A 72,089-nucleotide genomic window follows, 5' to 3' on the forward strand; every position below is an offset into this window, starting at 1 on the left:
TATCATATTCTAGGTGATACACATACCAAGTTAGATCAGACTATAGAGAGGGGGTACTTTTTTGGGTAGAGTGAAACCTCAAAGGCATATAGGATTTTTATCCCTAGGACCAAAATAATTAATGTGAGACATGATGTTAAGTTCATGGAAGAGAAGGAATTTAGAAGGTTTAGAGATTTTCCAATAGATTATTAGAGTAAGCATTTAGGAGAAGCTCCAAGGCCTAGTCAAGGGCAACAAAGAACAAGTACAATTACTAGTATAAGTGTAGGCCTAAGTGGTGAATTTTCATAGAGCATCAAGTAATAGGTGCAACAAGAAATACATCTAGAAGACTCAGAGGTTGATATTTCATCCTCTACAGTTGGCAGTAGAAACCATGAGGTTTAAGAGACATAAAAGGATACTTAGGATTTTGTGGGAGCTCTTAAGAAGAGTACTAGACAAGAGAGACAACCAACCAAGCTCAATGACTATGTGACATTAGTTAGTCAGTTGTAGATAGTGAGCCTTCTATCTATCAAGAGGCTATAGAGAATTAGGTATGGTGAGATGCTATGGTTGAGGAGTATTCCTCAATAATGCAAAATGATGTGTGGGAGGTAGTGCCTAGACAAAAAATAGGGCAATTATTGGATCATGTTGGATCTATAAGATAAAGTATGGTGCAGGTGGTAGCATCGAGAAATACAAGGCAAGTTTTGTGGCCTAGGGGTTCTCTTAGAAAGAGGGAATAGACTAAGAGGGGACATTTGTTCTAGTGGCTAGGTAAACTTCTATAAGAGTTGTGATCTCATTTGCAACACAACTGGGATGACAAATCCATCAAATGGATTTCAAGATAGCACTCCTTAATAGTGAGTTAAAGGAGGAGCTATACACAAAGCAACTAGAAGACTTTGTAGCACACAACCAAGAGACCCACATGTGCAGATTGAAGAGAGCATTGTATGGACTCATGGAGGCTCCCAAAGCATGGTATGAGCACATTGACACATACTTGCAAGAAATGGACCTTTTGAAGAGTGAAGTGGATGCTAACCTCTATTACTTGGTAGTTGGTAGTAAGATTCTCATTCTTGTTCTTTATGTGGATTAATTGTTTCTTACAAGTTCACTAGGGGTCATAGAGGACTGCAAGAGGGACTTTGCAGAAGAGTTTGAAATGAAGGACTTAGGAATTATGCATTACTTTCTAGGCATGAAGGTGTGGCAGATAGATGGAGAGATTTTCCTTGGTCAAGTGGAAATATTGCATTGAAATCTTGAAGAGATTTGGGATGGAGAATTGCAAAGCCATGTCCACACCCATGATCACAAATTGAAGGAAGGTAGCTACATCTAAGGAGAAAGATGTAGATCCCACTTTATATAGATAGTTGATTGGTTCTCTTATGTATTTGGTCAACACTAGGCTAGATATAATATTTGCAATAAAATTTCTTAGTCAATTCATGGTTGAACCAAAGAGAATGCATTGGACAACAACCAAACATGTATTTCATTACTTGCATAGTACAACTAAGTATGGGATCAGATGTGTTCAAGGTAAAGATATCAGGTTGATCAACTATAGTGATGTAGATTGGGCAAGAACTACAACAAAAAAAATGAGCAATTCAAGGTGTTACTTTAGTTTGGGATTAGGAGTCTTATATATTGTCCTTAATGTACTAAAACATCTGTAATATGGAGGTGAGGTGGAAGCAAAAATCTGAGGCTCTGAGTTCAGCAGAAGCAGAATACATAGCAACTAGCATGGTGATGTGTGAAGCTATATGGCTTGGGAAGTTGTTAGTAGCCTTGTTTGGTCAGAAGGTTGAGACTACTATGATATATTATGATAATTAGAGTTGCATTAAGTTATATGAGAATCTAGTGTTTCATGGTAGTTCTAAATATATAGACATCAAAGATTGTGTACAATAGGGGGTTGTTCAACTACAATACATACCTACAAAGGAGTAGGTAGCAAACATTCTGATAGAGGCATTAAGGAAGGAAAAATTCATCTTCTTCATAGATAAGTTAGGTGTCATGTAGAATAACTTCCTTGCTAAGAGGGAGTGTTAGTTTTAGGTAGCTTGGACAGTTGTTCATCCATATGTGATTAATTAGCAAATAATTATTTGTTAATTAATTGACTCCTTTTAGAAGCCACTAGTAACCTATTGGTTAGATTGTTTTAACTGAGAAGCAACTAGAAACTTCTTAGTTAGGTTGTCTTAATCAAGAGCAACTAGAAACTTCTTGGTTAAGTAATATAAAAGGGGGTCAAGGGACACATTTGGAGAACAAAACATAATAGAGGAACACAAGTTGTAGAAGCATTTGTAGTGTTAGCAAATGAGTTTGTAGTGATAGCAAAAAGTCTTGTAGTGTTAGCAAGGGCGTAGTGATAGCGGTAGGGAATATCAACAGGAGAAATTAAGAGGTTTTCAAAATTCTACTAGTGAGAGGCAAGCAATTTTGTACCTCTTGATTTGCTGAAGTTAATATATTTTTCATATGCAGAATTGGTTTTCCCTTAGGGTTTTTTCTAGGGATAATTTGTCTAAAATTATTGTGTTCTTTGTGTTGTGAATTTCTTTCTATATTTTATTGGTGAAGTTGGAGTTGTGTTATTTTTTGATATTAGTTGTGAATTTTTTTTAGTAGTTTAATAATCATTTATGATAGGAGAGATTAATAATTAGTGACTACAACAATGTTGATTTTCACAAAGAAATTATGATTTGTTGTGGTATCCTTAAATAATGTAAAATTTTCTTCCTGAATTATGAGGCATGTGAGGTACTTTTATCTTAATTTTTCAAATTTTATTTTAAAATTTAACTTATACACGATAAGCTCTTTTAGATTTGTTTGGGGTTACGCTTAGTTCCCTTATGTAAATCCTATTGTGACTTTCTCCTCTACATTTTTAGGAAAAAATACTAAGTATTTACATAATTAGTGATTGCATGACTCCAACTAATATATATGGTTGATATCTTGATTCAATCCTCATTATGTTTTGTAGGATTCATGCATTATAACATGGTAAGTAGCCCATTGAATTTTGGAGAGCATGATGTTTCTAACTAGCTATAGGTCAATCTTCTAGTTCCATTTTTGTGTCCATTATGTCTATAACTATTTTGACACCATCTCAAGATTTTTCAAATTTTATTTTAAAAGTTAACTTATACACGATGAGATCTTTTATATTTGTTTGGGATTACCCATAGTTCCCTTATGTAAATCCTATTGTGACATTCTCCTCTATATATTCAGGAAAAAAACACTAAGTATTTACATAATTAGTGATTGCATGACTCCACCTAATATATATGGTTGATATATTGATTAAATCCTAATTATGTTTTGTAGGATTCATGCATTATAACATGGTAAGTAGCCCATTAAATTTTGGAGAGCATGGTGTTTCTAACTAGGTATAGGTCAATCTTCTAGTTCCATTTTTGTGTCCATTATGTCCGTAGCTATTTTGACACCATCTCAGGATTTTCCAATGTGTACCCTATCTTTTTTGACATCTCTTTCTCTTCTCTATATTTTCTTGGTCTCCCTTTTATAATAAGGAATGTTTCCCACCAAATAAAGTTACCATTCTAGTCCTTATGTGGATTCATTTGATCATCTCTATAATTCTAGTTATTGTTTTAGCTCTTGTAAAATGATTAACCAATTTCTCCTCTTTTGGACCTTGATTAATGAAAAAAATATCTTAATCTTTTGTTTTTTATACTACATCTTGTGTATTTTCCCTTGGTGTGACTTTTTCTAGGGAATATGTATTTATTTTTTGATTCTCCCCTAGAAGTAAGGGCCCATTTGGTTGCTAGAATTAGAGATGAATTGGCATTTGCAATTTCAAAAAAATTATAATCTGTTGTTCGACTTCACAAAATCAGAATTGGAATTGGAGAAGATTAGAATTTTATATCCCCATTTACCCTCAAATCTAGGATTTGGTATTACTTCTAAATAGCTAGAATTTCTATAGTTCCCATTTTAATTCTGAATTGCCAAAAACTTTAGATTATGTATGAATTGAAATGAAAAACTTTTGAGATCAACTTTTCTTCAATCTAAACATTTTTGGTGAATGTTGTCACTGAACAAAATATTCTCCATTGCAACATGAATCAAATTTGCGTATCACTATCTGAAATTCTTCTAGTTTTTGCACATTTTGAATTAATCATAGCCTCGATAGTACTCACTACAACACTACACAATTGATATATCTATCTTTATTCTCATCAAAAACTTTGAATGCCTCCAAAAAATTGTCTAAATCATTTTTTTCTTTGCATTGATCATAGTTAAAGATGAATTTATATAGATCAAACAACTCTTCAAACTGAAGACCATCATTGCAATCGCTTGCACCATTGTTACTTGTCATTAATCTCCAAGTCTTCTTCAAATGTTAATATTCCAAGCTTGTTTGTGAATTGATAGATCTCACTGATTGTAATGGCTCCATCATAATTATTCTAGAGTAGTTGATAGACTCTTTAAATTTTAGTCATCTCAACCATTTCAAGAAAATAGAAAGGAAAAATGAGTATAATCTTTGAATATATACAAAGAAAAAATATGAGTTGATAGGATAGTGTAAAGATAGATGAATATATAGAAACCATGAATATGAGATATATGATCCAGTTGACAGATTATGTCATAAATATAAGAGGTCAAAATAAAGGTTTAGAGGGAGGACTAAAATCTTTGCCTGGGAGAGTTGTTTAACAACTTTAATTGGTTGGGAGGACTGCAATCATTAAATTTTTATAGTTATAAGAGCTTGTTAATATCAATTTTTTTGAGTTTGAACCAAACGGTCCCAAGCCAAATTCTCAAAAAAATAATCTTGATTTCAAGTTTCAAAATTCCAAATCTAAGATTCCAAATGCCACTTTTCAAATTATATTCCTACAACCAAACATGCCCTAAGTGAATAGTCTTTCTATTTTTAAATGTTCAATAAACCAATCGAGTTATTTTCAAATTCATTCAAGAACTAGGTTTGGTGGAAAAAATATATATATAACCTAATTGGGCTTGGAAAGCCTATTATGTTTTATAAAACTTGATTGAGTTTTATAAAACTTGACCAAGTTTTATATAACCCATTTGGGTTTTCTAGAAGTTATATATATATTTTTAGTACCCATAAATTTGGCCCATTTCTAATGCCCAAATCATCAAAGCAACAATTAGGACATGTAAAAAAGAGCCATAACCAATAGGGTTTTGCCCAAATAGTTAATTTCAACATTTCCATTCATGGTGCCCAGTAAACAAGGCTAGTTTTTAATTTTTTTAATCATTTTTGTTTGCATTTCCTATAAAAGTAGGGATTGTGATTGATTTTTTTTGTCTTTTAAATTTTATATCAAATTCTTCAACGAATTGTAGAAAATGAAATAGAGATGAAAGACTATCTCCTCCACAAATTACTCAATCAAACCACAAAGATACTTTCCATGATGGAGCATAAAATCCTCAAGTCATTGTGGGAAAACCACAAAACCCTCAAGTCGGTGGTGCACAATTGCTAAATCCTAAACAACCACAACAACCACTACCACTTGTAAACTCTTAACCAGCATGACCACTTGTAATCCCTTCGCAAATCCCATTGGATAATCTAAATTCTGCACAAGAGGACCTCATATCAAGTGCCTTACACAAAATAACTCACACATTTCACAATTGCTCAATAGGTTGCAGTCCTCTAGTCTTGATCACAACTGAACCCTCAATGGTACATTAGAGCAAATGGAAATGAGATATTTTGGGGGGGTTAAAAAATGAGGTTATTGGAGGCATAGGTTTCATCCATATTATGTAGATGGGTTATCATATAACCAAATGAAAGCTAAGGACATATGTAAAGGTGATATATGTGCTCTTTTCACCACTCTTTCTACTAGAAACTCCCTTGAAGAAAATACAAAAACCTTTCCTATTCATTAATGTATTTACAATATGATGAAATCATCTTTTTGGGATAGGTGGTATTTGATATTTGACCTACCAACATGTAATAATTATGAGTCTCCTTTATATTGTTTGAGAAATTTATAATGTGAGCTCATCCTTAGCAAGAATCCAACTAACCTTAACATTTGGCAATACCAAGGTAGATGAAGAGACTCTTTGTAGGATGGACTTTGAGCCTGCAGGGTGGTATAACTACAATATAGGAGGTGTGAAAAAAAACCATGGATCATGTAGTGGTTCTAGAAGTCATAAATGAGTCTATGGATTTACAAACTTTTCGTGTAGTTTTACTATTCACTAATGTCATCATTGAACACAACACAATTAATTGAAAGACTAGATAGATCATCAACTATAACATCTCCACCACCATCAAATGCACCATAAGGGTAACACAACCTACACCATCATCACATGCACCATCAAGGTCATCCCCGCTATGACACTTGCATTGTCATTGTATGCATCATTAGGCTCATCCCATCTTATTGAGCATATGTGTCCTAGCTAGGTAATATGGTATAGGTTATAGGGTGGATATTGAGGAAAATGAGGATAGAAGGATATCCCATCCATGTATACATTGTAGGAGAAAATACTCTGTATCCAGTGTGGGTATTCTTAAAATTTACAAGAAATTTAGAGTACTATGAGTTCAAATTTTGCAAAGCACCCCTATTGGAGCTTTTAGTGCACTTGTGCCCAACTTTTTTTTTCATATATTTCCAAGTGTTTCATGTGTTTATCTCCTTTTTATTATTATGTACATGCATCTCAGATCCTTTATTTGCAATTCTGAATCATTTCAAGACACATCATGACTACATTTTTTCACAAGCACAAAATAGTGTGAAGAGAAATACTTTGAATCTAAATATCTTGCATCATGTCATGCTTCATGTCTTTCCACTTTGGGGATATTTAATAAGTTGGAAGTCTTATTGGGAAGTGAGATACTAAGTGGTTGGGGGGGGGGAGGGGGAGAGTTGAATTGGGATCAACAAAAACTTTTAACTTCCTAAAAAAACTTCTACATTTGTACCATATTGCAATGGTAGGTTTGTTGTGATTATAGCTTCGCAACCTATCATTGTCCAAATTGTGATGGTGATAGGTTATGATGCCATAACTATGATGGAATTGCCATCACAATTTCATTGCACATATAGTAGTACATTCACTATTTTTCCATTTCATATCTTAGATCATATACCTTACAACCATAAACTATAAAATAGATCTAACTATGCATCACATCCATTAACATGAAAATAAATGCAAACACATATCACAAAGATTTGGTTACCCATAAACCCTCCAAGGTGAAGGTAAAATTGGGTTAGTGATGATACCTCACAAATTTCACTACTATTGAAATAAAGTGTGCTAGGTAAGGCTATAATGTTTGATCACTTCTAATGATCAACCCTGTAAGGGGTCTACTCTATTAAGATCTTACAAGACTTATTCAGTCTACCTTGATTAAAGGATTTAAACTTATAACTGTAAGAATTTTTCTAAGGGAAAAATTCACCCAAGAACTAAGAACTCAAACACAAGCACAACTGTAGACCAAAAATGGAGAGAGTATGATCAGAATAACAATGTATTCAATAACATGATGCTAAGAGTACACTAGGAGTGCCTGATTATAAAGGCTACAGAAGAGCTTCTAGAATGCATAGAAGTTAGCATCATTATGTGTCATACAACCAAGCACATGTCCACCAGATATGGATTATCCTCCATTAAGCACTGAAGTAAGTGCGATGATGAGAGGATAAACCTAGAAGGATGGGACATGCAAATTAGTGTTGTAGACACCATGTGCTCAAATAGAGGTGTGCACTCCTGTGTTGTCAACATAACAATTCACAAGGTTGCAAAAATTCCTAAGTGTCTCATAATAAAAATAATTAAATAATGCAATATAATTAAATAATGCATTAACCTAAGTAAACTTAAGTAAGTGTAAATAGTAAAGTACTTATTTACACCAACACCCCCCCTTAAGTGCAAGTTAGGGGAATGTTCTTAAGCTTACAAACTAGGATGAAGATGCAGAATGGGTCCCGGCTACTAGGCCATGTAAGGTACCCATGTACATAATGAAATGCAATCTCCCATAAAGCAAATAAAGAGGGAAAACCTCATGGGAAAAACCCTCCCCCAAAAACAGAGATAGAGAAGGATGCATCGATGGATGGAGTAATCAAGACCCCCCCATTACGACATACATCTAGTATATACACAAGAGAAAGAGAGAAGGAAGAGAGACAGAATAGGCTCCCCCCCCCCCCCCCCCCCCCCCCGCCCCCCCCAAAAGAAGAATGCCGACAAGTGAAAGATGCTCCAATGAAGAAGCTGGTCCAAGAATGTTGAATGGTGTTCCTCCCCTTAGGAAGAAACAATGCCCAAGGTATAGTCTTTAAGATGTGTGCTAGCCCTGAAACCTACTCAAGTATCCCTATGCTGATGCTGAAGTTCACCCCTTCCAACTGTGCTAAAAAGAATGAATGCAAAGCTGGCAAGGATGTCTACTGAACCTAATCCACTGAACCATCTGTCTCCTCTACTGACAAAGAGACCTCCACTAATTGCTATTCATAAGGATCCATAATCACACCAACCTATAAAGATTGATCATGTAGAGAATGGACATGAGGGTCAGAGTGAGCCCTCACAAAAACTATAGAAGAATCATCATCAATGAGAAGATGTAAGTCCTCAAGTCTGTCTCCCAAGTCAAGCAAAGCTGGAGCTAGAAGACGAGATGTACCATGCTATGTTGGACCTTTCACTGTGGCAATATAAGCACGTGGACTGGACTGATGTGACCTCTCACTACAACTATCAATAGAACCCCACATATCTGAACCTGTTGAAGCACTATTGTTGGTGTCACTATCAGTTTCCACTATGTATGAAGTGCAGAGAGGAGTAGAGGATAAGCTAGGTGAACTTTCCTCAAAATGAACATCCTTCTCCACAAAAATCTCAAGTGTCTCAGGATCCATAAGTCTGTAAGCCTTCACACTATCGTCATAACCAATGAAGGTACAAGGCCTAGGTGTCGACGCCTTGCAACTCCTGGAAGATAGGTTTGCCCATGCTGGACAATCAAAGACTCTAAGGTGACTCACAACTAGTTTTTTGCCACACCATGCCTCAAAAGGAGTCTTGCCATCTAAGGCTGGATGAGGAGATCTGTTAAGTATGTGAGTAGAACTGCTAATGGCTTCAACTTCTAATGTAGGATCAAGAGACTTGGCCTTTATCATGCAACTTGCCATGGTCTTGAGAGTCCTAATCCTCATAGCTGCAACATCTAGCTTGTGTGGATTAAATGCTGGTGATTTCTAAAGATCAATCTTGTCAATTTTGCAAAAGTTCTGAAGTCTCCTGTCAACATATCTGTTCTCATTGTCCACTCTTAATACTTTGATGGCTTTCCTTGACTTGTGTTCAACATGAGTCTTGAATTCTTGAAGCTTATGAACTACTTCATTCTTGTGATGAAGGAAGAAGACCCAAGTGAATCTTGAAAAGTCATCAACAAATGCAAGTATATAATGGCCTTGGCTGACTAAAGTCACTGCTAATACCATGTGAACTAGCTAAAGAACAACTAGAGCTTGAGAAGACTTCCCTTTATCATACTTCTCCTTGAGATGCATATCCACTGAACAAGATGCACACTCCCCCTTAGAAAAGCTGATGTTGGGTAGACCTTTGACCATGTGTTTTGAGCAAAGTTGCTGAAGAGAGCGAAAGTCAAGGTGACCAAACTGCTCATGCCATAGGTTGTTGTTTGATTTAGAGTGAGTTAACAAGGCTTGAGAAGAATCCTTAGGCACAAAAAAGGAGAAGAAGTATAACCTCCTCTCATCATTGACTTTCCCAACTGCTACCAATGAATCATCTTTGAGACTTCACACCATCACTAAATCAGGAAGGAACTCAACCTTATGACCATCTCCAAGGTGAGTGATTTGGTAAACAAATAGTAGATTGGAGCTTAGTTTTGGAACATAGAGAACATCTTTGAATTCCCCATCTTCCATTTCAACATGTCCTTTCCCTTCAACTTCCATTTTGGCATCATCTCCCATGAAGATGTGTGGTACTTGTTACTGATTCAATGAAGAAAAATCTTCCTTTGAAGAACCCATGTGGTAAGAGGCATCTGAGTCAAGTATCCATTTCGAAGAAGAATTTGAGTTTGCCATAAGTGCTTGACCTTTACCTTTTGAAGAGGTTGGAGTAGAATCCTTGGAAGTACCTGACACTTGAATCTTGTTCTTCTTGAGTAGATTTTCTAACTCATCAATTCTTTTTGTTTTACAATGACGCTTGTCATGATTTGGCTTTTTACAATATGCACAAAAGAGTTTTTCCTTCTTTTCATTACTTCCCTTCTTGTTTGGAGAAGAACCCCTTGTTGAGAGGAGTCATGTTGTGTCTCAAATTGTGTTTTCTGGTTCCACTGCTTCTTCTTGTTGTTTCTTTTTCCCCCTTGACTAGATTTCTGACCATCACTAGCCACTAAGGCTTTGGTCTTAGATGACTTGAGAAGACCAAAATCCACCAAATGAGATTGTTCAACAATCAATGTGTCTGCAAATCCATCAAAGGAAGGTTTTTGGTAAGCAGATCCCATGGTCAACTTGTGAGTATTAAAGCTCGAAACAAAGTTGGTGTACTCAAAAGGTAGCTTCTTCAGGATGTGATGTATCAACCTATCATCCTTCATGGGATTTTCACAATCGTTTAGAAGTGCCCTAGACTCATTGACTTTGATGATATAATCTTGAATTGTGTCATAATTCTTAGGATCCAAGAGAAGTAGATCATCCTCAATCTGAAATCCCTTTTCTTCATCCACTTTACCATATAACTGTTCAAGTTTATCCCAAGCTTCCTTAGATTCGGAACAATTTTTAATGTGAAAGGGAAGATCCCCATGGACACAACTCCTAATTACACCTAAAGCTTGTCAGTCATGAAATTGTCCAATCAATGAGTTCTTTAGCATTAGTAGGTTTGGTAATTGTACCATCAACATACAAACTATATCCTTTTTCCATTAGTCTACTCCATGCAATATCTTTCCATGTAGAATAGTTACATGAAGTTAGAGGAGGACATTTAAAATCTATGATGCAGAAAGAAAAAGAGCACAAAATAGAGACACAAAAAACACAATGCACCCCCCGTCCGTCCCCCCTCCCCCCCCCCCCCCCCCTTTTCACTCAATCAAAAGTCCCCCCAAAAGAGATGTTGGGCACTTTATAAGTAGTGCGTTTACAATGAGCCACTTGTCAAAATAAAAAAAGTAGACTTTCTGATTTGGCTTTTACAACTGCCTTATGAGGCTGAAATCTGTCACTTAAGCAGTGTAGCTTAGTTTTACAACAACTCTGAAAAAGAATCAAAGCTTTATAATGCCAAAGAAGGCCTAATTCTGAAAGTGAGAAATTTTTCCACACAACCTTAGAATCTGACTTCAGATCTAAAAAGTAGACAAAAAAATATGCGATTTCAAAAAAAATAAAACTTGAAAAGGTGACCAGATGTGCCCGTACGGAGCTTTTAAAGATGCAAAACCCAGGATTATGCATGTACAGTCACCAAAAAATGCAAATTTTTCAAAATTTGTGCACCAAAACCAAAAAAAAACACTACCAATGGAAAACTAAAAAACTTCTACCTGATTTCAAAAAATATTGCACCTAAATCGGAGTTCGAATGTCCAAGTTATGAGCTCGCAAAGTCAGGCTGCCAAACTGAAAAACAATCTGGAGAGGGGCCTAGAGGAGAAACTATGAGTCTAAATTTGATGGTCAACTGACTATCAAAGCAGTTATAGAACACCTAGGATTGACGTTCAAATGGGTGTCAAATTTAACACCGAGTTCTGCTAACGTCAACAAAAACCTGCTCCTAAGGCTAACGTGGCAGATGACATGTCTTTCCATACTGTACAAAAAGTACACGTGTTTCCATATGCTAATGTGGCGGAGAAACCCAGTTTCCACAAGTGACATGGTAGTACTGGGTCGATGACTGTGCAGCTATCATTTGGTGGCTTAGTTAGCAGTCCTACGTGGAGTTACGAGCAAATTAAAATGCGCTGCATGGCAGGGGTGGGTGAGAGGATTAAAATCCTTGCCAGAAAGCATGAAAGGTGAGCAGCGCTAGAAAAGGTAAGATGCAGACACTGCGAATAGTGAGCAAGGTTGTTGAGAACCACTAGTCCTGTCAGAATACCTTTAAACCTATCAAAAAAATTTGTAGAGTTTGCCGACGTGGCATCGGTCGAAGTAGGCGGAGGTGCCTTGCAATCGCTGGGGTTCATGATTATGGTTCTATCATGTCGCCGGGAGTCATCATGTGGCAGCCGGACTATGTAAACCCTACTGGAGACTACTTTTCCATTGCTTGGAATCCTTGCTTTAGTCCCACATTGGTGGGATTTTTGTTTCCAATGTGATTTAAAATGAAAACAATGATGGGATTCAAACAAACATGTATGCACCAGATGTTGGCCGGTCGGATGTGAACCACTAGTCGCTGGGGACTATGCTACCAAGGTATGGTGTTTGCCAATTGGGATAAGTTGCCAGATTTGTGATATTCGATCGCCGATGGTGATGCACCAAAGCTGCAATATAAATAATAAAATTTGCAAAAATATAATAAACTATTTGCTATGCAGGCCGAGAGCTCAAAGCTCGGTACTGCACAAAAATTTTCTCTACTACTAGCCCGAAGGGCTTTAAAATTTTTTTTGAAAAAATATATTCAAAATAATGATGGAAAAAATATTTCAAAAATTAACAGAGAAATTCATATTCAAAAATAAATTCATAAATCTACAAAAATGACCATACCCATATCGCAAATCAGGGCCTTTGGGCTCTGATTTGCAAAAAAAATTTGCTTCACGATTGACTATGGGCCAAGGTAGGCATGCTTATAGTAAATTTTCACTAGTTCAGCATTCAGGACACAATGCAGAGGTCAGATTTGGTGCTGGATGCTCCCAATTTTTGTAGCACTCCGAATTCAGGCTGAGGTGATGAAGCAACAAGAGGTCTCAAATGGCTTATGAAGAGAAAGTCTCCAAGCTCTAATACCATGTAAGAATTTTCCTAAGGGAAAAATTCACCCAAGAACTAAGAACTCAAACACGAGCACAACTGTAGACCAAAAATGGAGAGATATGATCAGAATAACAATGTATTCAATAACATGATGCTAAGAGTACACTTGGAGTGACTAATTATAAAGGTTACAAGAGAGCTTCTAGAATGCATAGAAGTTAGCATCATGATGTGTCATACAACCAAGCACATGTCCACTAGATATGGATTATCCTCCATTAAGCACAAAAGTAAGTGCGATGATGAGAGGATAAGCCTAGAAGGGTGGGACACGCAAATTAGTGTTGTAGACACCATGTGCTCAAATAGAGGTGCTTACTCATGTGTTGCCAACATGACAATTCACAAGGTTGCACAAACTCCTAAGTGTCTCATAATAAAAATAATAAAATAATGTAATATAATTAAATAATCCATTAACCTAAGTAAACTTAAGTAAGTGTAAATAGTAAAGTACTTATTTACACCAATAATAACTAAGTAAGCACTCTATTAGGAGATTTCACTAGGTTTGTTAAAACTACTCTATTAATAGATTTACCTTGATTCACTTGTTAGAATGAATTAGTACCTAGTCCTTTGGTTTGTTTCTAGATTATTGATCTTCTCTTTCCTTGATTGATTTGATCTCCCAATATGATATCCTTGTTGCCCTCACTTTTGACTTCTATTTTATTGGCAAAATTGAGTTCTATGTGTTTAGATGAAGTATGTCTTGTTCTTGTGAATGTTTGAGTCTAGGTCTAGATTTATAAATACTAGGGATTCTTTATTGCATTTCTCAAAATGCATTATCTATCTACAAAGCTGGGTGGGTTTTTATTTTTGTCTTGTAATTTGTCAGGTAAGAATAGTAGCCAATCTAATAGAGATCAATTTTCACTCATTACAGATGAAGCATACTAACTTTTTCATTCCCATGCCCTTGAAAGTTCTCTAAAATTCACATGTATTTACAACACTAGCTCATGACATATCAATGGTTGATAAAATAAGCATTGCCAAAAAATCCCACGTTACCTTCTCCATAGTGGGTTTCCAACCCATGAACATAATTTTCTGCAAAATGGATAAAAATAAAATACAAGAAGCCAAGTGACATCCAAGAGGATCTGAGTGCCTTAACTAAAAAATTTTAAAAGTAAAAAATGTAGTTATCAAAGATTCAACCAATAAGGAAGCATTGATAGAAAAATGAAAATTGCCTCCTCCTCTACAGGTTTCTAACCCATGAAGGAAACTTTCTGTCTATGTAGAGAAATTAGGTCAACTGATAAATTTTTTCTCCTATACTGAATCTAGCACATGTTAGAATGATAATGGATTGAAATAAACTATTGTAGAGAGAAGATATAGCCAAAATATTAATTGGCTGATTTCCATCGACAAAATACTCTAGAGGTAACTTTGTAAAGCTAAAAGGAAAATGAAAAATTAAATAACGGGTTTATGGAAAGTTACTATTACATCCAAAAGAATAATGAAAATAATTTTAAATGTTCGTTGAATATTTTCATTTACTCTTTAACAAGTATTTCCTTAAATTTTAGTTGTGTGGCACAAATTCTGAAGTTAAATGAATGAATCGAGGTCCTTGTATAAAAACACACAGGTAGTTGAATAAGTCACCTTGTTTCCTTGACTTCTTAATTTAATTAATACACATAAATTTTGAAGGCTAATGATTGTAGAAGTTGGTTTTCTTATTCATTTTTTGATTCAAAATATCATTCATAATTTATGGCCACTAAGTTTGTGGATTTTGATGGTTTGAATGGGATCAAGTCTCAACTGCGAAACTTCACAAACACATCCCTCTATTTCTATGATATGGGAGGATTCCAATAGAGGGTAAAATCCAACTGCAGATCCATCCTATCATTGAAAAGCTCCAAGGATGTGGTTTGGTCAAAGCCAATGGTTCCCTTATTGCAATTCAAGCCCCAAAATTCATTTATGAATGTATCCACCAAAATAATCTGGAAGCCAAGCATATAGTTCTACATGATGATACCATATTGATTACAATCAGTAGACAAATGGTGGTGAGATGTGTTCGTGTGCCAGAATGGGAAAAGTTTTCTAAGCTAACTATTGGTGGGGCTATTTTTGAATTCTCAGCAAAGAAGATGATCTAAAAGAAGGAGATCATGTGAACATGGTTCTAGAATGTACTAAGTGACAATAGAAAAGTCCCCACAACTTTTTTTGGAACCAACCTCAAGCTAGAGATAATTGATATTTTTTGATGGGGACACGACCCAAGCATAGAATGGACACAACAGGAAAAGGGAAATTGTATTAACTATGAAAATAAGCTAGTACATTCAGTACAGAGAAAATAGACTTCATAACATGCCCTATGGGCTTACAATAACATAAATTTGGAGATAATTTCTCCTTTCAGTACCTCCTCTCAGAATCCACTCCAAACTACCTTTTAAAATGCCAGAAATGTCCTTAAATAGACCTGGGAGGGTTAAGGACTAGGAATACATTCTAGAAAGTGCTAGTAGGAATCCACTGACCAAGTAGAAGGCTCTGTAAGGCGCGTTAGAAGTTGGTGCAAATCTAGAAGGATCCAAAAATGGTAACCGAACTTCTGGGAGGATTAACTTTTGAACCGTAGCTCTGATTAACGAACCGTTTATATTTTCGAAAATCTCTCGAAGTGCTCTATAGTCCTATGGACCAGATTTTCTCATCCCCCATTTTTTGGCCCTTTTTGAGGTCATTTAATGCTCATAACCCAACTTTTAAGCATTCTTAGGAGGTCTCCAAAACCCAAAAAAACTGCGATAACTTTCAAACCGTGGGGCCTTTTGACGTAATTCTTTTTCTGGAATGCACTAAATTACAATTACATTCATCTAGCCAATTTACACCTCCTAGTTCACCAAGATGATGGCTCAATTACATACTCCTATTTTTTTGGCATTTACACGTATCCTAAGGTGTTCAAATACTCTATCCTAGAACACTGATAGTGGAACTGTGAGAGTTGGAACCTTTATTTGACCCAAATGGGTATCCAAAAATGAAAACACATGAAATAGAAACTAAGTCTAAGTACATTTTTTTTTTTGGGTGACATAGGATTGCCCTTATACCTCTGGATGCTCTTGCATCAGACACCCAGGGTAGATTGAAAAGTGACCTTGTCACTTTATTAATGGTAGAGGAAATCCCAAATGGGAAACCTCAGGTGCTAAAATCTAGGTTGAGTCCTCTATTGGTCATCCTTTACACTTGACAAAATACTCTTCATACTGCCTGTTTCTGGTACTTTGACCCACACGATGATTTAGAATGTCTTCTATCTCCTCCTTCTTAGAAGTAGATATTGGACATTGCTCTAACACCAGCTCCACATCTACACCATCATCATCATACTCTGTTAAGTCTGCAATGTTGAAAATAGGAGAAATGTGAACACCATCTAGCAGCTCCACCTCATATGTATTTCTTGAGTCATGTTTCTTCAAAATTTTGCAGGGGCCAAATTTCTTCACTTTTAGCTTTTTGTAAGTACCGGCTGAAAAATTTTCTTTTCGTAAGTGCACCATGACTAGATCCCCTACTTGGAATTCCTTATGTCTTCTCCTTTGATCAGCCCTAGCTTTATACTCTTGATTCATCTTGGTAATGTGTGCCTGAACCTCCTCATGTAGACGGTTGATATGTTCAGCAAATTCTTCAGCTTCAACACTTGTCCTCTCCCCTTGTTCTATTTTCCTCAATTCTGGTGCAGTCCTTGGGCTACTTACATATAAAATTTGGAATGGTGATTTTCCATTACTCCTATTTATAGAGTTATTGTAAGCAAACTCTTCTTGTGGTAGAATCAAATCCCACCCCTTTGGCTTATCCCCAACTAAACATCTTAGCAAATTGCCCAGACTTTTGTTTACCACTTCTGTTTGGCTGTCAGTCTGTGGGTGATGCGTGGAACTGAATTTCAAGTTTGTTCTCAACTTCTTCCACAATGTCCTCTAGAAATACCCCACAAATTTAGTATCTCTGTCAGAAATGATACTCCTTGGAAGACCATGTAGTCTTACCACCTCTCTGAAAAACAAGTTTGCAATATGGATAGCATCATGAGTCTTGTGGCATGGAATGAAATGTGCCATTTTGGAGAACCTATCAACCACCACAAATACTGAGTCATTACCACGTTGTGTCCTTGGAAATCCAAGAAAAAATTCCATACTTATGTACTCCCATGGCCTTAATGGAATAGGCAATGGCTGATATAGTCCAGTATTGTGACTAAATCCCTTGGCAACTTGACAAACCTAGCAACTCTGTACAAACTTCTTCACATCCTGTGAAATCTGAGGCCAAAAATAATGTTCTCTAAGTATGGCAATGGTCTTATCTCAACCAAAATGTATTGCCATCCCTTCGTTGTGTTTTTCCTTAATCAAATTTTCCCTCATGGAACTCCTTGGAATGCACAATTGACTACCCTTGAACAACATGCCATCCTAAATCAAATAGTCTAACCACTTGGATCTATCTACAGCAACCGGCTCTTTACAAGCTTTCCATGCTTCAGCAAAATTAGGATCCTCAGGGTACAAAATTTTGAGTTCATCAAACCCAACTACTTCAACTTGCATTACTATAAGCAACAACTGTCTCCTACGTAGTGCATCTGCAACCCTATTAGATTTTCCAATTCTATGGTTCAACACAAATGTATAACTCTGCAAGAACTGTACCCACTTCATATGCTTCTGATTTAATTTACCTTGGCTATTTAGGTACTGTAATGCCTGATGATCAGTATACAAAAAAAATTCCTTTGGCAATAAATAATGCCTCCATTTCTTTGAGGCCTAAACTATTACATAGAACTCTTGATCATAAATAGAATACTTCTTCTTTGCATCATTCAATTTTTCACTAAAATAAGCAATAGGATTACCTTCTTGGCTTAATATAGCCCACATAGGGCTGTCACTAGCATCACAATCCACCTGGAACACCTTTCTAAAATCTGGAAGTGCCAACATAGATTGTTCTATCATCTTCTTCTTCAGCAATTCAAAACTTCTCGCAGCTGCTGCAGTCCATTTGAACTCTTTTCTATCCCCTTTTATTGTGTCAGTTAGGGGTGCACATATGCCACTAAAATTCTTAATAAAATTCCTATAAAAACTAACCAGAACATGAAATGATCTTACCTCAGTAGAAAACCTTGGAGTAGGCCATTCCAAGATGGCTTTTACCTTCTCTGGATCCATTTTAAGACTTTCAGGTGATATAACAAACCCCAATAAGACTAACTCCCTTTTAGCAAAGATACACTTCTTCAAATTAATTAATAGTTTCTCTTCCCTCAACCTTTCAAGAACACTATGAATATTCAATAAATTTTCTTCCAAAGTCTTGCTGAAAATTAAAATATCATCCAAATAAACAATAACAAATTTTCTCAGGAACTTCTTAACTACCTCATTCATGAGCCGCATGAAGGTGCTCGGGGAATTTATCAATCCAAACGACATGAATAACCACTCATAAAGACCCTCCTTGGTCTTAAAGGCCATCATCCACTCTTCTCCTTCTTGAATCTGTATCTGGTGATAACCACTCTTGAGATCTATCTTTCTGAAGTACTGAGCTCCACTCAAGCAGTCCATAAGATCATCCATTCTTGGCAAAGGAAACCGATATTTGATGGTTATCCTATTTATAGCTCGAGAGTCTGTACACATCCTCTACTCTCCATCCTTCTTTGGTGTGAGCACTGTAGGTACTGCACATGGAATCAGGCTCCCCCGAATCAAGCCCTTCCTCAACAGCACCTGAACCTATCTGTTTAGCTCCTCTGTTTTAGTAGGAGTCATCCTGTGAGAAAACTTGCTCCTGGAATCAGATCTATCTGATGACTAATTTGCCTTACTGGTGGCAATCCTTCTGGAACATTATCAGAGATAATATCTCCAAATTCACCTAGTAAATCTGAAACTTGAATTGGTATTTCACTACTACCTTCTTTATCTTTCCTAGGAATCAAAGCATAGCACATACGCTGATGTTTCATTCCATCTAAAAACTTTCTTCCATCAACAAGACAAATCCTAGCACTACTACATACCTTTTCACCTTCCCTTTTCATGGGCTTCAGTTTATGGTGAACTCCATCCTTTGTTAGAGAATATATGTTTGCATGACCATCATGTACTGCATGTCTATCAAACTGCCATGGTCTACCCAACAATAGATGGCAAACATCCATTTGAATAACATCACAGAGAACTTCATCATGGTAACTCCCAATTTTGAATTTCACGAGACATTCTTCACTTACCAGGACCTTATGATCATCTTTTACCCAAGCAATCTGATAGGGCTGGGGAAATCTCTCCCTCTTGAGCTTCAGCTTAGAGACCATCTCTTCTTATACCAAGTTATCAGTGCTACCACCATTAATGATCATGTCACAACATTTATCCTCACACTTGCATCTGATATGGAACAAACTCCTCCTTTGTCCTAGTTCAATCTCATCACTTAGTAGGACCCTTTTATTCACCAAGGTGTCTCCTCTTTCTACATCCTCTGAATGTGATGATTGTGTATCCTCATCCACATGAGCAACCCTAGCTTGGCCCTCAGCTCTCCTATCTATCCTTCCTTGTCATTGAGGGCATTCAAAGGAACGATGACCTTCTTCATTGGAATGGAAATAGGTACCATGGAAGCCTCCACTTTATTGTCCATGTCCTCTACCTCTTCCTCTCTGATTTCCAAAGTCTTGATCATGGGAGCAGTTGAAACCTTCATTCCTCTGGTTCCTGCTAGTACCCACATCTTCATTTTTCTTTTGGGTTTCATTTCGACCTCTACATGACCTACCGCTTCCCCTTCCTCCTTGAGCATGCCCTATTTTTCTCCTTTCAAACCTCTTATTTAGCTTCTCTTCAACTCATAGGGAAAACTGGTATGCCTCTTCAATGCTGGTCATTCTTACCAGACTTAATTCCTCTTGGATGCTAGGTCGCAACCCACTGATATAGTGAGCAACCTTATCCTTACTTGCTTCTACATGCCCTACTCTAATCAAAAGTCGATAAAACTCCTCTATATATTCTTGGGCTAATCTTCCTGCTTGCTTTAGCCCATGCATCTTCTTAAACAAATCAAGCTCGTAGTCCATAGGAATGAACTGCTTCTTTAATTTGTCCACCATTCGATCCCACCTTGTGATCTTCTCCTTTCCTCTTTTGTTTCTTTCCAATTGAACCTCTTACCACTAGATTTTGGCATGGCCTTTAAGTTTGGCCTTTGCAAACTTAACCCTATCTAGGTCCTTGATATCCTCATACTCAAAGTATTCTTCCAGTTCATTGATCCAGTCGATCAACTCATCTAGTTTTAGATTTCCTGAAAATACACCCACATCAATTGTAGGTATTTTCCCAAATTTAATAATGGCCCTAAAAAGCCTTTCCTCTTCTTGATTCAGAACTTCCCCATCAAATTCCCGTTCTGGTCCAATTTCTTCTTCTTCATTGTCATCCTCACTATTGTCACCTGCGGCAAAATTTGTTCCTCTACGGAGCTCTTGCTGCAATGCTTGTACCTACCTTTGGAGGGCTCTAACCTCCTCAGGATTAATAGCTCTGGCCCTTTCACAATGCTCTCTTTGTGGAGGCATCTTCTTAACTCAAACCCACAACCACATAGTCCTAGTGCAAACTACCTTACAGTCGGCGCTCTGTCTACACACTCAGGAAAACCAGCTTTGATACCATTTGATGGGGACACAACCCAAGCACAGAATGGACACAATAGGAAAAGGGAAATTGTATGAACTATGAAAATAAGCTAGTACATTCAGTACAGAGGAAATAGACTTCATAACATGCCCTATGGGCTTACAATAACATAAATTTGGAGATAATTTCTCCTTTCAGTACCTCCTCTCAAAATCCACTCCGAATTGCCTTTTACAATGCTAGAAATGTCCTTAAATAGACCCTGGAGGGTTAAGGACTAGTAATACATTCTAGAAAGTGCTAGTAGGCATCCACAGACCAAGTAGAAGGCTCCAAAAGCCATGTTAGAAGTTGGTGCAAATATAGAAAGATAAAAAAATGGTAACCGAACTTCCGGGAGGCATAACTTTTGAACCGTAGCTCTGATTGATGAACCGTTTACATTTTTGAAAATCTCTCAAAGCGCTCTATAGCCTTATGGACCAACTTCACTCATCCCCCATTTTTGACCCTTTTTGAGGTCATTTAATGCCCCTAACCTGACTTTGAAGCATTCTTAGGAGGTCTTCAAAACCCAAAAAATTGCGATAACTTTCAAACCGTGGGGCCTTTTGACCTGATTCTTTTTCTAGAATGCTCTAAATTACAATTACATTCATCTAGCCAATTTACACCTCCTAGTTCACCAAAATGGTGGCTCAATTACATACTCCTATTTTTTCGACATTTACATGTATCCCAAGGTGTTCAAATACTCTATCCTAGAACACTGATAGTGGAACTGTGAGAGTTGGAACCTTTATTTGACCCAAATGGGTATCCAAAAATGAGAAAACATGAAAAAAAAACTAAGTCTAAGTACTTTTTTTTTGGGTGACATAGTATTGCCCTTATACCTCTGGATGCTCCTGCATCAGACACCCAGGGTAGATTGAAAACTGACCCTGTCACTTTATGAATGGTAGAGGAAATCCCAAATGGGAAATCTCAGCTACTGAAATTGATGGTGACACAAACCAAGAACAGAATGGAAACAATAGAAAAGGGAAATTATATTAACTAAGAAAATGAGCTTGTACAAATAGTACAGGAAAATAAACTTCAAAACATGCCCTAAGGGCTTACAATAGCATAAATCTGGAGATAAATTCTCCTTATGGTACCTCCTCTCAAACTCCACTCCGAACTGCCTTTTACAATGCCAGAAATCTCCTTAAATAGACCTCGAAGGGTTAAGGACTAGGAGTACATTCTAGAAAGTGCTAGTAGGCATCCACTGATGAAATAGAAGGTTCCAGAAGTTGCGTTAGAAGTCAGTGCAAATCTAGAAGAATCCAGAAATGGTAACCGAACTTTCGGGAGGCATAACTTTTGAACCATAGCTCTGATTGACGAACCATTTAAATTTTCAAAAAACTCTCGAAGCACTCTATAGTCCTATGAACAAGCTTTGCTCATCCCCCATTTTTTGACCCTTTTTGAGGTCATTTAATGCCCCAAACCTGACTTTGAAGCATTCTTAGGAGGTCTCCAAAACTCAAAAAATTGCAATAACTTTCAAACCGTGGGGCCTATTGACCTGATTCTTTTTTTGGAATGCTCTAAATCATGATTACATTAATTTGGCCAATTCACACCTTCTAGTTTGCCGAAATGATGGCCCAAATACATGCTCTTATTTTTTTGAGATTTTCAAACGCACTAATAGTTGAACTATGAGAGTTGTAACCTTTATTTGAGCCAAATGGGTATCCAAAAATGTAAAGACATGAAATAGAAACTAATTCTAAGTACATTTTTTTGGGTGACACATGATTGCCCTTATACCTCTGGATGCTCCTACGTCAGACACCCAGGGTAGATTGAAAAGTGACCCTGTCACTTTATGGATGGTAGAGGAAATCCCAAATGGGAAACCTCAACTGCTGAAATCCAAGTTGAGTCCTTGATCGGCCATTCTTTCCATTTGACCAAATACTCTTCATACTGCCTGTTTCTAGTACTCCTACCCATACAATGATCTAGAATGTCTTCTATCTCCTCCTTCTTAGAAGTAGGAATTGGACATGGCTCTAAAACCAGCTCCTCATCTGCACCATCATCATGATACTCTGTTAAATCTGCAATGTTGAAAATGGGAGAAATGTGAATACCATCTGGCAGCTCCACCTCATATGCATTTCCCGAGTTATGTTTCTTCAAAAATTTGCAGGGGCCAAATTTATTCATCTTCAGCTTGTTGTAAGTACCAATTGGAAATCTTTCTTTTCGTAAGTGCACCATGACTAGATCCCCTACTTGGAATTCCTTATGTCTTCCCCTTTGATCAACCCTAGCTTTATACTCTTGATTCATCTTGATAATGTGTGCTTGAACCTCCTCATGTAGACGCTTGATGTGTTCAGCAAATTTCTCAACTTCAACACTTGTCCTCTCCCCTTGTTCTATCTTCCTCAATTCTAGTGTAGTCCTTGGGCTATTCCCATATACAATTTGAAATGGTGATTTTCCAGTACTCCTATTTATAGAGTTATTATAAGCAAACTCTGCCTATGGTAGAATCAAATCTCATCCCTTGGCCTTATCTCCAACTAAACATCTCAGAAAATTGCCCTGACTTCTATTTACCACTTCTGTTTGGCCATCAGTCTGTGGGTGATGCATGGAACTGAATTTCAAGTCTATTCTCAACTTCTTCCACAATGTCCTTTAGAAATAGCCCACAAATTTAGTATCTCTATCAGAAACTATACTCCTTGGAAGACCATGTAGTCTTACCACCTCTTTGAAAAACAAGTCTGCAATATGGACAACATCATGAGTTTCGTGGCATGGAATGAAATGTGCCATTTTGGAGAACCTATCAACCACCACGAATACTGAATCATTACCCCTTTGTGTCCTTGGAAATCCAAGAACAAAATCCATACTTATGTCCTCCCATGGCCTTGATGGAACAAGCAATGGCTGATATAGGCCAGTATTTTCACTAAACCCCTTGGCAACTTGACAAACCTGGCAACTCTGTACAAACTTCTTCACATCCTGTGTAATTTGAGGCCAAAAATAATGTTCTCTAAGAATGGCAATGGTCTTATCCCGACCAAAATGTCCTGCCATCCCTCCACTGTGTTTCTCCTTAATCAGATTTTCCCTCATGGAACTCCTTGGAATGCACAATTGACTACCTTTGAACAACATGCCATCCTAAATCAAATAGTCTAACCACTTGGTTCTATCTACAGCAACAGGTTCTTTACAAGCTTTCCATGCTTCAAAAAAATTAGGATCCTCAGGGTACAAATTCTTGAGTTCATTAAACCCAACTACTTCAACCTGCATTGTTGTAAGCAACAATTGTCTCCTACTTAGTGCATCTGCAACCCTGTTAGATTTTCCACTTCTATGCTTCAACACAAATGTATAACTCTGCAAGAATTCTACCCACTTCATATGCCTCTGATTCAATTTACCTTGGCTATTTAGGTATTGTAATGCTTGATGATCAGTATACAAAACAAATTCCTTTGGCAATAAATAATGCCTCCATTTCTTTAAGGCCTGAACTATTGCATAGAACTCTTAATCATAAACATAATACTTCTTCTTTGCATCATTCAATTTTTCACTAAAATATGCAATAGGCTTACCTTCTTGGCTTAATACAGCCCCAATAGCGCTACCACTAGCATCACAATCCACTTGGAATACTTTTCTAAAATCTGGAAGTGCCAACAGAGGCTATTCAGTCACCTTCTTCAGCAATTCAAAACTTCTCACAGCTGTTGCATTCCATTTGAACTCTTTTCTATCCCCTCTTATTGTATCAGTTAGGGGTGAACATATGCCATTGAAATTCTTAATAAACTTCCTGTAAAAACTAACTAGACCATGAAATGATCTTACCTCAGTAGCAGACCTTGGAGTAGGCCATTCCAAGATGGCTTTTACCTTCTTTGGATCCATTTTGAGACCTTCAGGTGATATAACAAATCCCAAATAGACTAACTCCCTTTTTGCAAAGACACACTTCTTTAGATTAATTAACAGTTTCTCTTCGCTTAGCCTTTCAAGGACACTACGAATATGTAGAAAATGTTCTTCCAAAGTCTTGCTGAAAATTAAAATATCATCCAAATAGACAATAAAAAATATTCCCAAGAACTTCTTAAGTACCTCATTCATGAGCCGCATGAAGGTGCTTGGGGCGTTCGTCAATCCAAAGGGCATGACTAACCACTCATAAAGACCCTCCTTGGTCTTGAAGGCTATTTTCCACTCATCTCCTTCTTGAATCCGTATCTGATGATAGCCACTCTTGAGATCTATCTTTGTAAAGTACTGAGCTCCACTCAAGCAGTCCATAAGATCATCCATCCTTGGTAAAGGAAATTAGTACTTGATGGTTATCCTATTTATAGCTCGAGAATCTGTACACATCCTCCACTCTCCATCCTTCTTTGTTGCAAGTACTGCAGGTACTACACATGGACTTAGGCTCTCTCGAATCAAGCCTTTCCTCAGCAACTTTTGAACCTGTCTATTTAGCTCCTCTGTTTCAGTAGGAGTCATCCTGTGAGCAACCTTGTTAGGCAAACTAGCTCCTGGAATTAGATCTATCTGATGACTGATTTGCCTTACTGGTGGCAATCCATCTGGAACATTATCAGAGATAATATCTCCAAATTCCCCTAGTAAATTTGAAACTTCAAATGGTATTTCACTACTACCTTCTTTATCTTTCCTAGGAATCAAAGCATAGCACATATGCTGATGTTTCATGCCATCTAAAAACTTCCTTCCATCAACAAGACAAATCCTAGCACTGCTACATACCTTTTCACCTTCCTTTTTCATGGGCTTCAGTTTGTGGCAAACTCCATCCTTTTTCAGAGAGTATGTGTTTGCATGTCCATCATGTATTGGATGTCTATCAAACTACCATGGTCTACCAAAAAATAGATGGCAAACATCCATCGAAATAACATCACAGAGAACTTCATCATGGTAACTCCCAATTTTGAATTTTACTAAACATTGTTCACTTACCAGGACCTTATGATCATCTTTTACCCAAGAAATCTGATAGGGTTGGGGATGTTTCTCCCTCTTGAGCTTTGGCTTAGAGACCATCTCTTCTGATACCAGGTTATCAGTGCTACCACCATCAATGATCACATCACAAAATTTATCCTCACACTTGCATCTGGTACAAAACAAACTCCTTCGTTGTCCTGGTTCATTCTCACCACTTAGTAGGAATCTTTCATTTACCAAGGTCTCTCCTCTTTCTGCATCCTCTGAATGTGATGATTGTGCATCCTCATCCACATGAGAAACCCTAGCTTGTCCCTCAGCTCTCCTATCTGTCCTTCCTTGTCATTGAGGGCATTCAAAGGCATGATGACCTTCTTCATTGCAATGGAAACAGGTACCACAGAAGCCTCCTCTTCCTTGTCCACGTCCTCTACCTCTTCCTCTTTGATTTCCAAAGTCTTGATGATGGGAGCGGTTGAAACCCTCATTCCTCTAGTTTCTGCTAGTACCCACATCTTCATTTTTCTTTTGGGTTTCATTGCGACCTCTAGATGATCTACCGCTTCCCCTTCCTCCTTGACTGCGCCCTCTTTGTCTTCCTTCAAACCTTTTATTTAGCTTCTCTTCAACTCGTAGGGAAAACTGGTATGCCTCTTCAATGCTGGTCATTCTTACCAGACTTAATTCCTCCTGGATGCTAGGTCACAACCCACTGATATAACGAGTAACCTTCTCCTTATTTTCTTTTGCATGCCCCGCTCTAATCAAGAGTTGGTAAAACTCCTGTGTATATTCTTGGACTGATCTTCCTGCTTGCTTTAACCCATGCATCTTCTTAAACAGATCAAGCTTGTAGTTTACATGAATGAATTGCTTCTTCAATTTGTCCACCATGCGATCCCATCTTGTGATCTTCTCCTTTCCTCTTCTAAGTCTTTCCAGTTGAACCTCTTGCCACCAGATTTTGGCATGGCCTTTCAGTTTGGCCTTTGTAAACTTAACTCTATTTGGGACCCTTATATCCTCATACTCAAAGTATTCTTCCAGTTCATTGATCCAATCGATAAACTCATCTGGTTTCAGATTTCCTGAAAATATACCCACTTCAATTGTAGGTCTTTTCCCAAACTTAGTAATGGCCCTAAAAAGCCTTTCCTCTACAGGATTCAAAAATTCCCCGTCAACTTCCTCTTCTGGTCCCATTACTTCCTCTTCATTGTCATCCTCACTATTGTCACCTATGGCAACATTTGCTCCTCTACGAAGCTCCTCTTGCAATGCTTGTACCTACCTCTAGAGGGCTCTAACCTCCTGAGGATCAATAGCTTTGGCCCTTCTGCCATGCTCTCTTGGTGGAGGCATCTTCTAACTCGAACCCACAACCACACAGTCCTGGTGTAAACTGCCTCACAGTCGGTGCTCTGTCTACACACTCAGGAAAACTCACTCTGATACCACTTGATGGTGACACAAACCAAGAACAGAATGGAAACAACAAAAAAGGAAAATTATATTAACAAAGAAAATGAGCTAGTAAAAATAGTATAGAAAAATAAACTTCAAAACATGCCCTAAGGGCTTACAATAGCATAAATCTAGAGATAAATTCTCCTTATGGTACCTCCTCTCAAACTCCACTCCGAACTGCCTTTTACAATGCCAGAAATCTCCTTAAATAGACCCTGAAGGGTTAAGGACTAGGAGTACATTCTAGAAAGTGCTAGTAGGCATCCACTGACAAAATAGAAGGTTCTAGAAGTTGCGTTAGAAGTCAGTGCAAATTTAGAAGAATCCAGAAACGGTAACCAAACTTTCGGGAGGCATAACTTTTGAACCGTAGCTCCGATTAACGAACCGTTTACATTTTCAGAAAACTCTCGAAGCACTCTATAGCCCTATGAACAAGATTTTCTCGTCCCCCATTTTTTGACCCTTTTTGAGGTCATTTAATGCCCCAAACCTGACTTTGAAGCATTCTTAGGAGGTCTCCAAAACCCGAAAAACTGCAATAAATTTCAAACCATGGGGCGTATTGACCTGATTCTTTTTCTGGAGTGCTCTAAATCATGATTACATTCATCTGGCCAATTCACACCTTCTAGTTTATCGAAATGATGACCCAAATACATGCTCCTATTTTTTTAGGATTTTGAAATGCACTGATAGTTTAACTATGAGAGTTGGAACCTTTATTTGAGCCAAATGGGTATCCAAAAATGTAAATACATGAAATAGAAACTAAGTCTAAGTACATTTTTTTGGGTGACATAGGATTGCCCTTATACCTCTAGATGCTCTTGCATCAGAAATCTAGGTTGAGTCCTCTATCGATTATTCTTTCCACTTGACCAAATACTCTTCATACTGCCTATTTCTAGTACTTTGAACCACACGATGATCTAGAATGTCTTCTATCTCCTCCTTCTTAGAAGCAAGAATTGGACATTACTCTAACACCAGCTCCTAATCTGCACCATCATCATGATACTCTGTTAAGTCTGCAATGTTGAAAATAGGAGAAATGTGAACACCATCTGGCAGCTCCACCTCATATGCATTTCCTGAGTCATGTTTCTTCACAATTTTGCAGGGGCCAAATTTCTTCATTTTTAGCTTTTTGTAAGTACCAGCTAGAAATCTTTCTTTTCATAAGTGCACCATAACTAGATCCCCTACTTGGAATTCCTTATGTCTTCTCCTTTGATCAGCCCTAGCTTTATACTCTTGATTTATCTTGGTAATGTGTGCCTGAACTTCCTCATGTAGACGCTTGATATGTTCAGCAAATTCTTCAGCTTCATTACTTGTCCTCTCCCCTTGCTCTATCTTCCTCAATTCTGGTGTAGTCCTTGGGCTACTTCCATATACAATTTGGAATGGTGATTTTCTAGTATGCCTATTTATAGAGTTATTGTAAGAAAACTCTGCTTGTGGTAGAATCAAATCCCATCCCTTGGGCTTACCCCCAACTAAACATCTCAAAAAATTGCCCAGACTTTTGTTTACCACTTCTGTTTGGCCATCAGTCTATGGGTGATGCGTGGAACTAAATTTCAAGTCTGTTCTCAACTTCTTCCATAATGTCCTCTAGAAATACCCCACAAATTTAGCATCTCTATCAGAAATGATACTCCTTGGAAGACCATGTAGTCTTACCACCTCTCTGAAAAACAATTCTGCAATATGGACATCATCATGAGTCTTGTGGCATGGAATGAAATGTGCCATTTTGGAGAACCTATCAACCACCACAAATATTGAGTCATTACCATGTTGTCTCCTTGCCAATCAAAGAACAAAATCCATACTTATGTCCTCCCATGGCCTTAATGGAATAGGTAATGGCTGATATAGTCTAGTATTGTGACTAAATCCCTTGGCAACTTGACAAACCTGGCAACTCTGTACAAAATTCTTCACATCCTGTGAAATCTGAGGCAAAAAATAATGTTCTCTAAGAATGGCAATGGTCTTATCTCAACCAAAATGTCCTGCCATCCCTCTGCTATGTTTCTCCTTAATCAGATTTTCTCTCATGGAACTCCTTGGAATGCACAATTGACTACCCTTGAACAACATGCCATCCTAAATCAAATAGTCTAACCATTTGGTTCTATCTATAGCAACATGCTCTTTACAAGCTTTCCATGCTTCAACAAAATCAGGATCATCAGGGTACAAATTCTTGAGTTCATCAAATCCAACTACTTCAACCTACATTACTGTAAGCAACAACTATCTCATACTTAGTGCATCTGCAATCCTATTAGATTTTCCACTTCTATGCTTTAACACAAATGTATAACTCTGCAAGAACTCTACCCACTTCATATGCCTCTGATTTAATTTACCTTGGCTATTTAGGTACTGTAATGCCTGATGATCAGTATACAAAACAAATTCCTTTAGCAATAAATAATGCCTCCATTTCTTTAAGGCCTGAACTATTGCATAGAACTCTTGATCATAAATATAATACTTCTTCTTTGCATCATTCAATTTTTCACTAAAATTAGCAATAGGCTTACCTTCTTGGCTTAATATAGCCCCAATAGTGCTGCCACTAGCATCACAATCCACCTGGAACACCTTTCTAAAATATGGAAGTGCCAACATAGGTTGTTCTGTCACCTTCTTCTTCAATAATTCAAAACTTCTCGCAGCTACTACAGTCCATTTGAACTCTTTTCTATCCCCTCTTATTGTGTCAGTTAGGAGTACACATATGCCACTAAAATTCTTAATAAACTTCCTGTAAAAACTAACCAGACCATGAAATGATCTTACCTCAGTAGCAAACCTTGGAGTAGGCCATTCCAAGATGGCTTTTACCTTCTCCAGATCCATTTTAAGTCCTTCAGGTGATATAACAAACCCCAAGTAGACTAACTCCCTTTTAGCGAAGATACACTTTTTCAAATTAATTAACAGTTTCTCTTCCCTCAATCTCTCAAGAATACTATGAATATGCAGTAAATGTTCTTCCAAAGTCTTGTTGAAAATTAAAATATCATACAAATAAAAAATAAAAAATTTTCCCAAGAACTTCTTAAGTACCTCATTGATTAGCCGCATGAAGGTGCTTGAGGTGTTTGTCAATCCAAAGGGCATGAATAACCACTCATAAAGACCCTCCTTGGTCTTGAAGGCTGTTTTCCAGTCATCTCCTTCTCAAATTTTTATTTGGTGATAACCACTCTTGAGATCTATCTTTGTGAAGTACTGAGCTCCACTCAAGTAGTCCATAAGATCATCTATTCTTGGCAAAGGAAACCAATATTTGATGGTTATCCTATTTATAGCTCGAGAGTCTGTACACATCCTCCACTCTCCATCCTTTGGTGCGAGTACTGTGGGTACTGCACATGGACTTAGGCTCTCCCGAATCAAGCCCTTCCTCAATAGCACCTGAACCTGTTTGTTTAGCTCCTCTGTTTCAGTAGGAGTCATCCTTTGAGCAATCTTGTTAGGAAAACTTGCTCCTAGAATCAGATCTATCTGATGACTAATTTTCCTTACTGGTGGCAATCCTTCTGGAACATTATCAAATATTATATCTCTAAATTCACCTAATAAATCTGAAACTTGAATTTGTATTTCACTACTACCTTCTTTATCTTTCCTAGGAATCGAAGCATAGCACATACGCTAATGTTTCATTCCATCTAAAAACTTCCTTCCATCAACAAGACAAATCCTAGCACTGCTACATAGCTTTTCACCTTCCCTTTTCATGGGCTTCAATTTGTGACAAACTCCATCCTTTGTTAGAGAATATGTGTTTGCATGACCATAATGTACTTCATGTCTATCAAACTATCATGGTCTACCCAACAATAGATGGCAAACATCCATTGGAATAACATCACAGAGAACTTTATCATGGTAACTCCCAATTTTGAATTTCATGAGACATTGTTCACTTACTAGGACCTTATGATCATCTTTTACCCAAGCAATTTGATAGGACTGGGGATGTCTCTCCCTCTTGAGCTTCAGCTTAGAGACCATCTCTTCTGATACCAAGTTATCAGTGCTACCACCATCAATGATCATGTCACAACATTTATCCTCACACTTGCATCTAGTACAAAAAAAACTCCTCCTTTGTCCTAGTTCAATCTCACCAATTAGTAGGACCCTTTCATTCACCAAGGTCTCTCCTCTTTCTGCATCCTCTGAATGTGATGATTGTGCATCCTCATTCACATGAGCAACCCTAGCTTGGCCCTCAGCTCTCCTATCTATCCTTCCTTGTTGTTGAGGGAATTCAAAGGCACGATGACCTTCTTCAATAAAATGGAAATAGGTACCACGAAAGCCTCCTCTTCCTTGTCCATTTCCTCTACCTCTTCCTCTCTGAGTTCCAAAGTCTTGATCATAGGAGCGGTTGAAACCCTCATTCCTCTAGTTCCTGCTAGTACCCACATCTTCATTTTTCTTTTGGGTTTCATTTTGACCTCCATATGACCTACCACTTCCCCTACCTCCTTGACCACGCCCTCTTTGTCTCCCTTCAAACCTCTTATTTAGATTCTCTTCAACTCATAGGGAAAACTGGTATGCCTCTTCAACGTTGGTCATTCTTACTAGACTTAATTTCTCCTGGATGTTAGGTCGCAACCCACTGATATAATGAGCAACCTTCTCCTTACTTGCTTCTACATACCCTGCTCTAATCAAAAATCAATAAAACTCCTTTGTATATTCTTGGACTGATCTTCCTACTTGCTTTAGCCTATGCATCTTCTTAAACAAATCAAGCTCATAGTCCACAGGAATGAACTGCTTCTTTAATTTGTCCACCATGCAATCCCACCTTGTGATTTTCTCCTTTCCTCTTCTATTTCTTTCCAATTGAACCTCTTGCCTCCAGATTTTGGCATGGACTTTTAGTTTTGCCTTTGCAAACTTAACCCTATCTGGGTCCCTGATATCCTCATACTCAAAGTATTCTTCCAGTTCATTGATCCAATCGATCAACTCATCTGGTTTCAGATTTCCTGAAAATACACCCACATCAATTGTAGGTCTTTTTCCAAATTTAGTAATGGCCCTAAAAAGCCTTTCCTCTACCTAATTTATAACTTCCCCATCAAATTCCCTTTTTGGTCTAATTTCATCTTCTTCATTGTCATCCTCACTATCATCACCTACGGAAACATTTTTTCCTCTACGAAACTCCTCTTGCAATTCTTGTACTTGCCTTTGGAGGGCTCTAACCTCCTTAGAATTAACAGATCCAACCCTTCCACCATGCTCTCTTCATAGAGACATCTTCTTAACTCAAACCCACGACCACACAGTCCTAGTGCAAACTGCCTCACAGTTGGCGCTCTGTCTACACACTCAGGAAAACCAGTTCTGATACCACTTGATGGGGACACAACCCAAGCACAGAATGGACACAATAGGAAAAAGGAAATTGTATTAACTTGAAAATAAGCTAGTACATTTAGTACAGAGAAAATAGACTTCATAACATGCCCTATGGGCTTACAATAACATAAATTTGGAGATAATTTCTCCTTTTTGTACCTCCTCTCAAAATCCACTCCGAACTGCCTTTTACAATGCTATAAATGTCCTTAAATAGACCCCAGAGGGTTAAGGACTAGGAATACATTCTAAAAAGTGCTAGTAGGCATCCGCCAACCAAGTAGAAGGCTCCAGAAGCTGCATTAGAAGTTGGTGCAAATCTAGAAAGATCCAAAAATGATAACCAAACTTTCTGGAGGCATAACTTTTGAACCGTAGCTCCAATTGATGAACCGTTTACATTTTTGAAAAGCTCTCAAAGCTCTATATACCCCTATGGACCAGATTTTCTCATCCCCCATTTTTCGGCCTTTTTTGAGGTCATTTAATGCCCCTAACCTGACTTTGAAGCATTCTTAGGAGGTCTCCAAAACTCAAAAAACTGTGATAACTTTCAAACTATGAGGCCTTTGGACCTGATTCTTTTTTTGGAATGCTCTAAATTACAATTACATTCATTTGGCCAATTTACACCTCCTAGTTCACCAAAATGATGGCTCAATTACATAGTCATATTTTTTGGGCATTTACACATATCCCAAGGTGTTCAAATATTCTATCCTAGAACACTAATAGTGGAACTATGAGAGTTGGAACCTTTATTTGACCCAAATGGGTATCCAGAAATGAAAACACATGAAACAGAAACTAAGTCTAAGTACTTTTTTTTTTGGATGACATAGGATTGCCCTTATACCTCTAGATGCTCCTGCATCATTTTTCTTCTTTTGCACAAATTGAGAGGTGAAGTAGAAGACCTATTTTTTTTTTAAAATACTTCTTTTGGGTTCAATTTATATGCTTAGATACACAATATACTAATTGGGCACAAGTTGTAAGTGATATTTTGTCCAATGCCCTCCAAGAAGCCAAGTTTTACAATTTATTTTATATGTCTTCATTCTTAATTGAGTTGATGGCATCTTTGCAATTATGGCTTGGTCTTCCATGCCTAGATGACATCCATGATGATGTCCAGTACTATTAGTTTTATCCAATTGTATAATAGTTATGTAGATTATGTAAAAAATGACTGATGCATTTACTATGAGAATTTGTAGGGAATTGCAAGGGTGACTAGAAAGGAGATTCTCCCCTAAAGCCATGGCCACCATCACTCAACTTGGTTGTTATTTTATTTTATTTTCATCTTTTTTCTTATTTGCATCTTGTAGCTTTCGATGGATTTCCTCTGATGCTGCCAAGATTGCCAAGCTCACTAAAGAAGGTAGGATCAAGAACCTAACCACAACTAACTTCTATTGCCCCAATTTTTACCCTATATTAATCTTTCAAAAAGTGGAATTTTTAATGTCCTAGTTTGGTCTAGGTATGTTTGGGTCTAGTTTTTTCCCTTAGGTGAAAAGAGTCTTCATCTGATTTTCCACCTTTTCTTTCTTCCACATTTTTATGGCTAGGTGGGTTTTTCCTCGATGTCTATGGGTAGCTTAGTACCTAATTCAATGGAGATTCTTGCAATTCGCAAAGCTATTCACAAAGTTGAACATTTTAATGGCTTATCATGCTTTTCATGTGAGAGAATGAAGTTTGCAAAAAGTTGAGAATTGCCTTCTCCTCGGTGGGGTTTCAACCCATGAAGGTGATTTCACAAAGACTAACAAATGATGCTTACACATTGAGGTAAGAAGATAATGAGTTTCTTTATGGAAAATTCACATTTTCATTATATTTTTCTACCTTTGGAAATATTCAAGATTCATCATGATGCTTAGAATCATCCTTAGCAAAAAATTCAAAAACAACTTGTCCTCGGTGGGCTTTTGACCCATGAAGTCCATTTTTTGCCAAGATCAATTATGAAGGAAAGAGGTGAAGAAGTGTGCCCCCCTTTGACTTTCATAGTCCTTTTGAGATTTTTTAAACCCAGAGTAAATGTTAACTCAAAAGGTAGAGCATAAATAAAGCTTGGGTAGAAAAACAAAAATTGCCTTCTCCTTGGCAAGTTTTCAACCCATGAGGGTGATTTTCTGCATTCACAAAGAAACCAACTTTTTAAGTAGATTGGGCTCACAAATTACACATGAGGCATCTCAATATGTTAATAGAAACAATCTAACCACTCTTGGAAAGGTATACTGGGCAAAATCTATCTAAGAAAATATTTCCTTACAGTGTACTCTATTCTTAATTCTCCAAAACTGAAAGGAAAATGAAAAGGTAACTATGAAAAGAAGGAAAGTTACCATTGGGCCAATAGAAACTGTGAAAAGACACTAAAATTTTCACTAGAGGCTTCCACATTTATTGATCCAATTGATTTATCCTTTAATTTTTTTGTGTGCCATAGATCCTAAAGATTAAAGGATGAATTAATATTTCTATATAGAGGGAAACATAGCAATTTTTCAAACTACCACTTTTTCTTGAGCTATTATGCTATTTAATTGCACAACATTTTCAATTTTCTTGTTCTTGCAAATTCAATCCTTTGTACCTCATAAAAAGTCAAAGTTTCAATTTACTTCTTTCTCAAATAGAATGGCAACCAAATTTGCAGGATTTGATGGGCTTAATGGGATTAAGTCCACATTTTAGAAATTTACAGATACCTCACTCCACTTTTATGATATGCAAAATTTCCAAAGGAGGTTGAGGTCAGAGCCAATTCATCCTATAATTGAGAAGCTTCAAGGAAGTGGACTAGTGGAGGTAGCTAGTTTCCTAGTGGCATTCCAACCTCTAGAATTGATTTATGAATGCATAAATCACTACAATCTGGATACCAAAAAAATTCTACTACTTGATCAAACAATTATAATCTCCATTGATAGGCAATCTATGGTGAATTTCCTTCGAGTTCTAAAATAGGAGGAGTTTTTAGAATTGACAATAGGAGGAGTAGTCTTTGAGTTCCCCTTGAAGAAGATGGTGTGGAGAAAAGAAATCATTTGATCTTGGTTTCAAAAGCTGAGGGGCACCAAGAGTAAGGTTCCTAAAACTCTATTTAGTATTGATCTCAAGCTTGAGATTCTAAACATTCTAGTTCTCTTGCACAAATTGAAATGTGAGGTAGAGGCTCTCGATTTTGTCAAACAATATTTATTTCTCATACAAATTATTTGTTCAAATACATAATATATTGATTGGGATCATGAGGTAAGTGAGCATCTGTCCAAAGCTCTTAGCACCGTGAAGTTTTGCAACACCTTTTATATGTCTTCCTTTTTTATTTATATGCTAGCATCTGCATAGTTGTGGCTACGCCTTCCAAGAATAGAAAACTTTCCTAATGATGTGAAATGTTATGAATTCTATCCACATCTTCAATTATAGAATAGTTATACAGAATATGTCAAGGTTAATGACATGTTTACAATGAGAGTTTGTAGGGAACTCCAAGGATGCCCAAAGAGGAGGTTCAGCCTAGAGGCAATGGTGGCTATTAGTCAGTTCTAGAACTATTTTATGCTGTTCTCATCCTTCACATATTTGCATCTTGCAACTTTCAATGGATTCCCCTTGAAGCTGACCAAGTACTCAGATGACATGATCGTGCTGATAGAGATTGTGAGGTGAGTGGTGCAAGTGAATGTGCTAAGTAGAAGCTTAAAGAAGAAAGGGTATGAATTCCCTATGAGATTTGGAGCTTATAGTTGCAAGTACTACTCTGATACAAAGAATATGCTCAAGGTGCTCAAGATGAAATACAAATTGGAGGCATATGAGGTCATGAGACCTATGTTCGACCCAAATGGATATGCGAGGGATGTGTTGTAGATTAGAAGTATGATCAAACACATTACCATTTTTAAAAACTATTGGACAGACTGTAAAGATGAACTTGAAAGTAGAGATCGTGCTTTCACTAGACTCACAATGGAGAAAATTAAAACATATGGTATCAAATTTAATGTAGAAGGATTGGAGGATGATGGAAAAAATAGATATAGTAATACATATTTAACTAAGTTAAGGGGCATTCCTACCAGTTCAGAGCCTTATGAAGATGCTAAGGATGATTTAGATATTATGATGGCTAGGATCATCAAGAGAACTAGAAAGTGGGTTGAATGGATGACCAAGAGGAGCCAGAGTAAAGGTGTAGCCACTCAAGCTTCTCTAGTAGCTACAACACCTTCTTCATCCTAGATTGTTACACTAGACATAACAATAGCTACCACTCAAGGATCAGCTCAGCCTTCAGGGGGAGGTGATCAACCTCTAGAAAAGAACATTCCCATAGCCAAAACTTGTCATGATAGCTCCCTCCCAATTATTGGAATCCAAACTGGTGACAAAGAAAAGAAGATAGAGGAGCCAAAGGATAGTGCTATTGCCCTAGTTCCATTCCCCCATGTCACACCAGTTCCATCTCCTCATGTTTCTCTTGTTACTTCTCCCCATACTACTCCAGTTCCCTCTCCTCATCATAGCCCCATTCTGCCAACAAGTGCTACACTTCTACAACCAAGTGGATTTATAATATAGATAGTAGATTTGGGAGATGGAAAGAGCAGTAGTAGTGAGTCTAATAATTTTGATGAGGTAATGAAGAGAAATCCAAAAGTGGATAAAGGCCAGAGCTCTTCTAAGCTCATCTCTCGAGATCTGAAGAATCCCTTCTATTCAACTGCTATAAAAATCACTCTAGCTAAGAAGAATATTTTTAGCATATAATCACTTGGGATGGCCTCCAAAGTGATAGGTATTGATTCTTGGTTGGAGGATACCCTAGAAAGAAAGAGGAAAAGGAAAGATGAAAGCAATTCTATCAATGAAATTGTATCCCTTGTAGTTCATTTTGGATCTGCATTGACCAGGGTAAAGATGTAGAAAACCTTGTCTATACTTAGGCAAGATCTAGAAATAGGGCACCTGATAATGGAGATAGCCAAGTCCAAAAAAGGAGGAAGGATTGAAGACATGACTGCTGATGACTTTACTTTGCACTCAGTGGACCTTGGAGAGGCTAGGCATGACACCAAAGTTGTTTTGTTGAAGTCAAGAAACGAGGTGATTGAGGGACAATTAATAAGTCTGAAGTTGTCAAAGACTAGAATGATGGCTGAGATAGAATAATTGAATAGGTTCATTAGACAATTGATTACTCCATTGGCAGTTATCTTTGGAGTATCAGTAACCAAAAATCCAATTGCTGTTGAGGTTCAGGCCCTCATCTCTCAACTTCAAGAAGATAGCCATTTTGGCCAAATTGGTTAGGAATGGATTGAGAAGCTCAAATCAAAAGGAGCTACTATTATAGAAAAAATTGGTAATCTTATCCTACGATTGGAAACAAAGAAGGATAACATCTTATCAAATAGTAATACTGATGTAACCCCAATACCATTAAACAACAAATCTAAATTTGACACAAGATAAGTGTTTCAGAATAACCAAGCTCTTCATTGAAAAATATTCTCCAACTCTACTCTACCTCTACAATGAAAAAAAATCTACTTATTACAATTTCAAAAATTACCATATTTGGGAAATTTTTGGGGAAAACAGAAATATCCATTTTTGGTAATTTTTAAAACCTATCCTATAAATCCTAATTTTTCCCAAGAAAAGCCCCCATCTAAGGCAACATGAATTGACAACTAATCAATGAAATCACAGATATGATTTCGGATTTATTACAAAAGCAAAATTCTAAAAATATTGGAAAAAACACTAAAAGTTGATTTCGCAAGTCAAGATGAGTTTTCCGGATCCAAAAAAAATGTTGAAATGGCCACCTATAATGCTAAGCTCCATTGGAAATCCAAATAACTCCTTCTACTATAACTATCTATAAAATTTTAGCCAAAACCCACATCTGAGTCAAAAGTTATTACCCTTGAAAGTAAATCTTGACTAAAACCCACATTGGAGTCAATAGCCTTGACCCTCAGATGCCCCTGCATCATAGAACTTTAGGAAGATAGGAATTTTGGCCAAATTGGTAAGGAATGGATTGAGAAGCTCAAATCAAACGGAGGTACTATTATAGAACAAATTGGTAATCTTATCCTAAGGTTGGAAACAAAGAAGGATAACATCTTATCAAATAGTAATACTCTAGCTGGAGAAAGGATGAAGTGTGATGATGTTGGAATATTCAAATATGGAAAGAATACTTATGAGAGGGGGGGGTGAATTAGAAGTATCACACTTTAGCCAATAAAACTTTTAACTGAAAGTAAATTGCATGCATGTAAATACATCAGGTAAACATGAAACTAAACACATGCATCAACAACTCATAACACTAGAATTTGGTAACCCAAAAACCCTCCAGGAATAAGAAGGTAAAACCAGGGTGGGGATGACACCCACAAAAATTACTGCAGCAATATTTTTCAACCACTTCTGATGGTCTACCCTGGTAAAGGCCTGCCCTGTTAAAGGCTTTACACTATATTAATAGTGACCTGGTTAGAGGCTTTACAAACACTTAACATGAACTGTCACCCTGTTAAAGGATTTAATCACCTATTTAAAGGGTCTATGAAATAGCTATTAAGCTAACCTATCACCATAGGATTTTCATTCTAATAAAATTGCTAGAGAGTATTAGATACAATGAACCTAATAGATTACAATCCTTGATTGGTGAATGCAGGCACCTTTTTCGCTTTCTCTGATCTTGATCCTTTGTGATCTAATAACCCTCACTTTTGAAAATATATTTCCTTGTGCACCCTTGTATGTTCACTCATTCATTTAAAATGAAATTTTTTCTTCCTTATAAAGACATTTGAGGATTTAGGGTTAGGTATGGATTTACGGTCCATATTCAATCTTCATTTTTTGATTATTATTTGCACTTCTTCTATTGGTTGCATGCCTTCATCATTTTTCTTATTGGCTGCATGAAAATTGCATAGGAAAAATAAAAGATTTGATCTCATCATTAAATCCTTCGAGATTTACCTTATGTTGGCTGTAAAAATTGTTTGCATCATAGTTTTTGCAATTACAAACTCTTATGTTGATATACTGAGTTACTTGGCTCCTGAAGTATTGCTGATACTCGACACATGTTGTTTCCTAGATAGCTCAGCACCTAAGCAAAATTGTATCACTCGGCACCTTATGTTACTTGGCAATTGTTAACACTCAGCACTTACACTTCACTTGGTATTTGATCTTCACTCAATATATGATCTTCACTCGGCATCTGAAAACTACTCGGCACATGAAGATCACTCGGCATTTGTTGTGTCTTAGCATGCATGGTGTACTTGGCTCCAATACAGAGTAGGTAAGTGTTATTGGCACTCAAGTGTCAAAAACAATTATGAGGTTAACAATCTCCCCCTTTGACATGAGTGACAAAAACACTTAACTGACCTTATAAGTATATTTACTAATCTGATTGGTATATTCAGAGTTTAAAGAAAACTTGATAAAAAATTTGTAACTTACAATCTTACAATATATACCTCAAAAATTTTGTAACTCCCTCTGAGTTGATTGTGCCTTATCTGTATATCAAGCTCCTCCTTTGTATCTTTTCGCTTATCTATATAACAAGCTCCTCCTTTTTAAAGCTCCTCCTTTGTATCTTTTCTCCCCCATTGATTCATCTTATAATATTTGTATCTCCCCCTATTATGTCTATTTTCTCCCCCTTTTTGACACTTATGTAAAAGAATGTTTAAGGGTTAAGACCATATTTAGCCAAAAATGTGTTGTTTACCTCCATAATCATCCTGAGAGCCGCATCCCATTTGTTCAAAGCAATTTCTAGTGACTTATGCTGGATGGTAGTCTTGACAGGAAGATTAATAAGTCCATCTGATGTAGAAAGATTTGGGTCTTTCTTGAGAACAGTTTCAACTTATACTTGCTCTTTATGGAGTATCTCTAAATGTGGAGTAATGGAAGATTGGAGCTGTATTAATTTGGCCTTGATATTAACCTCATCTGCTATTAATACAACTATTTCTTTGTGAGTGTGAAGCAATTGAGCAAAATGCTTCTCACTTTGAGCTGGATCATTTGGTAGTTGCATGCTTGAAATGTTTAAATTTCTTTCCAAGCTCAGTATCTTTTGGCTTGTCTCTTGTGTGAAGTATGAAAAATCACACAACTTTTTGTACAATGAGAATATATTCTCAAGTACCTTTCTCACTTTGTCAATAAGCTTTTCCAGTTCAACTTGTGATAGTGCAATTTGACTTGATATTTTCTCATTCACTTTCCCTTGAAATTTTCTTTCTGACCATTCCATAATTTTTGCATTTCTTTCTAGGTTTTCATTTGTCACCTGGTCAATAATATCTATTAATTGCTCTGTGATATGCTTTGACTCATCTGGTGATTGCAAACTGAAGGCATCCATAAAGATGTCCTTAATTTCATATAGTGTTTGCTTTTGTTTATACTCCTTCCTGAGTATTTCATGTCTTTTTCTACTATTCAATGCTTCTTGCACCTCATTTATTTGATCAATGGTTATTGATTTTGAGACATAGCTTAGTATGAATATCTCCTCATCTAAGTCAGGGTCTCCATAGTGAAGTACCCTCGCAATTCTGGTAGTACTAGATGTTGGTATAGATATTTGCAATGGCTAGTGTGAAGGAGTTCCCGAGGTAGGCAAATTTATTAATGTTTGTATTGCCTCCTGTTCTTTAGGGGTTTCATTATTTCCTCCTCCTTTTGTCTACCATGATCAATTATTGTAATCTTGGGAAGTGCACCTTGTGTTTGTGCTATAGGATCAGATGTAATACTCTGTCCTGTTTGTTCTATTCCTTTTTCTACAGCTACACTTGGCTTCTATCTTGCAACATCAACTATGCTTGTTGGCATTTGAAATTGATTACTAGTAGTTGTAGAGATGATAGAAGGTGGTTCTTGTGGATTCACCTTATCTTTGATTGTACTTTCTACTAGTTTTTGCAATTCATCTATACTGACCAATACTAGATCTATACATAATATTGCTTGTTGTGTAGATTGGTGAAGAATTCTTTTAAGATCTCCTGTAGTTAATGGATTGATATTCTGACCAGAAGTATCAGGAACATCAGTAATAGTTACAGTGTCTGTAGGTGAGATGGATGCTTGAGGAGGGCTAGGGGGTGGCAATTGTGTGTCTTGGACACTCTAATCTAGTTGCTGCTCTTGCTCAGCTATTTCCATTATATCCTATTTTTGTATCTGTTCCTCCTCTCCATCTTTCTTTTCTTCTTCCTTCTTCTCTTCTTCTTTTTTCTTTTGTTCATCTTCTTTCCTTTTTCTCCTCTCTTCTATTGGTACAACAACTTCTTCCTTGTATTCTTCTTCAAGTAAATCTTCAATCTTTTTGTACAAGTTCTTCCATGATTTCATTGTTCTTTGAACAATTTCTTCCATCCTATTTTGGAGTATGAAGAATGCCCTGTATTTAGGTGTAAACCTATTATTATGCCTTTTGACTGCATTCTTTACTTGTTCCTTAGTCAAATCTAGCAATACACTTGCTAGGGTTGATTCCCTCATCTCCCTCTCCATTTTCAAACAAAAATGCCATCTGTCTTCTACAATTTTTGACAGTTCTTTTGGCAATTTTCCATCTAATTCAAGTGGAGTGTACTTGAACTATGCCATCATTCCATAAACTGTTTCTTCTATCTTATTTTGTTCTTCTTTAGTAAATTTACTGAAATCAACTTTATTTAAATTACTTAAGTCTCCATTTCCAATCTTTTTACATAAAGTATCAACTGAAGAATAGCTTACCTTTTCAAATTGGTCTTCTTCATTAGTGTTAGGTTGAGCCACATATCTTCTTCTTTTCCTCGGCTCTTCCTATGTTTACTTGATTTGTTTCTTCTTTGTAACTTCCTCTTTGGCCTTTTGAGTGGAGGCCCTTGTTGTAGCTCATATTGTTGGCTTTTGAGGTGATGGTGTGGCAACTTTCTTTGATTTGGGCTTAGCTGAAGGTTGTTCTGTTGCCTTTCTCTTCTTTGGCTCAGCTTCAGTTGGTGCTTCCTTGGCTTCTTCTTCCTCTGCATCTTCCTCCTTGTCTTCTCCAAGATCTTGAGTTAATTCCATTGGCCCTTATTCTTTCTCATCTTCATCATCACTGTCGTCTTCTTCTTCTTTCGCTTTAGCCTCAATTTCTTTACCAATTTTTTTCTTAATTTTCTGTAATAGTTTGTCTTTCTTCTTCAATGTGGAAGCAGTTTTTAATTCCATGTTTATCTTTGATCTTACCACATCATAAGTGCCAAAATGTGGAGCACTTTTATCTATTTCTTTTGCCAATAATGTAGTTCTTTCTGCAGATGCCTCATCAATATTAATTTCATATCCAAATGGCCTTAGCCATCTTACCCTTGGTATCACTGCTTGAATATAGGTAAAATCAATGTCAACTAAGAAACATATATCATTAGTATTTTTTTCTACTAAGGAAGCTGGTATCCTTGATCTTTGCTTCATGGATTTCTTGAAATCCTCAAAATAGCTTGTCATTAAGGTATCAAAATTTTCTCCCATTCGCTCTATATATTCATTGATTTGGGCAATGATGGTTCTGTCATTCCTCCATGCCACTTTGCCAAAAGAAGGAAACTCATTCTAAACATAAAAGAATATGCAAACTAGGATTGCTCCAAATTTGCATTGAGTGCCCTTTGTTCTTCTTATGGCAACTAAGTTTTCATTGATCTGTTGAAGTTGCAATTCTGCAAGATCATAAGTATGATCATTTTTCACCAATTTGTAGCCTACATCTACTGCAATACATGGTACATTGTTGAGTCTACTGAATTGATAAAATTTATGGGCAATGACTCTAACAAAAAACTCAACTAGAGGATCTTGTATGGTGTGAATTGTCATTCCTCTTTTGTTCCACTAGGCACCAATGTTCTTTTCAATAACCTCCTTTGATTCACTTCTCAAGGTTTTGTACCGATCTAGGGTTGGATACCTTGTTACTCTATGTATGATTTCTTTTGTCAATTTGATGGGAATATCTTCTAACCACAAATTTACACCATGAATTATGCTCAATACAAGTCTAATCCATTCTGTTTTGAATATGGTGGGAAAGCTTAAAATTTGGGTCAAACCCTTTCTTTCAACGATTTTAAATTCTTCTTTCAAGACTCCATCTACACACAGTTTATCATATGCTTGTCTTATTTCCATGTCTCCTAGAGCACCTATCTTACAGTTGTAACATTTTCTCATGTCTTGAACCATTATAAATTTTGGGGGAATATGGGAGAGAGCTTCGACTGGGTTGTTTTTGTAGGAAACTTCGGGAATAGGATGGAAATCAGGTTGCTTGACCTCATTTGAAACTAACTGAACTTCAAAAGACTCTTTTTCCTTGGTTTTCTTTGAACTGCATGCCATTTATGAAAACTAGGATTTTCAAAACAAAAGCATACAAAACTACGTAGCTCGACACAAATGAAAATACCTCAAGATTGATGAAAAATGTGTTGAGTGTAGTTGCAATCTACTTGATATGATGGATTCTTGCTATGAAGTCGCTCAGCTCTCTTTCTTGTTCTTTGCTTCTTGATCGCAATGAGTAAAATTGATTGAAATTGCAATAATATACCCTATTTCCATCGCATTAAATGCTCAACTGCCAACTCAACTTCTGAAGAAATTTTAACCTAACTTAGCTTCCACTATATTTCCACTTTACTCGGCTTCCATTGGAGTTATCCAAATCGGCATTAGTTATCAGCTCGGTCGCTGTTAGAAGCTCGACATCTGTTGGAGTTTAACTCAATATCCAAAGGCATCTCAGCAAAAACATTTAGTTTTTGTCTTGACATCTTATTTCATGTAGGTTTATCCTTTGCTTATCTTCTTTGTCTTGGGACTGATGTGTGATATAGCTTTGCATATCAGTCCTGTGTACTTCTCATGCCTAGTTTGATGAAGTGTGATCACTTGACCCATTGGGTGAAGTGATCCCTCCACTTGATGTGTTGCACTCACCTTTCTTTTTACAAGTCTTATTCATTTTCCCCCTTATCTTTTCGACATGAATTTTTCCTTTTCCCTTGTTTTCTTCAATCTTGGGTGCCTTTGATCTTGTAGGACAGTTTCTGCTGATATGACCAATTTTCAAACAACTAAAACATGTAGTTTGATTCAACCATCTTTCGTAGTTCCCTCTGAAATGTGTTCTTGTGCAATTTTGTGGTATATGTCCATATTCTTGACAATAGTGACAACTGTACCTGGTGTTGTAATCCCAATGATAATGAATTTCATTCCCTTCTATTTTTGCTAGTTGATTTGATGTCCACATAGGTTTTGATCTGCACTCAAATGCTCTATGCCAATACTTTTTGCAATTATAACAATGTCCATCAAATCTCTGAGTCCTTGTGACATTGGACCTACAATTTTGTGTCATATGCCCTTGCATGTTGCACTTGTGACAGAAACTCTTATTTTTGGGTGTGTTTGATTGAATGAATCTTCTACTCCTACACACATTAGTTGTATGCCCCTTCTTATTATAGTGATGACAAGTGGGTTTTGAATTCTTACCTTTGTCACTTCTTTGTTTAGCATGCATTGATGATACCCCAACATTAGTGCTATTGCATCCTAGTCCTGATGTATCATGGGCAGATTATGGGGATTTCAGCAACCGTTCAAAATACTTGATGGCTTCACTTGACTTGTTGAGATTCTCTGCTACCTCTTTTTCTCTATTCAATTCATTCTACATTTTTTCATTCTGCATCTTCAAAGTAGAGATCTCAATATCTTTTACATTGAGTTCATGATGAAGGTTCATCATTTGGGCAAGTGTATCCATCTACATGTTTGAGATCCTTGTCAATTCAATACATTTTTCTTCAAGTCTATTTGCAAGATTTCTTTTATCATTTTCCATCATCACTTTATCTTCAACTGCTCTTTTCTTGTGTTCAATGATTTCACATATCATTATGGCCTGTGACTCATGTTCCATCTTGAGAGATCTCATCTCATCTACTTGAACTTTGTTTTTCTCCATCAATTCTGCTATTGCTACATCAAACTCTTTAGTATCTCCATTAGAAAATATGTTGGTCATATCAATCTCCTTGTAGTGTATATCATTTTCAGCCATGGCTAGATCCTTCCTTTTTTTTAATGAGTTTCTCAACTTGTTTCTAAATTCCTCCAAGCTATGTAGAGCAAGTTGCAAATCTATCACCTAATTTTCAATGATCTTTCCAAGTTTGAAAGCTTCCATCTTTTGATCTTTTCCTCCAAGTTGTTAGGATTTTCTTTGTGAGAACCTAGATTTTCTCTGATACCAATTGTTGGAATATTCAAATATGGAAAGAATACATATGAAAGGTGGGGGGGGGGGGGGGGGGGGGTGAATCAGAAGTATCACACTTTAGCCAATAAAACTTTTAACTTAAAGTAAATTGCATGCATGTAAATACATCAAGTAAACATGAAACTAAACACATGCATCAACAACTCATAACACTGGAATTTGGTAACCCAGAAACCCTCAAGGAATAAGAAGGTAAAACTGGGGTGGGGATGATACCCACAAAAATTACTGCAGCAATATTGTTTAACCACTTCTGATGGTATGCCTGTTAAAGGCTTTACACTGTATTAATAGTGACCTGGTTAGAGGCTTTACAAACACTTAGCATGAAGTGTCACCCTGTTAAAGGATTTAATCACCTATTTAAAGGATCTACAAAATAGCTATTAAGCTAACCTATCACTGTAGGATTTTCATTCTAATACAATTTCTAGAGAGTATTAGATAGAATGAACCTGATATATTACAATCCTTGATTGCTGAATGTAGGCACCTTTTTCGCTTTCTCTGATCTTGATCCTTTGTGATCTGATAACCCTTTCTTTTGAAAATAGATTTCCTTGTGCACCCTTTTATGTTCACTCATTCATTTAAAATGAAATTTCATCTTCCTTATAAAGACATTTGAGGATTTAGGGTTAGGTATGGATCTATGATCCATATTCAATCTTCATTTTCTGCTTATTATTTTCACTTCTTCAATTGGTTGCATGCCTTCATCATTTTTCTTATTGTCTGCATAAAAATTGCGTAGGAAAAATAAAAGATTCGATCTCATCATTAAATCCTTCGAGATTTACCTTATGTCAGCTGTAAAAATTGTTTGCATCATAGTTTGTGCAATTAAAAACTCTTATGTTGATATATTGAGTTACTTAGCTCCTGAAGTATTGTTGATACTCAACACATGTTGTTTCTTGGATAGCTCGACACCTAAGCAAAACTGTATCACTCGGCACCTTATGTTACTCGACACTTGTTAACACTCGACACTTGTTAACTCTCAGCACTTGTTAACACTCAACACTTACACTTCACTCGGTATCTGATCTTCACTCGATATCTGATCTTCACTCGACATCTAAAAACTACTCAACACATGAAGATCACTTGGCATTTGTTGTGGTTCAGCATGCATGGTGTACTCAGCTCCAATACAGAGTAGGTAAGTGTTATTGGCACTCAAGTGTCAAAAACTATTATGAGGTTAACAAATGATGATGTCTCCCTTCTGAAGATGATCATATAGATGAAGGAAAAAGAAGTTGTTGAAGCAAAAATCTTGCCAAATAGAGATGAACATCTATTCGAGTGGCTTTAGAGCATGTAGTTCAAGACAAAAATGATCTTCTCAATAGAGAAAGGGCTTAAAGAAATAGAGGGTAAAGTGTAAAAGACCCAAGACAGAGGATTTGAGCTCATGAAGGGGCTACATACAGATTCACAAACTAGTGGCCAAGGAAAAACACTCATTGGGATGAATGTCATGAAGGAGATCTTCTCCAAATTCTTGGATAGTCTATCTAGTGTATCTTCCAGTTGTCAAAATAGGGTTGCTAAACTCTAGATACATAGCGAATGCATACATGTGGCCACTAAGAAGCTACCAAATCAATTGAATTTTGTGAAGAGTTTTCCAGAGAACATTTTAAATGGCTTTTGAGATACACCAATATACATGTGTCGAGGCATAAAGAACTCATCCGAATCATAGTTGTCGCTAAGGTCTATAGAGAAAAAATAGAAAGGGGAAGAAGTCGAAGTGATTCATATTTTGCCTCATTTTTTTTGTTTTCTTATGTAATTAGTGTAACATGAAAAATTGGTGCCTTACCATTTGTCATTCTTGAGAAGATGAACCAATTGAACTTCCATTGTAATGGTCTTCTGCAAATCGTATATATATGAGATTGAAAGATTAATAAAAGGTCACCAAATTTTTGTTGTGAAATACTTGATGTTGTAGATACAATTAATGGTATTTTTGTATCAATTATTTTTTGTTCCATTGCTATTAGTTATAGTTTTATGCTTTCTCTTTTGTCTAATTGAAACAAAGGAAGAAAAATGTTTCGCTTCTCTATTTCAAAGCAATTAACAAAATGTGATAAGTAGTATCACTGTATGTTCAAAGAGTGATCTTTAAAACATTTTTCCTATTAAGCTAACTATAGTGCAAATTAAAATTAAATACGTTCAGTATTGATAAACATAATTTTAAGCTTTATGAGTTCATAGGATGTGTGAGTTCATAAACATAATCAATTCTTCAGAAATCCTTTTTCCTGAGTTTTCTCTTTAGGTCTAGCTTGGTTTACCTCTTCTATTCTCGGGTTAAGAACATACCCCCATTTAGTTTTAGAAACAAAACATGATTCATTGCAAATATACCATAGGGATCTATACCTATGAATTTAGAGAAAAGCCAATCTACTCATAAACAACTTTTGAACTGTTGGTAATTAGATATTGTTCCTAATTTGAGCATTCAAGAGTCATAATCAAAGAAGAACAAATATATTTACCAAAAAATTCCAATTAAAATCTTTGGATTTAGGAGAGGTTGGGCATGATACCAAACTAGGTTTATGGAGAGCAACTGATGATGTAATAGAAGAAAAAATTGAAGACCTCAAGTTGGCCAAGGTTAAATTGAAGGTAGAGATCTAGGATCTCAATTGCTTCATTAGGAAATTAGTCACCCCTTTAACAAGTATTTTGAGAATACCACCTACCAATGATCCCATAACTACAAAAATTCAAGCCATCATCTCTCAACTGGAAGATGACAAGAATTTTGGGCAAATTGGTAGAAGTTGGAGTGAAAAACTCAAGTCTAAAGGACTTGTAGTTATATATCAACTTGGAAATGTAGTGTTGAGGCTTGAGATAGAAAAGGATAATGTTCTAGCTAACCAAGCGACTCTAGAAGTAGAAAAGGTAAGATGCAAAGATTGCATCTCTCTCCTACATATCAAAATCCAAATAGAGGATAAGGTAGTAGTTTAAGCCAAGATTTCACAAAAAGGAGACGAGCATTTATTTGATTGGAAATATAGCTTGGAATTCAAAGATAACATGATCCCTTCAGTAGAAGAAGGCTTGCAAAAGATAGAAAGAAAAGATAAGGGTGAAGAAGATAAAGATTATGAGTTGTTGAAAGGCTTGTACACTAAATACCAAACAAGTGGGCAAGGAAAAGTACTAGGATTCACCATTATGTAAAAATATTTCTCCAACTACTTGGATAAATTAATAGAGAAATCTACTAGCCATTAGGATAGAATGTTAGACCTCCAACAACTCAGTGGATGGATACATGTAGCGATAGAGGAGATGCAAGAGTGGTTGAGTGAAATCAAGGACTTGGCCAAAGAACACTCAAGGTAGCTTATTAGATACATTAATGTCCACATCAATAGACATGAAGAGCTCATTCTAATTATCATTGCTGCTAAGGCCCATAAGGTGAAATTAGAAAAGGGGAAGAAAATGAAATGATGTTTCTCCCACTCTTTTGTATTTTGATATGAAATTGTAACTGATAATTGGCTTCTTTCCATTTATCATGTTTGAGGAGATGAACCATTTTAGTTCCTTTTTGTAATGATTCATTTTAGAATCCTATATATACTAAAAAAAAAGATTAATGAAAGGTCGACTAAAATTTGGTGTAGAATGGTTTATATTACATAGATAAATTTAATGTGTTTTGTATCAATTTTACTATTCCATTGCGTGTCTTAGTTAGAAACATCTCTTTGAGTTGATTTAAGCTAATGAACAAAAATAGCCTTGTTCCCCCATTTTAATATAGTAAACTGAAGATAATCATATTAATGTTAGAGATTAAAAGATATTCTTTCCTGTATTCTTTCTTAATCTATTTCCTTGCATTTTAGAGTTAAAGAATTATGTTAATTATATAATTCATATAAATAGAATTCACTATTGCATCACCATATTTTATGAGTTCATAAGATGTGTGGATTCACAAGTTTGGATAGTATTAAGACCTTGATTCTAGCCTGAGTTAATTCCTGTCAAGGACAAACTCCATCTTAGGATTAGAAACAAAAAAATTCATTGTAAATGAGAAAGCCTAAGAGAATTGTACCTATAACTTCAAATAGAAATCAGTTGCTTAGTTGTGCTTTCCCAACTATTGTAATTAGTTGTTGTTCATATATATTGGGTATTCAAAGAGTTAATTCAAAAAATAAGAACAATCTATTTACCGACAATACTCTATTATGTTCTTCACTATTACATTTCAATCTTTGATATTGGCCTCATATCATTAAACTTAGCCTTGCTCACTCTATCCCTAACCTTCTCGTACATGCACAATCATCACTTTGATTTAGGGCTTAATGCCTTCTTAAATAGACAACTACATAAGGTTCTAGATTATGATTAAGGAGCTAGAGTTCTCCCTTTTTTCACTTAGTTCTAATTTTTTGATTGGTTACATTGCCTTCCTAGGGATTGGTGTCCTCTAAGAAAATGCTTAATTACCTCCTTAATTTTGCCTCTACAATTCAAAAATCTTGCTTAGAAGTCTGCCAAAATGATTTATACATGGGATTGTGCCATCACAAACTCATATGCCAAAACTTGTTTACCTGGTAATTGAATATCCTAAAGCTCGGTCACAACTGATATTCATATTGTCCCTTAGCTTTCATATGCTCGATAGTAATTGAATCATTTAGCATATACTATCTCTACTTTGCTCATCTTCCTTGGCTTTATTCAACATATATCATTACTCGGTCTATACTGGGGTGCTCAATATCCTTAGACTTGCTCGGCTTGTAATGAAATATGATCAACCAACTTTGCCTAGAAAATGACTAAGTGTTGGGCACTAATAGGAAACAAGGCTTAGAGATCAACAATGATGAAGGGTGCTCTACTTAATACCTTAAAAAAAAAAGATAAGCAAAGAAATAAAAACAATTTGTGAGAAAAAAAATGGGCTTCTTAGTATCTCCACAAATGCAAAGTTTTAGAATTCATAATTACAATATGCTAACCCACATGGATGCCTTCATTATAGTAATTTTCAAGAAAAAGCTACAAACTATCACCCGAAGTTGTCCTAGACAATGTATGATCAATTTTTTAAATAGGCAAATTATGTTCCCTAGGAAGGTTATAGACACACTTAAACTTAATACCCCTGGCCGAAAGACCCTATCAATACTTATAGAGTTAGCCAAATACACCTTTGACATTTATTTTGGAAATTTTGGTCATCCCAACTTTGGAAGGAAATAACTTTTGAACTATTTCTCTAATTGGCTAATATAACCACTTTTTAATATCCTCAGCTTCTAATCTATAGGCTTGAATCAACACAAGCACCCATCTATCAAGTTTTTATGCCTCATCTGAACATTTTTAGGCCTTCAAAATTGAGCCCAAATTTTTTGTACCAAAATTTTATACCAAAAATCACAATAACATCACTAATACTTATGATATGGCATTGAGCTTTAAGTGGCCAGCTAATATGATTGAGAGGAACCTCCACCTCTAAAATTAGGATATTTTTAGCTCATATGACTAACTTACTAAGTAAAGGGCATCCATAGACAACAACTTCAAAATGAAATATTTTTGGGTGATGCAAGATTTCTCTTACACCCAGGATGCTCCTACATTAGACACTTGGGGTAATTGGACAAGTGACCCCATCATGTCTCAAGTGTTCAGAGGGAAATAAATACAGTTAACCTCCTCCTTTGCTAGCGATCATGAATCTTCTATTCACCTCCCTTTCATTTGACTAGGTACTCTTAATAAGTTCTACTCCTTGTACTTTTTTCAACATGATTGTCTAGTATCTCTTCAATTTCCTTTGTAGTTGAACTAGCTACTCGAATAATCCATTGTGCTGCAAAAATTTCATCTCCATCTATGTCACCTCTTTTATGATACTTTGTGAAATATGAAATGTTAAATATTGGTGAAATATTCAATTCAGCAGAAAACTCCACTTCATAGGCATTTCTAGAATCAAGCCTCTTCATTATCTTCCATAGACAAAACTTTTTCATTTTTAGCTTATTATATGTACCCATTGGACAATGCTCCTTTCTCAAATGAACCATGACTACATCTCCAATATGAAATTATATATACCTCCTTTACACATCTTCGTTAGCCTTTTATTGTGTATTCATCTTTATAATGTGCTTCCTCACCTACTCATAGATGTTCTTAAAATATCTAGGAAAATATTTGGATTAAACACTACTTATTTCTCTTTTATCTAGCTATCTCAATTCAGAAGCATTTCTGGCACTACTCCCATATACAATTAGAAATGGTGGTTTACTAGTACTCCTATTGACAAAATTATTATATGAAATTTTTTCCTATGGTAAAACTAGATCCCATCCTTTTGGTTTATCCCCAACCAAACATCTCAACAAGTTTTCCAAACTATGTTTCACAACTTATGTCTACCAATTAGTTAGTGGATGATGTGATGAGATGAACTTCAAATCTATCTTCAATTTCTTCCATAATGTATGTAGAAATACCCAAAAAATTTGGTATCTCGATATGAAACTATATTCATAGGAAGACCATGTAGTCACTTCTTTGAAAACCAACTTAAAATACAATCATACACTCATGGATTCCTTGGTAATCAATGAATAAAATCTATACTAACATCATCCCACAACTTCTCTTGTTCATGTAATGGTTGATACAACCATGTATTTTGGTTCACTCCTTTCGCCATCTGACATACTCTACAACTTTGTAAAAACTTCTTGCCATATTTCTACACCTATGGCTAATAATAACTCTCAACAATCAAAATAATGGCTTTATCTCTACCAAAGTGTCCAACCAATCCTCCATTATGCTTCTCCTTGATGGAATTCTCTCTCATTCAACTTCTTGGAATGCACAACTAGCTTCTTTTGAACTACATACCATCTTGGATTATGAAATACAACCAATTCTCCTATAAAGTGTAATAGGTTATGTACAGTCCTTCCAAGATTCACAAAAATCAGGGTCCTTTGGATACAAATTTGTAAGTTCCTTGAACCCCACCACCTAAATATGCATCTTTTTCAGAAAAAGTTTTCTTCTACTAAGAGCATCTGCAAATCTATTAGAATTTCACTCATTTCTTTAAAAAAATGTATAACTCTACAAAAACACAAGCCACTTCAAATGCCTTTGGTTCAATTTTCCTTGACTATTCAAATATTGTAAAGCTTGATGATCACTATACAAAAAAAACTCCTTGTGAAGAAGATAGTCTATCCACTTCTTCAATACATGAACTATAGCATAAAATTCCTAATCGTAAGTAGAATATTTTATTTTGGCATCATTCAACTTCTCACTAAAATAAGCAACAAGTCTACCTTCTTGACACAAAACAACTCCTATTCTAGTACTACTAGCATCACAATCTACTTAAAACACATTGTTAAAATTTGGAAGTGCTAAAATAGGTTGCTTTGTAACTTTTTGTTTCAATAGATTAAAACTCTTATCTCCTCCTATAGTAGACTTAAATTCATTCCTATCCCCTTTCATTGTTTCAATCAATGGTCCACAAATAATAGTAAACCTCTTATGAACTTTTTGTAAAAACTAGCTAGTCCATGATAGCACTCTTTGGAGTAGGCCATTCAAGGATAGCCTTAACTTTCTCTAGACCCATTTTCTAACCTTTTACTAAAACTAAAAATCATAGGTATACCAAATCCTTCTTTAAAAAATGCACTTATTTAGGTTTATCAACAACTTATCTTCAACTAACTTATCAAACACCTTTTGAATATGCATCAAATTCTCCTCCAACATCTTATTAAAGGTCAAAATATCATCTTGGTTGAAAATGACAAATTACCCAAAAAATTCTTTAGTACCTCATTCATGAGCCTTGTGAAAGTGCTCAGTGCATTGGTTAGCCCAAAAGGCATGACTATCCACTCATACAATCCTTTCCTTGTCTTGAAGGTAGTCTTCCTCTTTTCTCCTTCTCTAATGTGAATATGATGGTATCCACTCCTAAGATCTATCTTTATGAAATACATAGCTCTACTCAAAAAATCCATTATATCATCCATCCTTGACAATATAAATTTGTACTTGATTATGATCCTATTGATAGCTCATGAATCTCTGAACATCCTGCATTCTTCATTCTTCTTTTGTGCTAATATTGTTGGTACAACACATGGGCTCAAACTCTCTCAAATCAACCCCTTCTAAAACAACTCATGAAATTTTCTATTCAATTCTTCACTTTTTATTGGTGTCATTCTATGCACCACCTTGTTTGGAAAACTAGCTCCTAGAATCAAATCCATTTGGTGACTAATCTTCCTAACTAGGGATAATCCATCAGGTACATTATCTAAAACAATATTAGGAAACTCTCCCAATAAATCTGCAACTTATGCAAGTACCTCTTTTACTTCTTTGTTACCATCTTTTGGGATTAAAACAAAACATATATATTCATGCTTCATACCTTGGAGAATCTCATTTCCATCAACAATACATATTCTGGGAGTACTACATAGCTTTTCTTCTTTCTCCTTCAAAGGCTTTGACTTATATTTCACTCTATCCTTTGTCAGAGTGTAGGTATTTGTTCATCGATCATGTACATCGTGCTTGTCAAACTACCAAAACCTACCCAAAAACATATGACATATGTCCATAGGTATGATATCACATATTACCTCATTCTTGAAGCTTCCAACTTGAACTTTACTAAGGATTTCTCACTAACCATGACATTGTGGTCATCTTGCACCCAAGCAATAGGGTATGGACACGAATGTTTCTACATCTTAAACTTCAAATTTGTGACCATATTTTTTGACACTAGATTTTAGTGCTTCCATGATCAATGATCACATCACAATATTTATCATCACATTTGCACTTGGTGTAAAAAAAAATCCTCCTTTTATTAGGTTCATTCTCTCCACTTAACAAAACTCTCCTATTAACTAGGACTTCTTCTCTTTCAACATCTTCAAAATGGGATGATTTAGAATCTTTATTGACATGTGCAACCCTAGCCTAGCCTTTAGTTCTCCAATTTTTTATTCCTTGGTGTTGGGAACACTCAATTTTTTTATGCCCCCTTCTTCTCCATAGTGGAAACAATTACCACAAAATCCTCCTTTTCTAGATTCCTGTCCTCTTCTTGCTCTCTAATATCTATTATTCTAATCTTGGAAATGATTTGATTTGGTTCCCCTCTAGTTCTAACTACTACTTCTAGTCACATCCTTGTTCTTCTGATCATCATTTTGGCCTCCATAACATTGCTCTCCAGATCTTCCACTATGACCTCCAACATTATTTTTGATATCAACCATTTTTCTCCCCTTCTCCTTAACTCTTAGGGAAAACTAGTACACCTCCTCAATACTGATCATTCAAACTAGACTCAACTCCTCTAGAATTCTTGGCCTTAACCTATTAAGATAATGGGAAACTTTCTCCTTATCAACTTTCACATGGCTGGTTCTAATGAGAACTTGGTAGAAATAATTGTTATACTCTTGAACACATCTTCTTGCTTGTTTCAACCTTTGTATTTTCTTTAGTAGATCAAGTTCTTAATCCGCAGATATGAATTATCACTTCAATTAAGCTACCATCCAATCCCATTTGGTGATTTTTTCCTTTCTTCTATTTCACTTCAATTGAATCTCTTGCAACTAGATCTTCACATTTCCCTTTAGTTTTTCCTTTGTAAACTTGACCCTATTATGGTTCCTCAATATCTTCATACTTATATTATTCCTCCAATTCAATTATCAAATTGATCAATCCTCTAGGTTAAGATTACCTGAAAATGTGGAAACCTCAAACTTAAGTCTTTTTCCAATCTTTAAGATGGCTTTGAAAAGTGTTTCCTCCTCTAGGTTAAGAAATTCATCTACTACCACTTGACCAACATTTTCTTCTTTTTCTCTTTCATCCCCACTTTTGTCATCTCATATTACAAGATTCATTCATCTATGTAGTTGTTCATATGACTCTTACATTTTCCTCTGGAGGGCTCTAAAATCCTCAGGTGTAATGCTCTCTTCTTGGAGGACTTTTTATACTTCTACTAAAACCCTAGTGCAAACCACCTCACTTTCGATGATCTATCTACACAAACAACCCAAATCATAGTTCTAGTGTAATTGCCTCAAGGTTAGAGATATATTTACACACTTAGGAACTCCTACTTTGATTTCACTTGATGAAAGGTGCTCCCCTTAATACCTTAAACACATAATAGAAATTTGTGAGAATAAAATATGGGCTTCTTATTATCACCATAAATGCAAAGTTACAGAATTTAGAATTACAATATGCTAAACCACATGGGCACCTTCATTACAATAATCTGCAAGACAAAGATGCAAACTATCACTCTGAGCTATCCTAAATAATGTGCAAGCATTTCTTAAATAATCAATTTGTCTCCCAAGAAGGTTCTAGACACACAAATTCAATACCTAGGGCCAATAGACCCTAATAATATATGTAGAGGGTGAAATTCACCTTTGATATTTATTTTAGAACTTTTCATTACCCTAACTTTGGAAGGCCATTAATTTTGAATTGTTGCTTTGATTGGCTATTATATCCACTTTTTAGAATCCTCAACTTTTGATCTACAAGCTTGGATCAACACAATAGCCCATCCATTGAGTTTTTAGGCCTCATTTAGGCCTTCATAATTGAGCACAAATATTTGTACCAAAAATCCATAATAACTTCATCGATACTTATGATATGGCATTGAGCCTTAACTAGTAGGCTGATATGAGTGAGATGAACCTACACCTCTAAAATTAGGTCATTTTGAGCTTGTCTAATTGACTTACAGGGTAGCAAGCCTCCAACACAACAACTTTGTATTAAGACAACCATTATTCAAACAATTGAAATGAAATATTTTTGGGTGATGCAATATTGCTCTTACACTGTGGATTGTCCTACATCAAGAAATCTCCCCATTTAACATTAGTGGAAAAAATACTTTGTCATGACTAAGTATTCCATTCAAAATTTACAAAATAACACTCCACCTTAGTGTAAGGAAACTTGCAAGAATTAACATAAACATTTCCACATAACCCATAATAGATCTAAAATAAATATGTAATTCAAATCAACATGCAAGAGAATAGACAACAGACCCACAAAATTGTGATACAAGATATACCCTAGGAAATCCTCATTGAGGGAAAAAACTAGCCTACAAAACAATCCAACACTATGTATTATTCAGCAAAAACACCATTGCGATATAACTATGGAAGCCTTTAAAGCCATAGTCACCACCGAGTAATCCATCTGAAGAAGCATGAATCCACACATCCCATGCCATGCTTCCAACCTTCACAAATGCTCCCTTGGGTAACCTATCAAGCCTTGTCTCACTCAACTCTTTCCTTCTATCTTCTCCTTTCTCACTCACATACACAACAACTACCCTTGTGGCTGCTTATATAGTAGCAAGTCCCACAAAACCACCAAGTGGTATTAAATAAACCATGTGCTACCTAACACATTGTCCCACATTTAATATTGTGGATTTAATTCTTTTCTCCAATATTAAATAATTACATAAAATATTATCACAATGTTATAATACAACTCATCAAGAATATTCTATTAGAATATTTATATGTTGCACATCCATCTAGATGCAACATTACATAATAAAATAAAATAATACAATATAACAATATTATGCAATGTGTGAAACACCCATAATCTCAACAATCTCCCACTTGTTGTATACATTAAATAGGGTCAATCCATAGCCACATAAATGAACAAGGGAACAAGCCCTCCCAAAACATCCACCATCATGGATAAAAGTACACCAAGTGCTAGACATCCTAGTACCCACATCAAAATCAAAGTATCCAACATCTCAAACAAGAATAATCTCACCTCCTATTATGTCACTACCACTGAACATACATAGAAGCCATCCAAAGAGAAAGCCACCCAACTTGTCACATTAGAAGATCATAAAATCTTGTACCAACTAAAATGCCAAGCACAAAAACCTGATCCAAAGGTAATCACATGTATCCATAGTTGTCAAAAAATATCCATAGCTGAAATAACACCCACAACAAGTGCAAAAACCATCTAACTATCCATACCTTCAAGGTATACCAAGTGAATCTCACATTATCAACATATCTAATCTATAACCTAGAATCACAAACCTCAAGAGAAATACCTACCACATATATACCAAGAAGCTCCCACTGCAAAGGATAATGTCAAATCTATAACCAATCCACTCACAACATCTCAAACAAGTGAATCCATGTAGTCTCAAGGACATCCACAATACGTGAACTAATAACCTACAAGAACAACTTTCAAAAAAAATCTTCAACAATCTTCCAAGCTCTCCACTACCAACAAAGGAAAGAGATAATATAATAACCATGCCATCTCTTACATGACATACATGAGCAAAAACCAATGATCACAATCTCTAACCAATTTCAAATCCAATGTAAGCAAAACCAAGCATTTAAGAAGATAACCAAGACCAAGAGAAACTATGCAAATCATAACATGTATCATGTCCTTCTACACACACCTCTAGATGTAAACTATGCAAGTATGATCACCTCCATAAAACCCCAACAAGAAGCCACAACAAAACCCAAACAATACCATATAACTAATCATGGATATAAGCCTCTCACAAGAAGATAAAACTCACAAAGCATTCCTAAATCAAGAAATAACCATTCCTAATCCAAGGAACATGCCCAATATAAAACCATCTCCCAAACTCAGCCATCATAAAAACATATGCAAATGGAGATAACCAATACTAAACCATCTCTCAAATGAACCCTTCAAAACTAACTCATGTACCATAGCTCAAGATTCATATCCATGAAAGACAGACATAAATATAATGCAATTGAGAGAAAAAATGGGCTATACCTCTCAAGTAGCAAACCATCGAGTAGACCAAGAGTGGGGAATGAGAATTCTCATCAAGATACCCAAGTCTCCAACCAAGACTCATTTAAGAAAAATCTCCTCTCAAGTCCATATCAGGTGAATGCCCCTTGGACTCTCCTACTGAAACCATCAACTATTCCAACAAATACTTCTCTAATCCAAGAGAAATCAACATCACCACTATCTCTAAGTATCCATGAGCACATATAACCAATCAATCCATGCTAACTAAAAATGCAACATAGCAATATCATGAAGTATCCAACTTATGATCAGTGTACTCAATACCAAGAAACTATATCAAGATCAATGTCAAAGTTCCAACAATTGCCTCAGGAACATAAACATGACAACATGATCTTACCATCTCAACCAAAGAGATAACATGCTCCATATGGACATTCCATAAAACATTAAAAATCTAAATGCATATCAAGAGTATATCATGACAAAATAATGAAACCATCCTCACAACAAGGATACCATGCTAAATGAAAGCATAAATTGTACCTTTACCAAGAAGCCCATAATCCTAAAGATGCAACCATCTCTACATACAATGAAGAAGACCATCTCCACACACCATGAAGAACCATCTCCATACACCATGAAGATAATCAAAAACTCCATGAGTGCTCAAGATCTAACCATCTTCACACATCATGAAGATAACCAAGTGCACCATGAAAATGTCAAAGGTGCTTCTATAGCAACAAGATCTAAGACAAACTTCCAACATCTACAAACACTCAATAAGTATATCAACAATAGAAAATCCCACTCAGCCATGGTACTAGGTCACCTATGGCATTATAACATCCATCTACTACATGAAAATCCTCTAGGTCTACACTCACACAACCAAAGTGTCAATACCAAGTGAAACCAAGATCTCCAAACCAAGATGATACAAACCAAACCAGGAACTAATCCTACATTGTCAGCTTATCACTCTCACAAGCTCCCACTAAACTATGTATCCAAGCTGTCCATGACATCATGATGAATACACCATCCTCTAATCATGAGAATCAACCAAGGCATCAAATCATGAAAGAACTCAAAGTGCACATCATGAGCTTTTCAAAAGAAACCAAATAACAATGATCCTCAACTAAGAAGATATACCACCATAACCAAATCAATAGTCCAAGCCAATAAACATCAAAGATGTACCTATATATCCAATCATGTCATGTCAAAATATATGACACTATGATCACATCCATGAACTGAGCATCTGACTCTCAATGTGTCCAACCTATCAGCATAAAATAGTCAACCACAATCCTCTGCCATGACTATACCTGGTAACAACGTCGCATCCTTTCTACATGAAGGGAAAAAAAAATTCGTAAATATGTGATATAGGGCATAGAAAACCCAAATCCAAGCCACCAATCTGAATATGCATCAATAATGAAAGATCAATGGGCAAAGACAACCCATAACCAATCTATAAATGCAACTTATAAGTATAGACCGCTTACAACACTGCACAACTTGTAGACCCAACAAGTCATCATACATATCCAAACCAAATATTGATAATTGTATCATCATGAGACCAATCTAAAATATGAATTGAGTATACAATGACATCAAATTTTAAACCTCCAAAATATACAATGTCATAAACTCATACTGCTACCATAGTCAAAATATGCCATAAACTATTCAAATCAATATATCACCAAATAAATCATGCCAAACTTGCATTTAATCTGAACCAATGTGTAGAGCTCCCTAAGATCTTTCTATTGACTACTCGAAGTCCAAAATCTAACTTTGTATGCCCAAATTATGCCCTAATATGTGCTCCAAATAAATAATATCTAACTTTAGGGCTCTTAAAACCTAACAAAATATAAAAATCATAGAATTAAATCTACACCAAGTTGTAGTGCTCTAAAGTATCCTTCCAATGCCTATAAGAACTTTGAAATCTAATATCATGAGAGAAATTCTTGGCCATTTTACTAAGACAATCTTTTTACCATTTTCACTGTGATTTTTCATTCTTTTGTGATAAAAATTCCAACAATATTTAATTTGATGGCCATCATGGGCTAAAACTAAAAAATTCTTTCATTTCCTCTGAACATGGCCAAACTAGGGCATATTATATATCAAAATTTATGGAAACATCAACGCGGATCTAATGGTGAGGTCTATTTTTACCCAAGAGGTCATTTCTACAAGCTACCCCCTAAAACTCTCATTTAAATGAAACATCTCAAAAACCCTTTTGTCCAATAATTTCACATGCCCAAAATCTACCAACATCCCATCATAACAATAATCCCAAAACCCTTAGATCTGAAAATAACAACTCATATATCTTTTCCTTTCTTTTATCCTCTCATGCATTCCTATGGATTCAATCTAGGGTTACAATATTAAAACCATAATTTTGATACCACTTGTAAGGAAACTTACAAGAAATAACATAACCATTTCTACATAACCCATAATAGATCTAAAATAAATATGCAATTGAAATTCACATGCAATAGAATAGAAAACATACCCACAAAATTGTGACACAAGATATACCTTGGAAAACCCTCATTGAGGGAAAAAAACCCAACTTAAAAAAGCATCGATCACTATGTATTATTCAAAAGAAACACCATTGCAGTACAACCATGGAAGCCTTCAAAGCCATAGCCACCATTGAGAAATCCATGTGAAGAAGCATGAATCCACACATCCCATGCCATGCTTTCAACCTTCACAAATGCTCCCTTGGCTAACCTATCAAATCTTGTCTCGCTCAATTCTTGCCTTTTGTCTTCTCCTTTCTCACTCACATACATAAAAACTACCCTTGTGGCTACTTATATAGCTTAGCAAGTCCCACAAAACCACCAAGTGGTATTACATAAACCATGTGCTACCTAACACATTGACTCCACATTTAATATTTGACTTTTAATTCTTTTCCCCAATATTAAATAATTACATAAAATATTATCACAATGTTACAATACAACTCATCAAGAATATTCCATGGGAATATTTACATGTTGCATGTCTATCTAGATGCAAAATTACATAATAAAATAAATTAATACAATATAACAATATTATGGAATGTTTGCAACACCCATAATCTCAACACTTAGATTGTGATTCAATCTCCAAAAACACTTTACTATATACAACATATGTACATGTCTCTCCAAAAGTGAATATTTATATGTGGTTTGTGATATCTAATATTTCCTCTACATAGCTCATATGTCCATGTTTGCAATATGTATTTCCTTTTTGTACAATGTGTCATGTGAATTTCCCCTTTGTAGAATGTGTCATGATCTTATTTCCCCTTGTTTTTGACAGTTATGTCTTGGGGTTTGTAGGTGCCAAATTGTCCTTGTCTAGAAATGACTTGTGATTCTATAAAATCACCTCAAATCCATGATTCCAACTTGATCTGATAGATTCCATAACTTGAATCTAGATTTCTAGCTAAATTGTGAGATCAACTAAACTATCTACAATAGAGACATGCATATCTCTCTTGACTAAGTCCTTTGCAACTAGCAAAGTTTTCTTCATAACCACCAAATGAGGTAGAAACATGGTACAGATAGAAATCAATTTTGATCTAATGATGCCATCTCTAGTCATCAACTCTACGAATCTTCCTTGATCAAAGATTAATTTATTAAATTGATGATAGCTTGAACTTGCATCCTTTCTCAAAGAATATGTACATGTCTTCACATCTGCTTGCAACTGATCAATTGCGTATTGATTCTCCATTGTAAAGAACTCAACATTACTAAGCTTTATATATAAATAATTAATTTTCTACAAAATTTCTTCTAAAATATTTACAACATTTGAAAGTTCAACCTATTTTTTCACAATTTTTGTTGAGACTTTCTCTAGAACTTTGCGGTAAAATATTTTCTCAAACTATCTCAACAATTTATCGTTGGTCTCTATATCCTCATTATTAACCTTCTCAAATAATATGAATTAATTATTCCAAAAGTTGTGCCTATTCATTTACATTTTGTATCAAATGCATCTACAAAAATTTCCTTGATATCCTACAATAACTATTTTTTCCTGAACTCTCATCATAGTTTTTCTTGCTTTATCTTTCTACTTAGCAATTCTTGCAAACCTTGCATCTATTCAAGGGTCATAGTTTTAAGACCATACCTAGGAAGTGTAATGACCTTATCTAGAGTCATTGGAGCCTTAGGTGACTCTATGTTCTTCTCAACTAACTATGACCTTGGTGTGCTAACACTCCGTAGTATTATCTACAATTTTATCCCTTCAACACTCATCCATAGTGTTTTTTGTTTTGTAGAGATGGTCTCCTAATGAGTAGGTATAACCTATTGGATAGGTGTAACGATTGATGCTTCAGTGGTGACATGGACAAAATTTGGTAACTATATGAGTGTTCAGAGAACCTCTTGCTCCTTTGGATTCTTAGTCTCTATAGGCTTGGATTGTTTAGTCTCCTTTATTCCCTCATTAAGAGGTCCTAAGGCAGTAGGTATAGATTGATCTACTTGTCCTTGATTTTCTCCATCATTATTGTAAATAACAATATTAGCCATGGGAGGGGGATATTTAAGTACTAATAAAGCTTTTCCTTGCTCCTCAACACTTACATATTGTTGACTCTTGTTATTAACTGTGACTAATGTAATTTTATAATTATTAGTGGGGGTGTTCATAGTTGGTGCACTATCAATCTATGCCTAGTCCTAATTTTTTACTAATACTAGATTAGTGCATGAAAGGGGGGTGTCTAAGGTTTGAAATGCTACATTTTTCAGTTCTTCCTCGATGAATACATTTATATTATGATATGATTCATCTTGAATATCTTCTATGGTGATCACATTTTGTTGTTCACTTTCCTCTTCTCTTATTTTGATTGTCTCTACCAAATTATCTAGCACATCATAATCTTCCTGATTATCTAACTCAATTGCTTCTCTTCATTCTTCTTCTTTCTCTTATTCTACCATTGGAGTTAACAACCCAAATGCTTTCTTCCATAACAAAACATTTTCTTGTACCACATCCTCTATTCTTTAAAATTTAATAAGCCATAGTCTTGGGAATAAATTTCTTTTCAAAATCCCTTAGGGAAATAGACATAAGGGTCTTCCCTAAGTCTTGCATTATTTGGGCTAATATAGCCTCTCTTATTTTCCTTTCTGTGGATAATGCCTACTTCCATTTTTCATCCAATTTATTGTGCAAATATTTTGGAATGCCTTTTCCTAATTCTATAGGTGTATATTTAAATTGTTTCATCATATAAATTGTAGAATTTTTAATTTGCTCTTAATTATCCTTATGTAAAGAATCATAATGAATATGTTTGAATCTTGTTAGACATGTTTATTTTCTTATATTCTCACATACCTATTCAATGTTGATAGGAGGTCACTTGGGAACAATTTGAAGTTTACTCAAATCATTAGACTTGGTTATCTCTTCCTCCTCCTCATCATTAGACATAATGACTAACATCCTTCTTGGCTTCTTCTATGGACTTTTCTCAGTACCTTTTGCAATTTACTTCCCTTTTGGTTTTTCTTTTACCTTACTTGGCTTATTTACCTTTGTTGATATTTTGTTTTTTTTATAAGCTATATGTATTTCTACTTTAGATCCTTTCCTTGTAACTATTCTTCTTTAAGGCTCAAGGGAAAGAGGAGTAACGATTTTCTTCACATTCTTCTTGAATTTCATCTTCACCTTGGGATCAACTTCACAACCTTATTTTTCTTGGTTCCTTGGGCTCAATAACCAATTTTTTTTTCCTTTAGACTATTCCTTTGCTTCTTTAGTTTCCTTATCTTGTCCCTTTCCTTCTATTATCTATAGGGATCCTTCACCAAGTTTTTTGTCAATATCAACCTCATCTTTTTCTTCTTTCTATACATCTTGTACAATTTAGTTTGCATCATCATTTTGATATTGGCTAACTCATAATTTCCAAAGGGGTCAATATTCTTGTCAATTTATTTAGATATTCTACAATCACCTTATATTGCATCGATCTCAACCATGCAACCCTTAGGAGTGTAGCTTGTGGATATGTAAAAAAGTGTTCAGCACAAAACATATATATCTCATAATAGAAGTCAATAATTGATTGTATAATCCTTATTCTATTTTTCAACTTTCCTTTAATTTTTTCAAAATAACCATCCATTATGGTTTCTAAATTTTCACCCAATTGTTTAATAAAGACATTTATTTTCTTGCTTATGGGTCTCATTTTATCCCAAACTATAGTTCCAAAAGTTGGGAATGAATTTTGTACATAGAAAAATATAAAAACTAAAAGTGATCCAAACTTACATGATGAATACTTGGCCTTCCTCATTGTTCCAAGATTTTTTACCAATTGTGTTAGTTGTAGCTTGACAAGATCATAACTATGATGTTTCTTCACAATCTTATAATCTAATTCCACTATAGTACATGGAACACTATTGAATTCAACAACAGGGTCCTTAATATTGTCAATTGACATTCCTTAGACATTCCACTTGGCCCTCATTTTCTCTTCAATAACATTTCTTTTTGTACACCTCATTATATTCACTTGATCTAGGGTTGGATACCCTATCATGTGATGGATTATATCCTTTTCAATATTTATTGCTCCACTTTCAATCCATAATTTTATGTCATGCATTCTTCTTAAGATTATCTTGAACCATTCCACTTTGAAAAGTTTTAGAAATGTTGGGGCATGAGTAGGCCCTTTCTTGACAATGACGTTATTTTTGTCCTTCAGAACTCCTTTTTCACATGATTTATCATAGGTATTTCACAATTCATAGTCACTAATCTCTCTAACCTTACACATTTAACATGAACAAATTTCATGTACCATAAACACTTTGGATGGAATCAATGACAAAGTGCTTGATGCAGCTCCAGTCATTGTGATGTCAAGATATGCCTTAAAATTTGGTAGAGGACATTGATCATTTCTCACAATAGGCATATTTCTTTCCTACAACATCTCCTTTCCAGAGCTAGACTTTGATGATGCCATTTCGAAATAGGGTTTTGAAAATATTTTCCAACAACTTCTCAAACAATAGAACTCGATACTCAAGTCTTATTTACTTCATTCTATAATTTCCACTGACACACTATAGATCTACAAAAAATTCCATTGTAATCACTCTTTAATCATCTTTGTAAATAAAAATGATCTTCAAAAATTCAATATAAAACTTCAATATGTCAAATTAGGTATTCAATAAATGCTCTGTACTATGTTAGGTGCATTACATTTGTCTCATCCTTCACATGATATTTTTCTCACAATTCTTTCCTTCCATTTCTCATTCATCATTACTACTCATATGTTCAACTTGATCAACATATCAACTTAGGTCTATATGGGATCTTGGCTCATATAGCAATACTCAATCGCTACATACACAAATACTGATACTCAACATCTATGATGCATATAATTTCTTTTGTTCACTTATTTCTTGAAATCTTTCCAAATGCATCTTGATTTATGTAGATATGGGTTTTTAACATATCTTCTATTAGGAATTGGTATGTAATTTATCATTTAAGTGTATAGTCACTTACATACCTTTTTTTCTTAGTTAGAAGTGCTGTGATCACCTAAGCCATTCGACTAGGTGAACGTAGATTCACTTGTTCCACTACTTTTTTCTTCTTCCTTCTTGTTAGAGTAAATAATTAATAATTATTTATTTGTTCTATTTAATGCATGTAGTTAATAGTTGTAGTGATGAGTTGTTGACAACACGAGTTTGTTCCCTTCTATTATGTTCCACCTTTTTGTGGAAGTGTGCTTAGTTGTCAACCTTATCTTCTACCTCTTTCTAGCTTGTTCTAAAAGCTTCCATGAGGCCTTTATATTTAGGCTCTCTCATTTTCTTTTCACATCTCATTTTCATTGTAAATACATTTTCCTTGCTTTGTAATATCTTCTCTCTCAAGTCCATTTAGGGTTTTTCCAATATCCACCTCTTCCTTCTTGGTTTCCCTTCGAAAAGTTATTTGCATGTAGGTGATCTTGGCAAGCTATGGAGTTGGATTTTATCAACTCTTACATGGTATCAGAGCCTCCCTACTCCTTCTTGGCTGAAGGACTTTTGAAGTTGCGATTTAGAGACACAAATCCTAGTTTGTTTGTGCATTTTTCTCCAATCCAGGGGAAGAGTATTTTTTCAGAGCACTTTGGGCCTAAATAGACTCTGGCATTGAGTTCAAAAGGCTTGTTATAGTTATGATTCATATCAAATTTTTCAATTTTGGCTTTTGGGCATTTGTGAAAAAACAAATGGCCCCCTACACACAGCTGTACAAAATTTTGAAGCAAAATATTTTTTTAAAAATATTTTCACAGGGCCACTACTGCACCACCACAAGGCCACCACTATACCACTACAACCCTATAATAAAGTAGCCTATGCCCCACTATATCTGGCCACACCTCCCTCTAACCATCATGGCTCAGCCACCATCGACAGACCACCCATCACCCACCGCAACCACGGCGCTGTCGACATCTACTACCACTGTAGCCACCAGTGCTCCACTGCTCCATGGCCCCACAACATCCTATACCTACCACCTATGTGGAAGAATATACATGTGACATTTGGCACATTTCAGGGGTGACACATGCAACAGGTGCCACGTTGGCATCTACCATGTGGCCCGTACCATGTCATCATTTTTTCCATGTGGCTACTACGTGGCCCTGCCATGTGGCTTTTTTTGTTGTGATGGCTTAGAGGCTGTCAACTTTATGGTAGTAGTTTTTTGACATTAGCATGATGTCATCCTACATTAGCACCTTCTTGCCAGCACTCTAGGTCCATTTTTGGCCTACTCACAATTTTTTGGCCATAACTTGATCATACAAAGGTATTTTTCTAATCTGAGAGAAGCATCAGAAAGTTTCTTTTGAGATGAAGACATTGGTATAGGTATTTTAAGGTTTTGATGCATTTTTTTTTGCTTTTTTGTAGTTGAAGTTTGAAGTTTTATTTTTCACTCTGACAAGCATATCTTTTGCAACCCATGTCCATTTTTTGAAAACATTATATTTTTGAAAAGTTGGTTTTGTCTAATTTTCTAAAATGTTGTCATTTCCTTCAGATTCTATCCCATGCTCTTTCTATCATGTTTTTGTCATTTTTTCTCTATGGTAGATACCTTGGATGTTCCAAGTTTGAGGATCATTTTCATGGCATGGGATCTTTTGTTTTGGGTTGTAATACCTTTTGTATCAACTTTTTTCCTTTTCTAATCATTGTAGCTATTATTTGTAAGCACTTTTAGTCAAACAAATTGAGATAAAGTGCCACTCTTACATTTCAAGTTCATGAACATTGTTTTGAGATAGTTGTACTTGCACTATTTTATAAAGCACCATGGGGGGATAGTTGTTTGCCATTTTTGTGCCCTCTTCCTTTTTTGCTCCATGTAGAGTCAATGTGACCATGTCTTTATAGGTGTTTGTACCTCTTCCTCTCTCTCGTCATTCTTGGTTCTTTCTACAAGAGGATTTTGGCCTACCTTTTTAGTTGCCTATCATCTCACCCCATCTGCATTAAGGGGGGCTTATTGTGTTGCTCTAATGCATCCTTGGTTCGATGGTTTGATAGTGTGAGCTATGTATTCAGTGGTTGATCCTATATACTAGGTGATTGTAGTGGTTGGCTACTTATGCATTTCGGTGAGATGGATCATCTACCATATAGACACACTGAGTTTGTGCCTTCTTCTTCCATGGAGGTTCTTTAGATAAAAAATTTCTTTCTAATGATATAATTTTTGGCTTCTTTATGCTTAAGTGATGCTCTTCATTATCACTTTTTGTTCCTATTTTATGAGAAATTTCTCTAGTTGGGGGCTTCTTCAGTCCTTTACTAGGTTACCTCTTTTTGGGGGAGGGTTTTTCTCATGTGGTTTTCTCTCTTTCCCCATTTTCAAAGGTTGCATTCCTTTGCATTATACATGAGTACCTAATATGGCCTTATTGTTGGGACCCATTTTTCATTTCATATTAGTTTTTCTAAGCTTAAGGCATTTGCCTAAGTTGCACTTAAGGGGGGGGTGTTAGAGTAAATAATTAGTTATTGATTATTTATTCTATTTACTTAAGTACTTAGGGTAATGCATGTAGTTAATAGTTGTAGTGATGAGTTTATAAAAACATGGGAGTTTGTTCCCTTCTAGCATGTTCCACCTTCTTGTGAAAGTGTGCTTAGTTGTCAACCTTATCTTCTACCTCTTTCCAACTTGTTCTACAAGCTTCCATGAGGTCTTTATATTCGGGATCTCATTGTATTTTCACATCTCATTTTCATTGTAAATACATTTTCCTTGTTTTGCAATATCTTCCCTCTCAAGTCCATTTGGGGTTTTTCCAAGCTCCACCTCTTCCTTCTTGGTTTCCCTTCGATAGGTTATTTGTGTGCAAGTGATCTTGGCGAGATGTGGAGTCAGATTCTATCAACTCCTACACTTCTTTCTCTGGGTTTGTATCAACTTATTCCATATTTTCTCCACATCAACTTTTCCTTTTCCCTTGATGTTTTCATTGCTTGGTTCTAGTGCTCATGTGCTAAATTTCTTGTTGACATGTCCAACCTTGTGATAATGAAATAAAACTAAGATTTTATTGAACCATTTCTTGTAATTGCCTCTGAAATGTGTCCTAATGAAAATTTGTGGACTATGACCATATTCTCCACAATAGTGACAACTATATTTAAGTGTTATAATCCCAATTATGATACTTACCTTTCTTAGGTGCATGCCCTTACTTATTAGATGTCCAATTAGATTTTTCCTTGGATCTACATTCTTGAAGCATGTGTCTATACTTCTAACAATTATAGTAATGTCCTTCAAATCTAGGTGCAATAGGTGTATCACTTGTCTTTGTCCTATATTCATGTTATCAGTGTCCTTGTTTCTTGCAATTTGAAAAATATCCATTGAATTTTGTTTTAGACTTTTTCTTACCAATCTTGATTTAATGTGTTTCCTAACTTGCCACAGTGATAGCATGTGGGTTTTATTTTCTTTGGCTTTGCATTTCTTTTATCTCCACTCTTTGATGATTCTCCTTCTTCAGTGGATGAAGAATGCTTGGTATATCCTAGTCCAAATATGTTACTAGGTGTTCTTGTTGATCTCATCAATTCTTCAAAGTACCTTATAGCTTTATTAGGATTTTTTAATTCTCTTCATAAGTTCCTTCTTAGATCTTAATTTATTCCTCATTTGATTAGTTTGTGATCTCATATTTGCAATCTCCATATCCTTTTTGTTTAGTCCTAGTTTGCAAGTAGTAGGCAATTCATCATGTATAGCTAGTTGTTTGGGAGATTTTGTACATCAAATTTCCTTTCATCGAGTCTCTTAGCCATTTGTATATTATCTTCTTTTACCATATTCTATTAAGTCACTTCATAGTCTCACTAATTGCATTTCATGCTCTCTCTTCAATCCTCTAACTTTTTTATTCAAAATATTGTTCTTCTCCAATATGTCTACAATTTTTGTATCACTTTCACTAGAATTACCATCTTCAAGCATTCCTCTAGTGTCCACCTCTTGATAGAGCATGCCATTTTGTTGATTTTCCATATCTCTTCTTTTCTTTAAGAATTTCTTCAACTCCTCTTCAGCTACTACTCTATGATCTAGATTTTCTTCAACTCCTCCCTAGCTACTTCTAGCTATTGCACTATGCCTCCATCTCAAATACCTTAGCTCTCAAAATTTTATACTTCTTTCAAAAGAACAAATATTTGATACCAATTTTTGGAAGTCTTATTGGGAAGTAACATACTAAGAGGGGAGGGGGGTGGTGAATTAGGATTTACATAAACCTTTAACTCCTTAAAAAAAACTAGTACATTCACCATTTTCCCATCTCATATCTTAGATCATATACCATACAATCATAAACTATAAAAATAGATCTTACTATGCATCACATTCATAAATATGAAAATAAATGTAATACCTAGAAATCCTCTAAGGTGAAGGTAAAACTAGGGTGGGGATACCACTTGCAAATCCTCACTACTACAAATCAATAAAGTGTGTCTTTTATGGATACAATATTTGGTGATATAACTTATGAGGAGTCTACCCTATTAGGAGTTTACAAGAATTATTTAGACTACCTTAATTAAAATATTTAAACTTACAACTAAGTAAGAACTCTATTAGGAGATTTGACTAGGTCTGTTAAAAGCACTTTATTAAGAGATTTACCCTAAAGCACTTGCTAGAATGACTCAATACCTAGCCTTTTGGTTATTAATCTTTCACTAGATTACAAATCTTCTCTTTTTCTTATTAATTTGATCTCCTAATATGATATACTCTATTCTTCCCTTCACTACTAGGTCTCTCTATCTCATCTCTACTTCTTATGATCAAACTTATCCTTTCTCTCTCTATCCTTAACTTTCTCACACATACATAATAATTATTTTGATTTAAATATTAATCCCTTATTAAATATGCAACCATATAAGGTTCTAGATCATGATCGACAATCTAGAATTCTCCCTTTTTTTGCTTAGTTCTTCTAATTTTCTAATTAGTTAGTCTACCTTCCTAGGGATTGATGTAGTTTGATAAATGCATTATTACCTCCTTATTTTTCTCTAAAACTTTAAAACCTTACTTATAAGTCAACCAAAATGATTTACATAAGTGTTTGTGCCATCAAAAACTCATATGTCAAAATTAGTTTACTTGGCAATTGAATATCCTGATGCTTGGTCATAATTG

The sequence above is a fragment of the Cupressus sempervirens genome, chromosome 9 (genome assembly GCF_028749045.1).
Source record: "Cupressus sempervirens isolate cs-2001-9-10 chromosome 9, ASM2874904v1, whole genome shotgun sequence".
Taxonomy (NCBI): domain Eukaryota; kingdom Viridiplantae; phylum Streptophyta; class Pinopsida; order Cupressales; family Cupressaceae; genus Cupressus; species Cupressus sempervirens.